Source organism: Cricetulus griseus, chromosome 8, assembly GCF_003668045.3.
Source record: "Cricetulus griseus strain 17A/GY chromosome 8, alternate assembly CriGri-PICRH-1.0, whole genome shotgun sequence".
Lineage (NCBI taxonomy): Eukaryota > Metazoa > Chordata > Mammalia > Rodentia > Cricetidae > Cricetulus > Cricetulus griseus.
This window is the reverse complement of record NC_048601.1, coordinates 98472181-98543294: the sequence shown is the minus strand read 5'-3', so window position 1 is coordinate 98543294 and position 71114 is coordinate 98472181. Positions and strand designations below refer to the sequence as shown.

At 45.0% G+C, this 71114-nt stretch overlaps 5 protein-coding genes and 1 long non-coding RNA gene across 6 annotated transcripts in view; 3 read left to right on the top strand and 3 right to left on the bottom strand.

The window, feature by feature from the left end:
- Nucleotides 1-3393, bottom strand: part of LOC100772540 (GTPase IMAP family member 6) — a 7794-nt gene extending 4401 nt beyond the window's left edge. Inside the window, exons 1-2 of the mRNA XM_027428470.2 lie at nt 3176-3393; nt 1477-1733 (exon numbers count right to left, since the gene is read on the bottom strand). Of these exons, the coding sequence (XP_027284271.1) occupies nt 1477-1665 (189 nt within the window). The 5' untranslated portion in view covers nt 1666-1733; nt 3176-3393. The remainder of the gene's footprint in view (nt 1-1476; nt 1734-3175) is intronic.
- A 685-nt stretch (nt 3394-4078) lies between these two features.
- Nucleotides 4079-5324, bottom strand: LOC113836957. Its single transcript, XR_003487481.2, has 3 exons — nt 5289-5324; nt 4678-4772; nt 4079-4215 (listed from the first exon to the last, which is right to left on the bottom strand). It is a non-coding gene; the product is annotated as an uncharacterized LOC113836957 (long non-coding RNA).
- A 15917-nt stretch (nt 5325-21241) lies between these two features.
- Nucleotides 21242-41719, top strand: LOC100772245 (GTPase IMAP family member 7). Its single transcript, XM_035449061.1, has 2 exons — nt 21242-22108; nt 41675-41719. Exons 1-2 carry the CDS (start codon nt 21242-21244, stop codon nt 41717-41719), a joined length of 912 nt encoding a protein of 303 aa, XP_035304952.1.
- Nucleotides 41720-42953: 1234 nt separating this feature from the next.
- LOC100764847 (GTPase IMAP family member 1) lies at nt 42954-44883 on the top strand. The gene is made up of 2 exons (XM_035449017.1): nt 42954-42996; nt 44015-44883. The coding sequence occupies exons 1-2, from the start codon at nt 42954-42956 to the stop codon at nt 44881-44883; spliced, it is 912 nt and encodes a 303-aa protein (XP_035304908.1).
- A 433-nt stretch (nt 44884-45316) lies between these two features.
- Nucleotides 45317-52914, top strand: LOC118239312 (GTPase IMAP family member 5-like). The gene is given in 2 exon segments (XM_035449060.1): nt 45317-45367; nt 51958-52914. Coding segments are annotated over 2 exon segments (1008 nt in total).
- An 8287-nt stretch (nt 52915-61201) lies between these two features.
- Gimap5 (GTPase, IMAP family member 5) lies at nt 61202-62660 on the bottom strand. The gene is made up of 2 exons (XM_035449059.1): nt 62633-62660; nt 61202-62076 (listed from the first exon to the last, which is right to left on the bottom strand). The coding sequence occupies exons 1-2, from the start codon at nt 62658-62660 to the stop codon at nt 61202-61204; spliced, it is 903 nt and encodes a 300-aa protein (XP_035304950.1).
- Nucleotides 62661-71114: the final 8454 nt, after the last annotated feature.

Here is a 71114-nt window from a genome sequence, read left to right as displayed (position 1 = left end):
CCCTGGTTACATTGCTCAGAAAGAAAGCGAAATTTAAAAAAGTGCCCTGGGGAGCCTTGGCCATTGGATGTGGCAGACATGGCTCAGAGTAGAATGCTTGTGGGGGGTATGAAAGATTCTGACTTCCGGTCCCCATCACTGAGCAAAACCAAGCATTGAGCATACAATGTCCTCCTTGTTTCTGTGTACAGCTCTTTCTATTACACATGTATGAATGTATAGACACAGCCACACACACAGGTTTATAAGCATACAAACATGTTTGTAACAATACGACATACATAACATATGTATAATACAAAACAAATTGGTTTTCTGTGGGCTTTCTTCCCCTTATTTTTCTTTTATTGAAAATAGATTTTTTTCATAAAAGTATTTGGATTATGGTTTCCCTTCCCCAAATCCCATATAGATGTAGAGACACAGGTTAACACTCCCGGGAATCCCATAAAAACTCAAAACTGGAAGCCATAAATGCTCTGACAACACATTATGAAAGGAAGAACTTCCAACCTCAGATGCCATTGGGTTCATTTGGTGTTAGCTATCTATCGCTGGGCATGGACTCACAAATGAAAAATTAGTTTTGTGGGCTTTTTGATTCATTTAATTTTGTTTTGACCTTTTTTCTTTTTGTCTTACTGGTTTTTTGTTTGTTTATTTTGGTTTTCAGGTTTTAAATTTTTATTTTATTTTTTTAAGAGAGAGAGAGATCATAAAGTTTGATCAGTAAAGAGGTGGGGGGAAAATGATCAAAATACATTATATGAAAAATAATTAATTAAAAATATAAGCATAATATCTACCATACACTCACCATGCATACATAACAAACACACACAAATACGAATGTATACATGTGTCATACATACCATTTATACAGCTGAAAACATACAGCACACATGTACACACAAATAATACATACACTAAACACATATATAAATCCAAACATGACACATACAATACATAAAATACAGTGTACCCCATTCATACATGTAAACATGCATACAAACAGAAATATACATACATAACCACTCACACACACCTGTGAGTACACAAATATGCATACAACATGTACAGACACATAAGGTTTATACACATATATAATACATACATAGTACAAGCACTATACACAGCATGTGCACACCACAAGGCCTGTCAACACAAACGCAAATGTTTATGAACAATACACATTCTCAAATAAACACACACACATGACATACATGTATACAAACGGCATACACACACACACACACATAAACACACACACATACATGACATACATATATACAAACAGCATATACACACAAGTAAAAACATACAAATACAAACAAGACACACACACACACACATACATGACATACATATATACAAACGGCATATACACACAAGTAAAAACATACAAATACAAACAAGACACACACACACACACACACACACACACACACACGTAAATATACACACAGTGGGACTTACCATGGGACTGACTGACAGGCAAGAATGGCTCCGTTTCCTGTCTCCTGCAGCATTGCACTCCCGTGAAATTTCTGACTTTCCTGGCAGGGCCAAACTGCAGTATTTTTTGTAGGTGGATCCCAGCAGCCAGAAAAAAGTTTCCATAGTGTATGAGCCAATGGACTCTGCTCCCCTGTGAAGCTGATACATCCCTCAAGCCATATTTTATCAGCACAATATGTGCTGAGGTCAAGAACAGCCCTTCATAGAGCAGCTCCCTGTGAGACGAGAAACAGGAAGTGAGCAGAAACACAAGCCAGACTCTTCCGCTTACAGTCTAGAAAAAGAATTTTTAAAAGAACGTAGTGTCAGGGTGACAAGGCTGGGAGAGTTAGGAAGCTGCAGATCTCCGGACAGCTTGTCTCAGGGACATGAACCCCTGATCCGCTTCTTGGAGCTGAGCTCACTTCCCAGGGTGACCCCATAGGTTCAGGACAGGACAAGCATCCACCATCCCTTTTCTTGCCCCAATCCTTCTTTTAAAAATCTTCTCTTGGAACTGTTAAGTTTCAGTCCTGGGACAAATGGCTGAGATGTCTATTTAACATAGCAAAGTGGACCTGGCCTCCGGGTTCTCCCAGCACCCCTCAGACCCTCCCTGTTCCAGGGTGTGCCTGGGATACCCCACCCTCTGAGCTAAAGTCTCCAGCCCAGAGCTCTTCCCTATACAATCCAGACATTGTGGCTACTGTCCCTTTTGTGCCTTTGGCCTCCTGCTGCTGCTCTTGGTTCCCTTCTCTCCCCTCTCACTGCCCTCCCCCTCCTCACATGGCCCAGCTCAACCTGGTCACGTCCACTCTGGACTCTTCTCAGATGCCTCTGTCTCTGCCTCTGGCTAAGCTCTCCCACTTATCTACAATCAACTTTCTCTTCCACCACACCTATGAGCACTCAAGTCCTTCCTTTTTATTTCTTTTGTTCATTCATCATCAATCTCTGAAAACTCATTCTTTCTAAGACTCTCCATGTTTGGAAAATCTTTCACAATTACCAGGCAGCTTCCAAAGCTTTGATCACCAATAAAGAAAATGAACGTGATTAAGTAATACAACTTTTACTAGCTTGTTTGCTGAGACAGGGCCTCACTATGTGAAGCATGCTAGAGAGCTGCCTGACCTGTCTCCTAAGTGCTGGAATTCACTGATTTAAAAAGGAAAGAGTTTGTTTTTATTTTTTAGTTATGTGCATGCTCATGCATGCGTGTGTGTGTGTGTGTGTGTGTGTGTGTGTGTGTGTGTGTGTGTGTGTGTGTGTACTTGCACATACGAGTGCAGGTGTTTGTGGAGGCCAGAGGTATCAGATCTCCTGGAGATGGAGTTACAAACTGTTGGGAGATTTGGGTGCTGGTAACCATATTTAGATCCTCTGAAGCATTTTTTTGTTTTGTTTTTATTTTTGAGATAGGGTTTCTCTGTGCCGTCCTGGGTCTCCTGGAACTCACTCTGTAGACCAGGCTGGCAGGGAACTCAGAGATCTGCCTGCCTCTGCCTCTCCAGTCCACGTGCCACTCCTGACCAGCACAGTATACACTCTTAACTGCTGAGCCATCTCTCTAGTCCTTACTGAGTTTGGGGGATACTTTTATTATAAAAGTAAAAGAGAGCAACATCAAACCAATGGGTTATTTTACCCTGTGTTTGAGACACTGAGGCATCAATACCTGGCTCATTTCCAGTAGCTGCAGTCCTGGGTGGGCTTCCCGGGTGCTTGTCGGTGTTCTGGTTCTAATCTTCCTCCTAGCGCATTTCATTCTTGTAGACGGTTGCTCACGAATGTAAGTGCTGCCCCAAAACGGATGGCATGAATCAGGCATGATGGTGAAGTAGGAAGCCCAGGAAAGGCAAGGTTTGGTCCTTCTTTATGCTGTGTGTCAAATTACAGCTCTTGACATTCCATTTGAAAACTGGCAAACAACATATTTACAACAACTAAAAATGAAGGTGCAAATAGACCCCAAATCTGTTCTCAGTCAGTGTGTCAGTGCATAAGCATTTCCCTCAGCCTGAGTGCTGCATGGTGTTAACCATTATAACACACAAAGGTGTTTTTTTTGTGTTCTATGCAATGATACTTGATAAACATGAGTTTTTGGTGGCAAATACATCTCCTATTAATTTGATAAATCTCTCTGTATTACTCACCATCACTAGGGTAGGATTAAGGACGGACAAAGAAAAGCAGTTGACCATTTGTTTTATAACTTCATATAAATATTTGTGTGCGTGTCTATGTTTACATAGACATGTACCTGTATGAGCATGAGCGTGTCACAGCAGCACGAGTGGGGATCAGAGGACAGCTTTGCAGGGACCATATAGGTTCCCAGAACTGAACTTAGGTGTCAGGCTTGATGGTAAAAACTCCGTTATCTTCTGAGCCATCTCCCAAGATGCAGTTTTGTCTCTCGTATTTGTCTATTTTTCTTGTGTATGCTTGCATGAGCTTTGGCACAGGTATGAGGTCAGAAGACAACTAAAGAGAGTTGGCTCTCTCCTTCTACCATGTGGGTTTTAGGGATCAAATTCATGTTGTCAAGTTTGGCAGCAAGAGCCTTTACCTGCGGAGCCACCTCCTGGTCCCCAGTTGTGTGTTTTAATGGCACTAAGATGCCATTTCTTCAGGGATGTTATACTTGTCATCAATAGTGCTAATAAAAATGGCAAGCTCAGCCGTGTCTTCAGCATCAGTGCTGTCATCCACCTAAAAAGTATAAAATTTAACGTTGGTACCTCCACTCTTCAAACCCTTTCCATAGATTTTTTTCAGTTTCTTCAGTTAGGCTGGCTGTAAGACAAACTAATTTTAGAAATAATTTAGAATATTACCTTTTCAGGGCCTACTGTATCTTTCACACTCTCCATACATTGCTTAGTAAACTCAGTGTAAGTAGTTTTGATTTTCTGTTAAAGATGTCATCATATAACGAGCTTTACAGCAGATTCTGAGTTGTGACTTTTAAAACAGTTCTGGTTGAGACCACGTTTTTGTTTTCCAGTTTCACTATTTTATAATCACAGCACAATCCCTGATGCACAAGGGATTTGGCAGCATGCATTTCTGCATATGATGCATTTAAACTATGAAAAACCTCATGCAAAGCCCCTGCAAAATAAGCAGGCTGCCTTTCATATTCCTCTGCAAAAAAGCCAGCTGTCAGCATACCTGTCAATAATCTTCCTTCATCTGTAGGTATGAGAGACTGAGGGAGGTTTTTTCTTTCTTATGAGATCTCCACAAACACCATAACATTCGTACACCTACATAATACACAAGGAAAAAAAGGAAAACAATGCAAAACCTCTCTGTATGAGAAGGTTCAATGGGAGCTTGCAGGATCCTAATGACCTGGGTTCAATCCTTGGAATGCACACAAAGGTGGAAGGAGAGAATGAACTCCACAGAGATTAGCCCTGACTGCCACACATGTGCTGTGACACACGCATGCTTTTGTCCCAGGACTTGGGATCACACACCTCTAATTCCAGCAGTGGGGAGGTGGAGACAGGAGAGATATGGATATGGTGGGGCAGAGAGAGGAATATAAGGCGGCAGGAGACAGGAGCTCAGAGCATTGCCTCTGAGGACTCCTGGAGACATGTTACAGGATTCCTGCCTGGGTCCCGTCACCACTTCAGAGCCCCCAAATAACACACAGAGACTCTATTAGTTACAATGCTGCTGGCCAATATCTAGGGCTTCTTATTGGCTAGCTCTGTCTTAAGTATTAACCCATAACTACTAATACATATTTTTCTATAAGGGTCTTATCTTACCGAGAACACCAGACTCATGTGTCCTCTCCTCCTGGGATCACATGGCGACTTACTACTACATTTCCCAGAATCCTCCTTCTCCCCTAGTCCCGCCTAACTTGCTCCCCTATTGGCCAACAGTGCTTTATTTATTAACCAATAAGAGAGACATATACACAGAAGGACTTCCCCATCAGAGACAGGATCACCCTTTCAGGGTGAGGTAGAGGTAAGAGCTAGTGTCTGGCTGCTTTGCTTTTCTGATCTTCAGCTTGAACTCCAATATCTGTGTCTGGGTTTTATTATTTGTGCTACACTCAGCTCAATGCCTTTTTTAAAAAATCTTTTTTTATTTAAATTAGAAACAAGCTTGTTTCACATGTCAATCCCAGCTCCCTCTCCCTCCCCTCCCCCCCTGGCCCTACTACCCCCCAACCAACCACTCCATTCCCCCTCTGCTCCCAGGGAGGGTGAGTCCCTTCCATGGGGGGTCTCCAAAGTCTGTCATATCATTCGGGGCAGGGCCTAGGCTCTCCTCCATGTGTCTAGGCTGAGAGAGCATCCCTCCTTGTGGAATGGGCTCCCAAAGCCCATTCATGCACCAGGGATAAATACTAATCTACTACCAAAGGTTCCATAGAGTGCCGAGGCCTCCTCACTGACACCTACGTTCAGGGAGTCTGGGTCAGTTCCATTCTGGCCTCTCAGCTATCAGTCTGGGGTCCCTGAGCTCCCCCTTGTTCAGGTCAGCTGTTTCTGTGGGTTTCAACAGTCTAGTCTTGACCCTTTGCTCATCACTCCTCCCTCTCTGTAACTGGGTTCCAGGAATTCAGTTCAGTGTATATCTGTGGGTGTCTGCCTCTGCTTCCATCAGCCACTGGATGAAGGCTCTAGGATGGCATATAAGGTAGTCATCAATCTCATTATCAGGGAAGGACATTTAAGGTAGCCTCTTCACTATTGCTTAGATTGCCAATTGGTGTCATCCTTGTAAATCTCTGGAAACCTCACTAGTGCCAGATCTCTCCTCAAACCTGCAATGGCTCCCTCTGTTATGGTACCTCTCATCCTGTTCTCCTCTATTCTTCCCCTGACTCAACCTTCCTGCTCCCCCATGTCCTCCTATCCTCTCCTCTTCTTCCCCTCTCTTTCTCCCAGCACCCTCTCCCCTCCCCCCTGCTCCCAATCAGCTCAGGAGATCCTGTCCCATTCCCCTTTTCTAGGGGACCATGTATGTCTCTCTTAGGGTCCTCCCTGTTTCCCAGACTTTCTTGGTGGTGTGGCTTGTAGGCTGACAATCCCCTGCTCCATGTCTAAAATCCATATATGAGTGAGTACATACCGTGTTTGTCTTTTTGTGACTGGGTTACCTCACTCAGGATGATTTCTTCTAGTTCCATTCATTTGCCTGCAGATTTCAAGGTTCCATTGTTTTTTTCCACTGAGTAGTACTCCATTGTGTAAATGTACCACATTTTCTCTATCCATTCTTCAGTTGAGGGGCATCTAGGTTGCTTCCAGGTTCTGGCTATACAACGCTGGAACAACAAACGACGCTGCTATTAACATGGTTGAACATATGTCCTTGTTGTATGAACATGCATTATTTGAGTATATACCTAAGAGTGGAATTGCTGGATCTTGAGGTAGACTGATTCCCATTTTCCTGAGGAATCTCCATACTGATTTCCACAGTGGCTGTACAAGTTGGCACTCTCACCAGCAATGGCGGAGTGTTCCTGTTTCTCCACATCCTCTCCAGCATAGACTGTCATTGGTGTTTTTGATTTTGGCCATTCTGATAGGAGTAAGATGGTATCTCAGGGTTGTTTTGATTTGCATTTCCCTGATGTCAGCTCGGTGCTTTAACTGGATAGCCACTAGTAAAGTGTTGTGGGCAATGAAAAAGGCATGGCCAAGGCATGGACACACCTTAAATATGAAATAAGAATGCTTACCTACCTTTTACATAACATCAAACGATGTCCTCAGCAGTGAAAGCTTACAACAGTATGTCTAATTGCTGTGCTTCATGTGTTAGGTCACTATGAGCACATGTAATGTCTGGTGTGCCAGTTTGACCCTCTGTGCTAGGAAACTGCACACTGTTTATCTGAAGCCATGCATGCATGTGGGTGTGCAGGTACCCATGTATTTATTTTGTGTGACTCTGTCAAACAATCTTGTCCTCTACAAAGTTCAGGTTTGAGAACCACACAATTGCATTACCTGCACACACAAATGTCAGGCTTTGGTGATGTCATGCTCAGTGGGTTAGATCACTGGCTACTCTTGGAAAGGCCCTGGGTTCGGTTCCCAGCACCCACATGGCAGCTCTCAACCATCTGTAACTCCAGTTTGAGGGATCTGTGCCATTTTCTGACCTCTGCAGTCACCAGGCATGCACATGGGGTACAGACACACACGTAGGAAAACACTCATTCTCAGTAAATAAGTTAATAAATAAACCTCACTCTTAAGTAAGGTCACAGTTTCGTCTTGGACCACATTTATAGCTCTTGCGGGCTGTGTGTTAGACACCCCTGTGTCCGTCTCCCAGCGTTGTAGTTTAAGTTACTCAGCAAGTGTCTACGCAGGGTCAGCTCTCGGTACTCACATCCTGCTCTTTGTCATTCCTCCCATCACCTCTGTAAACATTGTTGCTCTTCCCATAGTCAAAATGAGGCATCTGCTTTCAATTCTCATAGTTACTGTTTTCTGCATGATTGCTGGGAGTCGCTCAGATCTGTGGCAGATCAGGCCAGAGGTCAGTATGGTATTTAGCTAGAATAACATAGTATTTGTTTCTGTAGCATAATTGTGCCTGCCATGACAGACACAGGACATAAATGTGAAATTCTGACAGTGAGTTCTCTCCAACCTTCACTCCCCAGTCTCTCACTTGTGATGTTTTCATTTTTTCTGGAGGGAGTTCCCTGGGTTTGGGTTTTGAACGGATGTTTGGACTAAGGTGTAAGGAGCCGTTACAAGCTAGTGCGCATGCGCACTAGGTAACTGTAGGGAGACACTCTAGCCCCGCCCAATAGTCCTGGGACAGGTACCAGGTGGACCCGGGACTCGCCCATAAGGGCATGGTGAAGGAAAGCCAAGGTGATGTAAGGGAGCTTCTTAAGGGGCTGCACGTGGGGACCCTGACCCTTTTTGTTCTGGCCGCGCTTGCTGGGTTCTATAACTAGCTCTGGCCTGTGTTTTGCCTTGGTGTCTTCTTGAATAAAGAGACTTTAATCATTACAGGTAACTTTGTAACTTTCCAGACCTTGGTCTCCGCCCTCCCGTGACGTCATATGGTCCGATGAGCTTCAGCCAGTTAGGAGTAACACTTCCGAGGCAGCGGTTGCCAGCCTATATAAGGGATGGGTTTTTGGGTGTTCGGAGTCTCCGCTCTGTAAGCTTATGCTCTCTCTCTCAAGACACATTAAAGCTTTACTGCAGAAGGATCCTGAGGAGTGATCCCGCATCGTTTTTGCTGGCAAGACGGTTAGCGCGGGACACTAAGGTCTGGTGCTTTTATTCTAAAGTTGGTATTTTGCCAGGAACTGGGGAACTAGTGCTACTGAATACTTTAGTCTCCTTACTGAATCTCTGGAGTCACTCACAACAAAGAGAAGATGTAGGCTCAGGGAGTTCAGCTGACACCTCCAGTCATCATCTGGGAAACCAACCTTCCCCTTTGAGTTTATAGCTCACAGTTCCCATCGCAACTTAAGGTCCTTCTGTTTCTCTCTCTCCCTCTCCTCTTCTCTCCCTTTCTCTCCTTCTGTCCATCCCTCCCTTCCCTCTCCTGAGCCAGGGTTTCTTCATATGGCCCAAGCTGGCCTTGAACTTGCCATCTTCCTGTCCTAGCCTCATGGATCCTAGGATTGCAGACATGCACCATTATCCCCAGGATTTGTTTGTTTTTCTGTATGTATTTAACTAGTGTGTTAACCTCTGCTTCCTGAAAACCAAATACTTCTTTGTTCAATTCTCTTAAACAGCAGATGGTTCCAGGTCTTTCATGTCTTGTCTTATGAACCCATCTTTGCCTCACAGCCTAGATGCCTGTTTTCTAACTAACAGCTGGAAGACAAAAGGAGCATATGGCTGTCAGTGAACAGTGATGGCGTTGAACATTCCATTCAACTCTGGGGTTTTTGGAGAAAACATCACAGTTACAAATAAATGGCTCTTAAGAAAGCATGTGTGGTTTAACCAGAAAAATGGTGACTATAAACGCAACCCCTAATGTTTAATAGCATTTGCTGTGCTTTGAGCTGTCTTTAATGACTTTATTTGGATTAACTCACTTCACCCTCAGCTGTCTGTTGAGGAAGAAACTGTTCTGTTCTCAGCCTAACAGATGAAGAAGCAGGCACAGAAGGCTGAGCTTTCTATTAACTCCTTTGGGTTGCTATGACTAAGAACCTAGCAGAAATAACTAAAGGAGGAAGTAGTTATTCTTGTCAGAATGTAATGTTAGAATCCAGGCAGATTGCCGTTCAGCCACAGGTAACCACAGCAAGTCCCCCTCACAGGTGCTGCCTGGGGCACCACTGAGGCCTTGTCTGGGAATCTCCAGTTAACCGACTTTCTCACCTGGGGAGATGAGTCTACATCAAAGGGGCTTTTGATGGCCGCACATTCTGCCCTTTGCCTGACTGGGAATCAGAGCCAGACTGCAGGGTCCTGCTGAGAAACAACCCCTCGTTCTCAGAAAGATATAAAAGATTCCCATTCTGCAGTCTCTGCAGCCACGCTGTTGTCTGTCTATCTGTGTGTCTGTGTGTTAATGACTCTTCTAATAAACACTTTAGCAACCACAACTTATCTTACCATTCATATTGGAACCGAATCTAAGACCTTTCAAGTTTGTTTCAGGTTTGGAATGGGATTCTCAGAAGGAGACACAGGACATGGAGGGTTTTCTTTGAGGAAACAGCTCTATTTGTGCTGGCACTTGCTCAGCAGATTTACGGCTAAAGGCTGAGCCCTGAATGCAAGGCTTTGCCTTGTACACATTTTTAACCCTTTGTCCCCTTATACAGTAATACGCATCCTCACTGGACATTTATGACTCTAAGACTTCATGGATGCAATAGCATCGCTGTGATACTGCAGCACCCAGGTGGCAGGGAGGAGCCTTCTGTCTTCTCTTTCCCCTTTAGAGGCCCTTACCACAGGTCCAGTCCGTCACAGCAAAGAAGCAATCTGTATTATGTCTGGGCTCCCAGACTGTGGGATGATGGCACTCTTATCCGGGTGAGCATCTTCCCTGAAAACATTCCCACAGATACATCCAGAAGTGTCCCTTACTATTTAGTTATTGCCTACGTGATTCTAGATTCAGGCAAGCTGATGATTCTTCATAAGCATTTTGCCAAGGCACGTATCATGGAGAGGTCACCCTGGGATTTGGATGTTCAATCCATCTCCTGAACCACACACACACACACACACACTCACACACATATACACACATACACACACAGACACACACACATACACACTCACATACAAACACACACAAACACACACACAGACACACACAAACACACACACAGACACACTCACACAATACACACTCACACACAGATATACACACACTCACACACAGACACACACACACACACATACACACACAAACACACACAGAGACACACACACACACACACACACTCACACACACATACACACTCACATACACACACACAGACACACACAGACACACACAGACACACACAGACACACACAGACACACACACACATACACACACACTCACACACACATACACACACAGACACACACACAGACACACACATACACACACAGACACACACACAGACACACACACATACACACTCACACACACATACACACACAAACACACACACAGACACACATACACACACATACACACACAAACACACACACAGACACATACACACACACAACACAAACACAGACACACACACAGACATACACACACACACACACACACACACACACACACACACTTTAATTAGTTTTTCAGCACTTTAATTCAACCGGGGTTTCACATATACTACCAGGGTGCTCTATCATTGACTTATGTCCCTAGTCCAGTACCACATTTTTTTTTAGATAGACTTTCATTAAGCTTCTCAGGCTAGCCTTCAACTTGTAGTTCTCATGCCTAGCCTCCCATATTAATAAGCATCAAGCATAATTTCATGAGATCGCTCTTGAAGTACCATGTGATCTAAGTGGACTGGAAAAAACAGAAAGATTCTCCTTCCAGCAAATTTATCTCCACGGCTGGAGCATTTGTGGGGCTGATGGAAAGACTGTGCACAACAGGAGCACAAAATAGGCACAATTTTGAATCTGAGCTGCCATAAAGATCCTGCCCCTCTGGCCAGCACTTAGGAAGGAAAGTTGACCATCTCCTTTTCATAGACTCACAACTCACGTGGAAATGTGTCTGGATTAGCCTGCAAGTCTCAGATGAGGTGCAGTTGACGTGGAGCAGATCTGGCCCTGCCAATCCACCTGTTAGAGGCTAACAAAAACATCACCAGCCTGGGTTATAGGACACAGGGGTCCATCAAGTAATGGGCTGGAGTGGCTGTGAGGATATCTTTACTTTTTTGAGAAATTCATACATACACACAATGTGTTTTGATTACACGTACGCCCCTCTTCTCCACCCCTTCCCAACTTCTTGTCTTCCCCTATTTTTTTAAAAATAAAACTCATCACATCCAATTTATGCTGCCACATATTACTGAATGTGTAGCCTTCTTCTGAATGGTGACTTCCCAGGGGTCACATCCTTAAAGAAAGTGACTGACCCTCCCTAGAAGCTGCCAACTGTGTGACTGACATTTTAAGTCAGTAGATTTCACACAGGTCAGATACCCTCTGTGCTGTGAGTGGGCCTTGTCCAGTCCGTTGAAGGCCTTAATGGAGCAGACCAAAACTTCCCCCAAAAGAAGTTTGGCCTCACGGTGAGGACGGCAAACCTGAGGGAGATGAGCCAAGTACAATGACAGCCATGAAAATGTCATAATGAAACACATTTGTCTGTACACTGACTGAAAATAGCAATGAAAAGAGAGAAAGAGGAAACAGAAAAGCCCCTCAGTTACCAGCCTGCCTGGCTTGGTCAGTGGATTTTGGACTGTGAACAGAAGTACCCCCCCTTACCCCCCCACCCCCGATTTAGATCCATCTTGCTGGCCTGTCCTCTGCATTTTGGCCTTTTGAGTTCCTACAGTTGTGTGAAATGGCTCCTTAAAATCTATCTGTCTGTCTGTCTATCTATCTATCTATCTATCTATCTATCTATCTATCTATCTACCTCTGTCTTCGCTCTAATACAGATAAAGATAACTACAGATACAGTGCCCTTTGATCCCTGTGGGGGATTTCTGGGGATATTCGAGTCTGTTATACAAAGTGGCCCTGAATTTGCATGTAACCTGCAAACAGCCTCCCTGTACTTCAGATCATCTCTAGGTCATTCACTGTATCTAACAGTACAATGGCTATGTAAATAGTTGCCACACTGTGCTGGCCAGAGAATAACCACAAGAAACAATGATCGTGCATGCTCAGTACAGATCGAGCCTTGTAGGCCTGACCGAATTCACAGACACCGACCCCATGGGTACACTGGACATCCAGTGTAGATCAGTTATAGATATCGGTCTATAGAAAACATAGTCAGAGTGTAGAGTCATAGATGCTATAGATGTACAGGTATAGGTGCTATTGATTCTCTTGTTATTCTCCACAGAGCCACAGAAGCCCAGAGCTGCTGAGTTGGGCCCAGCTCACTCTGCTAAAACCCAACTGAACCAGACACCAGTGCAACAAGCTCAGGATTGAGCCCCAGGGCTTGGAAGCAGTTTATGATGTGACACGGTGTGGTAAAGAGTACCAACGCCATCAATCCATCTTCAGTGGTTTTACATGGGTGTGTGGATCAGAAGATAGTCAAATGTTCCAGTTCTCTGTCTATTCTAGACATGGATCCCATCTGATTGTAGTTCAGCAATAGCTCAATAGTTATTCCCTATTCCGTATGCTGCTTCTTAACTCTTTTAATTGCTTCTTGAACGTACGGAGATTATGTGTTTCATATAATCCCACTGTCAATTCCTGGGGTTATGTCTGGTGCTGTTAGAGCCCTTTTCCTGGCACTCTTGCCTATACCACATCAAAGCCGAGCTTTTCCCTATAGTTTCACAGCTTCAGCTCTCGCGGTTTTTGATCCATTTCACAACTTTTGTTTATGGGTGAGAGTTAAGGATCTCATGCCATTCTTCTGCTTGTGGATATGCAGTTGGACATTACTATTTGCTGAAGTGACCTTTTGTTGACTTGTGGCTTGACACTTTTTTCTAAGTATTAGATGTCCGTAGCTGTGTAGTTTATTTCTAGGTCCTCTACTGTAACTCATCAGTCTACATGTCTGTTTTTTGACAGACAATGTTGTTTTCATTACTATGGCTCTGTAGTATGCTTTGAAATCATGTATTGTGGTATTTCCAACATTGCTCTTTCAGCTTCATCATCTTTTCTGCTCCCATATAATTTTTTTCCTTTTTCCTAGTTCCATGAAGAATGTCATGAGGATTTTTTTGTTGTTGTTTGGTGTTTCAAGATAGGGTTTCCCTGTACAGCCCTAGCTGTCCTGGAACTCACTCTGTAGACCAGGCTGGCCTCAAACACAAAGATCTGCCTGCCTCTGCTTGCAGAGTGCTGGATTAAAGGTGTGGGCCATTACTACCCGATATCATCAGAATTTTGATGGGGATTGTGTTTTTGTACATTTTTTCCAATAATGTTGCAGTTTTTACAGTATTAATTCTACCAACCTATGTGCACGGGAGATATTTCCATCTTTAGTAATTTCTTTAGTATCTGAAGGGGCACTAGCCCACTTGAGCATGTGGTTCTGGTGGGCCTTGCCCTTCTCTCCATTCCTTCTGCCTTGTTTAAAACAACAAAACCAAAGAAAACATTAGATTACATTTCTAAAGCTAAAAAAAAAAAACCCAGAAAACATAAACATTAGATTACATTCCTAAAGATAGCCACCAAGGTCTATTCCCTTATTTGGTCACTAATGAGGAATACAAATAGAATCCAAGACAGGTTATTAACTAGTAATTTATTGGGAAATATATACTCATACGAGGAAATCAGTAACCAGAATTGGTGCTCCAAGCAGTCCAGTCTGGAATGCTTCCCTATGCTGGCTCAACCCCGAGAGAGAGCATGCTGGCTCTCCCTAGCTCTCATCTACACCCTGCTACCTACCTGTGACCATGCCCAAACAGGCATGTTCAGTAGTACCTGTAATCAGGGTCTCTCCCTACAGGTCACTTCCTCCTCATGAGGCTCACTACCAAGGTCCAGCTATCAAAGTATTAAAGGCCAATAATCAGAAGTCCCCTTTGGTTCACCTATACAACATGGCCAATCAAAATGAAACATCTCATACTAACACGGGGTTTAGCCTTTACCTTTATAAGCCACCATTTTCCTAGGTGCCTCGTCTGTCTCCCCTCTATCCCGAGGCAGTCTTTGTCCCCCTGGAACAAATATCCCTGCCCCCTTTCCCTTGTCCCCTATCTCCTTTACCCCCACATCCTAACACAGACCTCCCCTTTTCTCTTCTTTAAAATGACACCTGCAGGGTCATTTGCTGCTGTTTTTCTGCCTAAGTCAGAAAGCAGCCACTTTAACTTTTCTTCCCCACTTACTAAAGGGATTTTTCTGTGAAAACAGGTGTTTGACTGTGGTTTGTGCCTAATCCAGGATCCTAGAGGAAGCCCCTTCTGTGTATGTGTGTGCACTCATGTACAGGGGCTGGGGAGATCTCCTTCAATATCTTCACTGCCTTAAAGGTTTTGTTGGCAAGGTCTTTCACCTCTTGTTCAAGGATTCAGTTTAACTTGGTTGTGTTTATTCTATTTTTTGTTTGTTTCTGGCTATAGCAGATGGGACTGCTATCTCATATCTTATGAGTTTGCTGCTATGACACAGAAAGCTGACTGAGATTTCTATGTTGGTTTTGTGTCCTGGTTGGAATTATTTCAGTTTCTTAAGCATTTCATGGCTTCTCTTCAGTAACAATGGGGAAAACTGCTACCAAATTATGTATCAAGGAAAGTATTTTCTCATAAAAAGATCTTGGTAAACATTTTATATTAAGCTGTGATCCCATTATGCAGGCCAGCAGAAGCTAAATCAATGAAACATACCAACTGCTCTGAGTCAGCAATAGCAGGATCACTCATGGACACACACACACACACACACACACACACACACACACACACACACAGATGATAACTAAATATCAGCACAATTCTTTAACTGAATAGCCCTTCATTGCTAAGTAAGAATGGCAACACAGTTAAATGTTAGGACATCTACAAATAAAACTCATGAAGGTTATTCAGCCAAAAGAAACATAGTTTGAGCATCTATTTAGATGCTTCTATGGCTTAGATATGGTTTAAATGCCTCCCAAAGATTTATTCATTGGAATTTTGGTCCTTGGTGTGATGACACTAATAGGTAATGGTACATTTAAGAGATAAAGCTGACTTTGCATCCGACAATCTGTAATAATGACCTGCCAGACAAAATGTGCCATCAGACACAAAACTGGCATGATTGTTATCAGGGTAACCAAACATTTTCTCCTTGGATTTGAGGTCCACTCCACTTGAGGGAACTCATGCCAGGTACTGTTTACCTGGTCAAGAACTGTGGCAGACAACGTCATAGGCCTTGGTACTCATGAATTCACTACATCTATGTATTCATGCACAAAACCTGAACAAGGCTGGCCTCATCAACATTTCATCCCCACATCTCTCTGAAGAACTAATGGCAGTAAGTGGTTGCTAGAAAAGACGGGTATCATTCTCTTTAGTGATATAGCCACTGATAAGTTGCCAAAGCTCCAGGAAATAATGCATGCCCATGTAAGCAACGCTAATAAAACGCTCTGTGTCACACACAACAAGAAGGTGTGAAACTAGAGGGAAACTTAGAAGTAGAAGGGTTCCATTGAGAGAGGGAGAAGAATGAGAGGGTAATAGAGGTGTGTGTGTGTGTGTGTGTGTGAGTGTGTGTGTGTGTGTGTGTGTGTGTGTGTGTGTGTGTACTGTTAATAAAGGGGTGAGAGGTAGGTAGACCCTCATGGAGGGTTTTAAAGTCATTGGAAGTGTGTCCCCAGAGAGTATTAAGGTAGTTGTGAGACCTGAGAATGTCCTCCCAAGAGTGAGCTGCTACTACACTAAAGAGTGAGGTCTCCTTTTCCCCTTAACCTGGCTTCTGGTCCTGTCTTTGAGATTTTACCTCTGTGGTGTAACAATTTCCTCTGAAGTGAAACATTTCCATGGGGGGGGTAAGGATGGAAGCTCATAAGACCTCTGAAGTAAAAAACAAAATAAAACAAAACAAAACAAAAAACCACAACAAAACCTTACAGGACACAGGAAGATCCTGAAACTTACAAGACTTCCTGAGGTCCTACTCAAGGTTGTGCTTGCCACAGTACTCACTGGAAAGAGCAAACTTTTCTGTGGGGCTGATGGCAAGTTTTTCAGAAAGCCTTAGGGATGCAGCTTTCATGAATCATGAAGGCCACCTCATTCCGGGATGGTCTTTTCAGTGAGGCAGCTGCCTTTAAGTAATCCGTATTCCTGTAATTAATTTCTGCCCAACCTCCTGTAAGGGACCTTAATAAACTAACCGGTTCACTAAGCTAAATGTGTTAGAATTCTTTCTGTGGTCTTTCATTGGTGCCTTATCTGGGATGAATCCCACACATAGCCTACTGGCTGCTCTATTTCTGGGTACACACCCACCATAAATAAACAAGGACCACAAGCTAGTTGTTATGTAGAAATTTAGATCGCTCACTATTTTAGACTAAAATAATTACACTGCATCAAGTACCACAAACTGAGTAAAGCTAAGCCTGGACCCTCTCCAAAACTGAGCCCTCAGCTTTCCATGAACACAGATGAGATAGTTAGATAGAACTTGCTGGAGCTCCTAGGATGAGTACACGGGTAACAGATTGTATCAGGGTGAGATCTAGGTGTAAAATGTACTTAGAATGGCTTCTAGGGCCAACACTTGTAGGACACTGAAGTAAACAATAGACACAGGGCTGTGGTTAGTGCCAAGAAGACCTAGAGAGTCAATTGAGTTGGACCATGGGAGCTTAGGTAGAACTCTGGCCATATCCCAAATCGGCACTAAGGGATGTGCCTTTATGGCTCCATGCCGACCAGTCATTGATTAGGATCTATGTAGGCATGGGGGATAACCTTTCAGGAGGTTACTGTTCCGCTAAGAGTGATCCTCAAGGGTGCCGAGGGCTGGAGCACACTCATCTGAGCCCTGTCAGTTGTGTTAGCAGTCCTCGGAGTTTGGAGATTAGGGCCACACTCATGCAAAGAGCAGCATGCAATCCTGCAACAGATGATGGGATGATGTCCTAGGCTGCATGTGGTCTTCAGAGCCAACACCATCACACAGACTCACTGGCTGTGACTGGGCATCACAGCAAGTACAAAAGGAAGAGCTTCGCCTAGGGCTAAGCCACAACACAGGACTGACTGTTTCCTCTGTTCTTCAGACTGAAACCTTTTGCACTGACTCCACCCTTCTAGTTTTTGTGCTCAGGGTTTGCAGAACTGCAGCAGGAGTAGTGGTGCAGCCAGCTTCCTTGAGGACAGAATCCGTCAGTCCTGCAGGAGAAGGTGAGCTGGGTGGGAAGGAGGACACAGGGCATGTGGAATAGGGGCTGGGGTAATGGACATGGTGCACTCCAGGCATTCAGTGCATGAAGCTGAGAGGTCCTGGGGGGATACTGAGACTTCTTAGTATGAGGTCCATCATCTCGAGACTCGTAAGAAAGATTTGCTTGATGGTGGATTCTACCCATGTCATTATGTGCTGTTGCCTAAAAACCCATCACCTTTTCTGAAGATGTCACTACTGTCCCTGAGGCAGATCTTCAGAATTAGGAGGCAGGTCACCAAGTGTAAATGTGCCCTAACTCCCTTCAATTCCCCACATCAAATCTCAGAGCACCAATGACTGTTAGAGAGACATCAACAAGATTGGAATCTTGTTGTTGACTCCATGTCTAGGTCCACCTTGTGCTCCCCAGGAAAGAGCCCATGACTCTAAAAGTTCAGGGGCTGGAGTGGAGGATGTGAGCTCTGGGAATAGGACTGGCTGTGCTGAAGGACCAGTGTATCTGTAATTCTGGCTGAGCCTGTGAGCTGCAGTGTTTGCAGTCTGGGTCTTCTTTCATGGTGCTATGGACTCTACCAAGGGCCTTGTACTTGCAGGGCCAATGCTATGCCACTGAGTGATGGCTTCTGCCCTTTGTCAATTTTCTTCATACAAATGGGCTTGCATAGCAGATGCCTTAATCTTGAGTGGTGTTCACACTCAGCACTGCAAATGTGAATTTATTTGCTCTATGGAGTCCCAGAACCACCCTGATGGGATGGTTGCATGGTCGCTTTTTGCAGTGGAGGGAACTGCATCTCACAGGGATTTAGGGATTCTCAAGAGTGGTCTAGGCCCTCATGTATCTCTGCAGTCTTCTGAGGCACTTTCTCTGTTTGATTCTGAGCTGCAGGTTCTCTGGGTCTTCCTAGAACCACATTAGAAAGTTTTGGGATGAGTGTTTCTGTCTCCCAAGCCTGGCCTGTCAGTATGGAAAAAAAAAAAAAAGCCAGCTGAGAGATGGGCCGCCCTCACCTGGTACCATTAGGGCAGTCTGTCTACAGCTCCAGTTCCCACAGGGAGGGCTGTCCTCTCCCCTCTTGTTCCTGGTAGCACATCTGAATTGATACCCACTGGCCTTTAGAATCTTGACCTGAGGATGAACCAGGAAGAGATTGCTTGGAGCCTAGTAATGAAGGGGTTCAGTGCAGTCAGAGGGTCTTGGCCTCCAGTCCCTTCACTGGAGTATATGAGTACAGGGAACTAGAGCAAGTGTTTGGGGATGCTGGAACCACTGTTTTCTTACCTATAACATTAGGAAAGAAATTGATTTTCCATCATTGAGCCATTATGAGGAGAAAACATTCCCATGATATGTGCACATATGTGGACATAATACACAGAGAGTTGTACTTAGAAAATGCATATAAAAACCATAAATCTTTACTAGAGGAAATATTACAGAGAAGGTGAGGTGGCCACTTCTCTACACCCTGGTCCTGAGCAGTTGCTGCTGTGACATCCATGGAATAGAACACATGCTCTGTTTGCATGTGAGTTACTGCTCCCGTCTCCCAGTCATGGCATGTGGGATCATCCTTTGCTCTGCCTTTTATAGCTATCACTCCTGTGAGAGAATTTCTGCACACTTCTCGTTATATTGTTCTCAGTGTGTCTGTAGGTGCATCCTCAGATTTGATGTTGTGTCCAGGGCAAATACTTCAGTAATGACCTTTCGCAGACCTGAGAGACTTAGCCTTCACATCTGCTGTTCAGGAGCTTCTGCTTTCCTCACACCTGTGTCAATGGCATGCGCTGCTGCAGGCTCAGACTTCTGCTAAGTATATGGATGAGAAGTGTACCCAGGAATTACCACTCATCTAGGGACCCTTCATTAAGTGGTGGGATGTAGATACCAAGATCAGAGCTCATGAGGGGCTGGTTTTTACTGCTCTCGCTTAGCAGGCAGAGTCAGCAAAGACACCTAGCGATCTTGCCAACCCCTCGCTTTACCTATCTACACTCTGTATGCGCATGTGTGTTTGAGTTTTGAGAATTTCATATCTGAGTACTGTATTTATATAATTTCTGTGCTCAAGGCTGACTCTAACCTTTGCACTTTCCTTATGATGTCATTACCTATTATATTTGCAAGTTATTTAGGTATTTGTTCAATGCGACCGTTCATATGCTGATCCATATGCCTTCAAGGAACAGATTGCTGGATAGAGCCTAATATTTGACCGAGTGTTTTGTCTGCAGTTTTTCTATGCATAGTGAAAATGTCTCTCTGTTTCTTGCTCTCTCTATTTGAGTTGTCTGTCTAGTTCTTCAAATACTTAGGGCAGTGAGGTGGAAACATCTGGGTTTTAGTAGAAAAGATTTTTCCCCCACTAATATCTTGCTAGCTAGCTTAGGGACTCAATGAGTAAGATGGAGACGGAGACAGAAGGATAAACATGTAGGATAAACTTGCATCAGTCCACATTTTCTGCAGTGTTCGTATGTGAACCCTGGCTGGTGGGTTACCGTCATAACTTCCTCTTCATGAGCCCAGTCACTCTGCAGAAACCCCACCTTGTCATAATGCACCATGTTTATAGATTCTATCTTGGTAATATTTTATTAGGACTTGGTATTAATAATTGTATGTGAGATTTCCTTGTGTTTTTATTCAGTCATTGTCACCTTTGGGCCCTGAGTTTCATTTGCCTCCTAGGAGGCATGTGGAAGCTTTCTTTCCTTCCCTGGGTTCTGGGGGAGAATGGTGTCTGAATTCTCCAGTCTCCCGGGGTTTAATGTAATAAAATTGTTCTGAGAAGCTATGGGGAGCTGTGCATTTCGATGAGGAGCTTAAGAAGTAATTTGTAATGTCTTTCATGGTTCCCTTGGCTATCTCACTGCCTGCAGCCACTTGGTTCAAAACGGAAAGGGCCTATTTGTGCACAGTTACATTGTGATTTAAAATCCAGATATTAGCTTCTGAGTAGTCTCCTAAAGGGGGATGGTCACCCACAGTTCTGAGCCAGGCAACCTCCAAACACTTTGTGCTGCTAAACCCCACAGTTTTTCTGCGATTGCCCCTTAGTGTGAGAACCTTTGCTGAAGGAAAAGATAGAAAGGTCAGAAGGGTCAGTGTGGATTCCAGTTTATCTAAACCACTTTCTCCCCTTGCATGTACTCAGGCACCTGGAGTCCAGAGCTTCCTGAAAAGACTATGGCTGAGCCCAGTGACAACTCTCTGAGGATTGTTCTGGTAGGGAAAACAGGAAGTGGGAAAAGTGCCACAGCAAACACTATCCTGGGGCAAAAGACATTTGCTTCTAGAATTGCACCCCATGCTGTCACTAAGAGCTGTCAGCGAGCATCCCGCAAGTGGGAGGAGAAAGAGCTCCTGGTTGTTGACACCCCAGGGCTCTTTGACACCAGGGTAAAGCATGAAACCACCTGCATTGAAGTCAGCCGCTGTGTCCTCTACTCCTGCCCTGGGCCTCATGCCATCGTCCTGGTACTGCGGCTTGGTCGCTACACAGAGGAAGATCAAGAAACTGTTATTAGGATCAAGGCTATCTTTGGGGAGGCAGCCATGAAGTACATGGTTGTCTTGTTCACCCGCAAAGACGAGCTGGAGGACCAGATCCTAAGTGACTTCATAGCGGACTCAGATACAAACCTAAAAAGCATCATCAAGGAGTGTGACGGCCGCTGCCTGGCCATCAACAACAAAGCAGAGAAGGCTGAGAGGGAAATGCAGGTGCGGGAGCTGGTGGAGCTGGTAGAAGCAATGGTGCAGAAAAATGGCGGCGTCTACTTCTCTGATGCCATATACAAGGACGTGGAGCAAAGGCTGAGGAAAGAAGAAGAGACCCTGAGGAAACTTTACACTCATCAAAAAGAGAATGAAATTAGAATAGCACAGGAAGAGCATGATCTTGGGAAACTTAGTACTCAGGAAAAAGAGGGCATGATACAAGCAATTAAGGAAAAATATGACAAAAAGATAAGACAAGAAGCAGAGAATAACATATTCAGCCAGATTGTTGAAGGAGTTAAGAAAATTCTTTTGAAAATATGGCATGTGGTGGTAGCACAAACCTTTAATCCCGGCACTCCTGAGGCAAAGGCAAGTGGATCTCTGTGAGTTCGAGGCCAGCCTAGTCTACAGAGTAACTTCCAGGACAGGCTCTAAAGCTACAGAGAAACACTGTCTCAAAAAAAAAAAAAACAGAAAGAGAAAGAAAGAAAGAAAGAAAGAAAGGAAAGGAAAGGAAGAGAAAGGAAAGAAAAGGAAAAGAAAATGTTGCATTTTTTCATAAGTAGTCTGTGCACATATATTTTTTCTTCAGTCATTCTGAGAATTTCTCTGTCTCATTCCCTACCATTCTCCCTACTGGTCCTTTCCCATAGCCACCAACAAACTTAAGAGATAGCAAAACTGGGAATTCACTGAACCAAATTCAGGACTCAGTGTGAGTCTCCAAGATCGTGTCACCCACTCCACACTCAGCTCCTGTGCTAGCTTGCCCTGCCTTCCTCATGCTGACGGACCAGGATGCCTCTGTAACTATGAGCCCAAATAAACACTGCTCCTTTAAGTTGCTCCTGTGAGATGTTTGTCACACTAACCAAAAAGTCAAAACATAGACCTTTATCAGTTTGTAATTGTGACTTTATTGTTAAAGGCGATCTTATAGTATTAGGACAATACAGAAGTGTTTGTTCTGAATTTCAGAGTCAAATTCTCAACTATGACCGTGATACACCAGTTTCCTCTAGGAATCAACTCCATGCTTTCCTTTGTAACTCTTTGGAATCACTCACTTAGGGTTGCTTAATCCTAACTCCATAGAGCCTCTGCCCCTACAGGACATGATTTACTGACACACAGAGCATAGCTTAGGGCTGGGACATAAGGATAAGGAGAGAGGAGAAAGCATCTAGGGCAGTTTCTCCCAGTGTTTCCAAAGCTATAAAACTTCACACCCAGGTCCAGACAACACAACCCCAAATGTTAGAAGTTTAACAATTGCTTGTGTTTCCATTTTGCATAAAACTGAGTCCCAGGAAATAGAGAATGGTCCTGGCACCCCACAGCTCCTCACTGTTTCCCAGGGCTGGTGCAGCTGTGAGAAACTGCCCTAGATCTCACGCCTGAGGGTCAATGCTCAAATGAGTACTATATCCCATTTGACTATATGGTGTTAGGTGTCCACTGTTCTGCGAGTTCAGATGGGGTGGCTCAGTTTTGTTCAGAATTTTCTTTCAATATTTGCCCATTTTCTGTGTCTTTTGTGAAGATTGATTAGGATATGAGAACATGCCTATCAGTAATGTTTAATTGGTGACCAGAAACAAAAATAGAATCACACACATTTCAAAGAAACAATCATCTCCCAAACACCCAGGCAGCAGGAATGGCTCAGAATCCGACTAGCAGATTCCTCCCAACTCCAGGTGTGGGACCTTCTTGCTCATGCCTGACACCCATTCCCTTTTCTCTAAGCTTGGCCCTCTTTGTACAATTGACAGGATTAAGATATTCCCAATGACAACTAAGAATCAGTTGTTTGCTGTTAGACTGATGTAGTCATTGTGGTCTCTGGTTCCTTCCAGCTAATTCCTGAGTCTCCCTGAGGGCCCATGAGCCTGGGAAACCATCACTGGGGCAGGAATAGCACAACTCCAAACACCTGCTCCATTGGAGTGGGAGCTTTCTTACAGCCAGAAGCTATCCATGAACACGTGGTTAGCAGAGCCCAGTAGAGTACACACAAAAAATTGTCAAGTAAATAGTATTAATTATACACTCTTTAAGCAAATAGGTAACTGTTTCTCAGAATAAGTGGCTCTGTGATAAGCAATTTTCTTAGGAGGAGTGAATTTTACCTTAATTTGGTAATGTCTGTCTCTCTGTGTATGGGTTTCCTCACTGAAACCCATGTTCCTGGGGTCTGGATCAGTCCCATGCTGGTTTCCCAGCTATAAGTCTGGGTACCAAGAGCTCCCCGATGTTCAGGTCAGCTGTTTCTGTGGGTTTCACCAGCCTGGTCTGGACCCCTTTGCTCATCACTTGTCCTTCTCTGCAACTGGATTCCAATTCAGTTCAGTGATTAGTTGTGGGTGTCTGCTTCTACTTCCACCAGCTGCTGGATGAGGGCTATCAGGTGGCATATAAGTCAGTCATCAATCTCACCTGGCCACTTCTTAAGACCCCTGGACATGCTTCTGTCTCAGAAGCCTCTCCTTTATCCTTCTCCATTTATTTATTTATTTATTTATTTATTTATTTATTTATTGGTTTTTCAAGACAGGGTTTCTCTGTGTAACTCTAGAGCTTATCCTGGCACTCGCTCTGGAGACCAGGCTGGCCTTGAACTCACAGAGATCCACCTGCCTCTGCCTCTCGAGTGCTGGGATTAAAGGCGTGCACCACCAACGCCCGGCCCTATCTTCTCCATTTATATAACACAATTATATATAGATCTTATAGAATGGTTCACTTGAATTTTTTGTATTACTAATGAGGTCATACATGGCATTTGTCATCAATTTGTTTGCTTACTATTGTGGTGCTGGGGATGGACCCCAGGCCTCCAGCATCACTGGCAACTGCACAATCACAGAGCTCTTTTGTTGTTGTTTTGTTTTGGGCACAGGGTCTCACTAAGTTGCCAAGGCTGGCCTGGGAAGCCACGATCCTTCTCCCTGCCCCAGCCTCCTGAGCATTTGGATTATAGGCATACATCGCCATACAGCAACATTCCACAGCAGAAGTTTCATTTTTGAACGACTGGAGTCTTTTATCTTTAATGATTTGTTTCATTATTTTTTAAGGTTTGTGTGCAGGAGTGTGTCTGCATGTGGTTGTGTGAAGTTGAGTGAGAGGCCAGAGGTTTTGCATGACCTGGAGCTGGAGTTCCAGACAGTTGTGGGGTTGCCTGACATGGGTGCTGGGAACTTAACTTGGTTCCTCTGGAAGAGCAACAAGTGTTTCTAACCACTGAACCATCCCTCTAGACCTATATTCTTTTATATTAGAACATTTGGAAAGCTATAAAACTCTACACCCAGGTCCAGACAACACAACCCCAAATGTTAAAGTTTAACAATTGCTTGTGTTTCCATTTTGGGTAAAAGTGAATCCCAATAAATAGAGAAGGGTCCCTGCACCCCACAGCTGCTTGCTGTTTCCCAGGGCTAGTGCAGCTTCTGTGTGTTGATATCTGCAATGGTTTTTTATGGACACCTATAATTTTAAATTTAAAAATAGGTTTCAGTGTGATTTTCAAGGTTTTGTGGCTTTAAAATATACACTCAACCTAGAAAAGAGGAGTAATAGTTTACACTTTGAGAACCATGCTACCCAATTTCTCAAGTGAAGGGCAAGCGTGAAAGAACATTCCACAGCTATAAAGTTCTTCTGCCTGCTCCTGGGGAGGAAAAAGGTGCCCTGTTGCTCTTTTCTGAGTGAGACTCTGAATTTGTCAGGAAACCTCTTTTATTTCACTGTGGTCCAGTACCCAGTAGAGTCTGAGGCATCTGAAGGAGGCTCTGTAGAGAAGCCTTAAACATCTCAGTGGAATCCCTTACCGTGTCCCATCTACGCCCATGACTCATCCCAGGCATTGGATGGGTAGATTGTCCAAGGGATCCCATGTAAGGGGAGAGATATCAGCTCTGTTCTAACTGCCCTGTGGGGTGACCATGCTGTTATGTGATCAGGGTGGAGGTGGATAAACAGGAAATGGCCTAGGTGGAGATAGCAGGCGTGGTGTGGCTACACCCACAGGCAAACGACAGCAGACAAATCTTGTTTTCATAATTTGAGACCTTTCTGAGAAATGGAGGTCACAGACTCCCACAGACACATAGAGGTCAAGATGAACAAACGTACACTCTAAACAATGAGGTGAGAGCCGTGCTCTGAGTGGAGCCAACATGTAAAGCTGTGAAGTTATGAAAGACAGGAAGCATTGGAGGCTAAGTGCTGTGCTGACCTCATGTGTGGACGTGGGGTGAACACGGCCGGTTCTCCACTGCTTTCTTCCTGTTTACTCTCTCCCGTGAGCCTGGGCTTCCTCCATGATAGAAGCCAGAGGCTGTGCAAAGACAGAGTACAGTGTTTGCTGAGGGGGCTTGGAGGGACAGGAAGAACTGATCCTGTGTCTCACAGTGTGACCCGCCCCTGGGATATTAATACTTTGTGCCAGGGTCCGGGGCAGGGTGCTAATCCCAGTCTTAATTATTCATTAGTGTCTCCGATGCAGCAAGGCTGAGGGGAACCATGACAGTCAAAGTTCCAAATTGCTGCTCCCCGACAGACTCCTTACCCTGGCTTCACAGAACCTTCCGCACTCAGTATCTCTGGTCTCCAAGAGGGATTGCTAGTCCTGAGAAATACATTGTGGAGTTTTAACCATGTTCAACTGTGGAGACTGGGCCATGTCATGGATGAGGGTTTCTTGCTTGCTTGAGTATGCCTAGAAGTTGAGAGTTTTAGGTGTCAGAGGAGGAGGGGATTTAACATGATCCACTGTAATCCTGCCTTCAGCAAGTTGGGCTCAAAGGTTTAATAATACCTCGCCGAAGAGCAGAAAATGCAGGCAAGCATCAGGCCCACAGCTGCAGCCCTGGTCCCAGGTCGTTGGTTCTGCTCTTCTGGGGTCCAAGGACAGGAACAATACTGAGGTGCTTCCAGAAAGGCCAGGGCTCCCCCATGGAAAGCTGGTGTCACTGGGCCACCAAAGGAGTCTGAATGAGCCATGATGACTTATATGAGAAGGGAAATAGACGATGGGGAGTCCCTGTGTTTCAAAGAAGAAGAACAAAGGCTCGGGGCTCGTGTCCCTTCCCTTTGTTGTCATCGGTATAACTACCTTGGTAGAATTTAGAATTCCTGTCATAGTGTGGAAGGCCTCATGGGAGGTTTCTTTACATGCGGATCTTTCTGCCCTCATTCTTCTCAACTGAGCAGTTTGCCTGTGTCTGACATTTCCTCCACCAGAAAAGGAAACCTTTGATCTTCTGAAGCATGAATTCTCAGGCAAATTCCTCCACAGAGGTGCTGGCTTGGCCCAAGGACTTTGGGCTTGTTGCACTACCATACATTATGGTGGAAACGTGGTGGAGAAGACCTCTGCCTCATAGAATCAAAAAAATAAAGGGAGAAACAGGAAGGGCAAAGGGCACCAATATCTGCTTCAAAGACACGTCTCCAATGACAACTCCTTTTCACTGGCCTTTACCTCCTAATGGTCCCATCACCTCCATTAAAGCCATAGACAGGAGATAAAGGAGTCACCATGTGGGTGTTTGGAGACTCTTGTCCAAGCTTTAGCGCAGCCTAAATGTCACATGTAAGAAGCAAACCCAGAAAGTTATCTTAGGAACAAATTCTCCACTCTAATCATAGCTAACCCAGGACCTGTTCCATTGGATATGGGGAGTAAGCCAGTATCAGTAGTCCATGTGAGGGCAACAACCCAGGACAGAAGTTGTGAATTTGAAGTTTCTGTTCCAGCAGCTTCTTGGGAACCTGTTGGGACCCAGCCTCCACAGGGTCTCTAAGAGTTGTTTTCCAGCATAACCACAGGTACCTCCTGTTTATCTGAACTCACCCTAATAGGATCAGTATCCTGTTGTGACCCCTTTCACCTGGGATTTTTGTAAGTTTGTATATAAGGCTGCTCCACAATAAAGGCGAGAGACATTCTCTCAGAAAAGGACCAGACATCTTGAGGTTTATCCAAATCTCCAGGCTATTGACCAATACTCAGACTTAGTGGCCAAGAGCAGCCACAATTTGAGGTCCCACCAAGAGCAGGAAAGAAAGGGGACCCTGAGAGATCACTGTCAGAAGGCTGACAAGAAAGTAAGGAGTTATGAGGATGTATTACAAAAGGTACTAAAAAATAGGTATCTCAACTCCTAAGAGAGTTGGATTAGAAAAAGGTACTAGATAATAGATGCCTCAACTCCAAATTGAGTTGGATTGTAAAGGCACTAAAAGGGCTGTGCCTCAACTCCTAAGAGATTTGGATTGTAAAGGTACTGGAAAAGGGGGTGTCTCAACTTCAAAGAGAGTTGAGCTCTAAAGGCACTGGAAAAGGGGTACCTGAACTCCTAAGAGATTTGGATTGGAATAGAGATCACAGTCAATCACACAGAGAAAGTTTAAAGAGACAATGTACTGGTAAGATTTCATTTTAACTTTGGATTAAGTAATAATGCTAAAAAATTATTGAAGAAATACAGGAAATCCTCCACTGAGGAATCCCTCCCCCTGTGAGCTGCACACCAGCAGCCAGCTGACCCAGCAGCCCAAGCCCTTGTCCACTCAAGTCTGCTGTGGGCTCCCGTCAACAGACAATGATGTGGTGTGCACAGGCTGACTGGAGAAATCACCTCCTGAGAAAAAGTTGGGACACTATGCTTGGAAAAAATGCTGGTTTATCCTGCAGATTGGTCAAATGAATGGTAACCCAGATGTTCTAAAATACTATAAAAATAAACACTCCAAGAAACCCCTGCGGATCATCAACCTAAACTTCTGTTACCAGTTGGGTGTAGATATACAAGTGACTTTCAACAAAAAAGAGCTCCTAAAGAGTTTTATGTTTAATATCAAGACCAATGAGCGCACCTTCTACCTGGTGGCTGAGACAGAGGCTGACATGAATAGGTGGGTCCAGAGCATCTGCCAGATCTGCGGCTTCAGTCAGACTAAAGTGAGCACAGACTCCCTAAGAAACCTTTCTTCAGCCAGTCATAGTCTCCGCTCCTCACCAGCTGAATTCAACAGCTCCAGTCAGACCCTGCTCCGAACACGAAGGTCCTCAGCCCTTTCACACTCTAGCCAGCTACCTCTGCCAAGCCACATCCAGACTGCCTTGTCCACCAGTGCACCTCAGGAGCATCAACACTTAGACCAATACATAAGTCAAATAACAAAAAATACAAGAAATGCCAGCTTCTCTCAGAGAACCCTACAGGAGAGTGATACAGCTACACAAAAACTTGCTCAGGGCAATAGACACTGTATCAACAGAGTCAGCAGTCAGGTCCATGGCTTCTGTATCCTTCCTAAGCCAATACAGTGGTTTTGACCTGCCCCATAGCCTGGCTTCACACAGCCACACCAAGGGCTGCCTCACAGGGTCTGCGACAGATAGTGAGGATGTGTACACCTTCAAGACACCCAGAAACACCCCGTGTAGAAAATTTAGAGACCTCCCAGTGGACTCAGCCATAGGTCCCCCACCACTGCCCCCCAAGACACCTTACAGGGACAGCCCTCAACAAAGACCTCAAGTCAATGACTACATGTACCCAACACGAGGCAAAAAAAAAAAAAAAAAACAACACCTACTGGTATGGTAAATCTCCAAAAAAGACTATCGTATGTTTACCAGATAATGCCAGCTCTGATGACAAATATGTGCCTGTAACCCCAGGTTCTGACATCCCCGTGAACACAATTCCCCATCACATTGCCAGTCGAGGAAACAGATCCAGCCACCCCCGGTCTATCACAACCTCAAGCCTGGCCAAAGCCAGAACCACTTGACCTGAGAAACAACACTGTTATCAATGAGCTCCCTTTCAAGTCTCCTGTCACCATATCTTGGTCCACGGTCAACCACACCTTTAACCCCAGCTCCTCCCAGTACTGCCGTTCCATCTCCATCACAGACTCTGGAGACAATGAGGAAAAACTGTGTCCCTATACAGAACTCAATGTCTTCATCCCCTGTACCCAGTCACACTAACAACCCAGCTCCAAAAAAGAGTACTGATAATGTGAATTACATAGCCTCAGACTTCCAGCCGCCTTCCCCGAGCCCTCAACACAAGCCATCCACATCATTGTCACATCAGATGAGAAAGGAGAATATGTCCAAACAGATAAAGAATAGACCCAATCCCTACAAAAGACCATACAGGAATGCACAAAGATGCGGCAGTCCTCAAGACCCTCCAGAGATGCCAAGCTATGGTAAGGATGGCCATCCCCCAACACCTTCTCTCCTTTGTGAATTTTGTTCAAAAGATGTATGTATTTTCTGTATATATGGTATGCCCACACATATGTATATATAAAGTATGATCGTAAATATGTGACTGTTAGCAAAAGAATGCTATTATGTTGTCTTTAAATAATTAATTGCTGGAGAAGGAACAACAGTTGTTAAAGTACAGGTTACGTGGGAGAGAAATTTCTGCTTTTTTTCCACGGAGGGTGAAGAGCTGTGGATTCCTTTCATACTGGTATGGTTTCATGGGGCAGGACCCCAGGAAGCAGTGGCCCAGGTGATCCTTATATTTGTTTTCATTTATATCTGGTCAGTTAGAAATGGTAATGGTCACAGTCAATCACTTTTTAAAGGAAAAAAGAGAAATAGGATATAGAAATAATACTTTATATTAAAATGGATCCTCATTTGTTGATACTTTGTATTGAAATGGATCTTCATTTGTTGATATTAGTTAGGTTTTCTAGATATATAGATATTCTTCAAACCATTCAAAGACCTATGGAATATATGGCATTTAAATGGTTTAGGGTTTTTCTTGACAGTGAGATACAACTTCTCCTGGCACAGCAGTTACATCTGAGAGGAAGATGGGCATCAAAGAAGTAAAGTTTGCCTTTGATATGGCAAGACCAGCCATTTGGGAAAAATGCTGCTCCTGCCTAAATTGTTTGACTGTTGCTTTATACACTGGTCAAACAGTGCCCACAGGAAAGTGACTACTGAAACAAGATGGACAGTCATAAAAGGTTCTGGCTTCATGGAAGAGTCTGCCAGATATCTACAGGATACAAAAAAAGGTGACAAACTGCCAATGCAGTTGGCTTTCTCTGCTTTACCGAGAAATCTGTCAGACACATTGTGACCTGTAGGCTAAAAATGGATGCCCCAACATTACCAAAAAACTTTAGGTGACTGTCTAGGAAGGAAGATGTGTCTGTCATTTCTAGAGTTTATATATTATTGTTCTATGGTCTTTGATGGAGTTAAAGATAGATAGTTATAGTAACACACTAAGATAGAATGGTTAAATTCTTATAGTTCTTACTTTGTCACTGTTTTGTTATATATAAAACAGGGGGAGATGTTGGGACCCAGCCTCCACCGGGTCTCTAAGTGTTGTTTTCTAGCATAACCACAGGTACCTCCTGTTTATCTGAACTCACCCTAATAGGATCAGTATCCTGTTGTGAACCCTTTCACCTGGGGTTTTTGTCAGTTTGTATATAAGGCTGCTCCACAATAAAGGTGAGAGACATTCTCTCAGAAAAGGACCAAGAGTCTTGTTGTTCATCCAAATCTCCAGGCTTTTGCCCAATATTTGGACTTAGTGGCCAAGAGCAGCCACAGGAACCAGAGCTTCCAGGCCCTCAAGTGATGCAGGCAGAGGCTTGGCAGCCCTGTACCAGGCAGGAGAAAGACAAAGTTAGGAGAGTGAGCCCTGCTACCTTTTTGTTTTCCTGACATTGCTTTTAATATTAGTGGTTCGACATTTACATGTACACACATACTGTGTCCTGACCAAATCCACATACTTCCCAAACTCTGTAGTCACCAGTTTATATTCAGATTGATTTAAAAAAATACCCATGTGTAGTATTTATTTTTATACATCCATTTTGCTGTAAATAACAGGATTTCCTTTATGGTTGAATGAAACACACACACACACACACACACACCACATTCTTTTTATCCATCCATTTTTTGAGCACCTACACTGATTCAGTATCTCATCTATTGTGAATACTGCTCCAATAAACAAGAGCACGCAAGTATCTCTCTGATATTCTTATATCATTCCCTTTGAATATGCAGCCCCATGTGGAATCTCTGTATCATGTGCTACATTGATTTCTAGTGTTTGGAAGAATCCCACTGTTCGACATGGTGGCTGTGCTGGCTAACATGCCCCCATCATGCTTCACCCGCAATTGTTACTCTTTGCTGTTTTATAATGTCCGTTCTAATTTAGACAAATGGCATTTCATTGCTTTGGTTTGCCTTTCCATCAAGATAAATCATACTGAGGATTTTTTGTATATGTGTTGGCTCCTTGTAGGTCTTCTGAGAAGCATCTATTTGGCCCATTTCTTGTTCTGATTTTACTTGTTCTCTGTGGTTATTCCTTATATGATGCAGATACTAAAGCAACTGTGTTCTCCTGCTTTGTGTGGTACCTCTTCATTCTGTTTATTTTCTATGATATAATCTCACTTTGGGGTCAGAAACAGAACACTTACTCTCAATATCAATCTCTTGAAGCATTTTCTGTATATTTTGTTCTAGTAATTTCAGAGTTTCAGGTCTTGTATCTAGGCCTTTAACTCATTTTAAGTTTGTTGTTGTTGTTTTAATGTTGGATAACAGATAAGGGCAAAGTTCCAATCTTCTGTATGTAAATATCCAGTTTTTTGGAGGTGCTGTTTGTTAAAAAGGGCTGTTTCGGAATATGATTTTAAGATACATTACATTTGTTTGTGCTGTGGAACATTTGCTTAATGATGCAAAGATGTGTTGTATTCTTTTATGTTGTGTTTGTTTAACTCTGTGAAGCTGTGTTACTTTCCCTCTCTAAAACACCTGATTGTTCTAATAAAGAGCTGCACAGCCAATAGCAACGCAGGGGAAAGGATAGGGAGGGCTGACAGGCAGAGAAAATAAATAGGAGGAGAACTCTGGGGAGAGAAGATCTAGGAGCAAGAGGAGGAGGAGAACATCAGGGGCCAGTCACACAGCTACACAGCCAGCCGTGGAGTAAGAAATAAGGAAAGATATACAGGAATAGAGAAAGATAAAAGCCCAGAGGCAAAAGATATATGGGATAATTTAAGAAAAGTTGGATAGAAATAAGCCAAGCTAAGGCTGGGCATTCATAAGTAAGAATAAACCTGCTCTGGGCAGTGGTGGTGCATGCCTTTAATCCCAGCCCTCAGGAGGCAGACAGATTTCTGTGAGTGTGAGGCCAGCCTGGTCTATAGAGCCAGTTCCAGGACAGGCTCCAAAGCTACAGAAAAAAACCCTGTCTGGAAAAATAGGGTTTGGCTGACCCCAAAAAGAACCAAAGAGAAAAGTAAAACACAAAAAACCAACAACAGACTGTCCTTTCTCCAATGTCTATTTTTGGCACTTCTGTCAAGAATCAGGCTGAAAATGTGTGACTTTATTTCTGGATCAGTTGTGTTCTACTAGTCTATATGTTTGTTTTTATGTCAACATTATACTTTTCTGTTCCAATGGCTATGTTGTAAATTTTTTTTTCGAAACCAGGTACGTGGCGTTTTTGTGCATGATGGCTTTGTCCATGTAGGGATCGTTTGTGTTTACATATGAATTTTTGCATTGCTTTTGTTCATTGTCTGAAGAATATCATTAGAATTTTGATGAGGACTGTGCTGTGTGTGTAAAGTAGTTTGGATAACACCAACATTCAAGCTATATTTTCTCCAAGTCATGAACATGGCCATGTGTGTGTGTGCATGCACACATATGTGTACAGCTGTGTCTGTGTGTGTATCTCTGTAATGTGTCTTTTTTCAATTTATTTCATTGCTGTTTTAAATTTTCTTTGCAGAGGTCTTTCACTTCCTTTTGGAGTGTGCTATTTGATCCAGCGTCTTAAGTAGGTGATATTCAAGCCCACACTCTTAGTCAAGAGTGCAGAGCTCTTCTCTTTCACATGGTGCTGTGTATCCAAGAGTAACAGGCCACGGGTCAAACCAACACAACTGCCAGCAGACAGCCAGCATTTAGGGACTCGAGTCCTTGAAGCTTCAGTTGGTTCATTTTTACTTTATTCAGCTGCTTCGAGCTTTATCCCAGTCTCTACCTGAGCTTTCTTTTTGTTTTGTCTAGTCATTGTGCTCATGGAAAATGTTTACTCATAAACATGAGGCCAGTGGGTGGCTGGCACATGCTTTGTCAGAGGAGGATTTTTGACCCTCTGCTCACACGGAAGGACTGTCCTCTGCCATCTTCGAGGACTCTGCAGCAGCCATCTCATGGTTTTCTTCACACATTGAACTCGTAGCAGTTATTTTTCACACGTGGCCAACCACCTAACCGTAGAGTTCATCTTACAGTATAGTTGAACTCGGGAAAGATAAGAAGTCAAAATAGAAGGGGCTTTCACAGCCTATTTGGGGAGGAAATGGTGGTTGCTGATGAGCTTCTGAGCGGAGGAGAAAGAGCAGGTGAGAAGCCCATGAGCCTTCTCAGTGGCCTCAGCGCCTCTGCTCACTTTGACCACAATCACCTGTTCACATTCGATAAGGAGGCCGGTGAAGACACGAGAAGTGGAGCAGGGTCCCCGTGAGAGAACCAGAACCCAGTTTCTGTGAAGCACAGTGAGGGGGAAAGGGTGTGACTAACCCTGAGGTGATTTTTTATTTTACATGAGAAAAATGTCAGGACCCATGTGCCCGAACTAGCTCATGTCCTGATGTCCATCTGTAGATCTGGCCCTTTGATCCCTTTGACAGTCTGAGAGTGTCTTTGTTTTCAGACTGCCACCAACCCTGCAACCCCCACAGCACCCCAGAAGTCCTCTTTTTTGAGAACTTCAAATTTAGTATTATTTCATTCTTTTTAATTTTAAAAATTTATTTTTCATTTTACATACCAACCCCAGTTCCCTCTCTCTCCTTCTCTCCCTCCACTTCCCCCTTCCCACCCCCCATCCACGCCTAAGAAGGAGTAGGGCCTGCCTTGGGGAGTCAACAAGCTCTGGCATACCAAGTTGAGGCAGGACCAGGCCCCTCACCGCCGTAACAAGGCTGATCAAGGTATCACGCCATAGGGAATGAGCTCCAAAAAGCCAGTTTGTGCACCTGGGATAGGTCCTGGTGCCTCTCCCAACAGATCAAGCCACATAACTGTCACCTACATTCAGAGGGTCTAGTTTGGTCCCATGCAGGTTCCCCAGCTGTCAGTCCATATTCACTGATAGAGGAGTTAGGGAGAAACCTGGTGCTAAAGAAATTCTCAGGAATCCACAAGGATGATCCCAGCTGAGACTCCTAGCAGTAGTGGAGAGGGTGTCTGAATGAGCCTTCCCCTTTAATCAGATTAGTGACCACCCGAATTGTCATCGTAGAACCTGCATCCAGTAACTGATGGGAGCAGATGCAGTGACCACAGCCAAGCACTGGGCTGAGCTCCTGGAGTCCAGTTGAAGAGAGGGAGGAGGAATCATATGAGCAAGGGCGTCAAGAGCGTGATGGGGAAACCACAGAGACGGCTGACCCCAGCTAGTGGGCGCTCACAGAGTTCTTCTTTATAACACCCACCATGATAAAGTCTCTTCAACGGTATGCCTAGCAGAGGAATGAAGCAGACATGGGGGGCAGGGGGGTGATGAGAAAGTGTTTCTGAAAAGATAGCGGAAGAAGCCTCCAGGATGGGAGAACAGTCAGAAAAGTACCACAGTTGAGATGTCTGGAAGTGAGATGGCATTTCTGCTTTCCTGAACCAGGTTCAGATGCAACTAAGGTGATGGAAGAGCTAGGAACTGGGGACTGGGGAGATGGCTCAGCAGCTAAAAGTGCCTGGTGCTCTGTCAAAGGACCACAGGTCAACTCCTAGCACCCACGTGGCAGCTCACAACCATTTAAAAGTCCAGTTCTGGGGACCTGATGCCCTCTTCTGGCCTCATGGGTACTGTATGCCTGTGGAGCACAGATGTGAAGACAGGGAAACCACCATGCCCATAACAATAAGAAACTGGATTTTTAAAAAATAGAGAATTGCTCTAAACTAGAAGTGGACAAGATCATTTATTAATATCAATGCCAAAAACTAAATAAGCTAAAAACTAGCCAATTAACAGAATCCAGCCTTAAATGACTGAGACATGTCCTATGGGGATCAAACAATATTTGATATTTGAAAATATTTCCTTATCACTTAAAGCATCACCAAGCTGTGAAGCAGTGCACATTGATCACCTCCTTATCGGCTGAATGGTAATTAATGAAGTTAAAACTATAAATGGTTACCCTCTTACCTGTAGCCAAGTTTTCCATCTCAATCACAGTCACTATCTTATTTTTTTTTTTGAGACAGGGTCTCTCTGTGTAGCTTTGGAGGCTGTCCTGGAACTTGCTCTTGTAGACCAGTCTGGTCTCAAACTCACAGATACTCGCCTACCTCTGCCGTCAAGTGCTGGGATTAAAGGTTTATGCCACCACCACCTGGCTTCCACAGTCATTATCTTGTTTAATAAGAAACACTGATGTTATGCCACAGACACCAGGAAGATGATATGCAGGTCACTGCCACTATTAACATTCTTCTAGATATTAGCTGCAATAAACTAACAGTGGAAGAATCAAGAGGACAAGACAAGCTGTCCATCACTTGAGCCTATAAAAATGTACCTCTATAAATAAACACCAAAATAACCAACAGCAGAACTGAGAAACTGTCATGTGTAACATGGATATCAATAGACACTGTTCTTAGCATATTAAAATGATTCAACTACTTCCACATTGAGCAATTTGTATGAAAATCACAATGAAAAATTCATCTGTTATATTGGTAAAGATAAAATGATGAGCAAAGATTTGAGAAAAATAACATTAATAAGATGATAGTGAAATGCATTTTGCTAATGTTTTTATTGTTAAGCAGCTCAGTAACATTTATCAAACTTATAAGTGCACATATGAATTGTTAACTGGTTCTCCTTGAAGAAGCCAACTTAGGCAACCTGTTCCTCCACTAAAAGTCACTCTAAAATCTGAGGACATATGATAATTTCATTACACTCAATATTTTCTGTATCAGGAGTGAGTTCTGCTGAGGCTCAGCGAAAGTGGTCCAAACAACCACAGATAGCAGAGACAGTTAAATGATGTGGCATGCTTGAGCCTCTGGTTGTCACCTGTTCCTAGGTTCTCCAAGGTGGAGATGGGAGTGGGATCTCTCACACCTTCCCAAGGCAGTGTCATTCGTCCCCAAGTGTCATTGCTTCCCCAAGACCACAAGAGCATTGTAAAGTCAGAGGAGTCTAAAGGTAGCATTGCTTGGCTCTGTTCATGATTGGGCTAATAACAGGGAAGGCAGATTCTGTGTGAGACTCTGAGTTCACAGATGCACAAAGATTTCATTTAAATAGCCCATTGCATCATCATAGCAGCCCTGCCAAGTCTACTCACTGAAGTAAGGGCTCTGAGCATGCTCAAACAGAACTTTAGGAAGAACTACCTTGCATGTGCCTTTAAGGACTTGTTTGCCAGCCCTGAAGACAGAAGCCCTGACCCACTCATCACTCCCTCCAAACCTTCTCCATTCCCACCACACTGTAGTTGACACTAGAGGCCCCCTTTTCTGAATAGAACACATCCAATGTAAAGTCACATAACAAAACTCTAGATTGAAAAGACCTACATTGTAGTCTTGAGGAAGGAAGCCATCATTACATTCCCCAGACTTTGCAAAGCCCTAATAATTTCATCCAAACATCTCTAAATCAGTCTCAAGCAACTCTAACAATAAATATATCAAGGGTGTCTATAAGGTATAAGGAAATCATGAGCCAGTCGAACAGTTTGCCATGTATTGGATAAGCACTAACCTTGTAAGTTTGCCTACAGTGGGTGATGGCTTGAATGCCTTCATTTTTTCTACTACACCTCTGCAAAAAATAGATCCAATATAAGAGTGGGTTCATATGAAGAATGACATCACATGAATTCACAGATAAAGACTTCTCTCTCTCTCTCTGTGTGTGTGTGTGTGTGTGTGTGTGTGTGTGTGTGTGTGTGTGAGTGTTTTGCCTGCATGTATACGTGTGTACCACATGCATGCCTGGTTCCCATAGAGGTCAGAAGAGGGTGGAGGGCAGGAGAGGGCATTAGAGCCCCTAGAACTGGAGTTACGAATAGTCAGTTATGAATGGTCATGAGCCATCCTGTGGGAGCTGAACCAGCTCCTCGGCAAGAGTAGCAAGTGCTCTTAATCGATGAGCCATCTCCCCAGCCCCTAATTCACAAATGAAACGGACCACTTAATATGTGTTCATCTACTCCTTAGCATGTATTTAAAAGAGGTTTGGGTGAGAAGAAGGAGATGGCTGTCTGTGGAGTGTGAGGATGCCACACTGAAGCAGGACGTGGTGCTAACCCTCCCTGCCCAAGCTTTGTCCATGAACTGATCCAAGGAAGTGGCTGCTGTCTTTATATCATGACCCTTGACCTTCAAGAAAAAACAGTGACTTACACCTGACATCACAGATGGGAAACTCACAAGAGACAAATCTTTGTGCTTCCTGTGTTAGCAGCACCCACCTCCCAGTAATGTCACTGCATTCTCACAGTTGCCCCTGGGGGTGTTTGCCTTTGAAACCTGTCTCTTCTGTGGAACTGAGACAGCCAGCAGTAAGCTGTCCCCATTGTTCATAGAAAACCCGTTTTACTTCCCAATGTGCAAAATCTCAGGATTCAAAGCAAACTTAGTCAAAATCGACTTGAAGTAGCCTCTTAGCAGAAAGAAGCAAGGGGGTGGCAGGCAACGGAGACCTCCTCGCTGGAGAACACAGCCATATTCTGTCGGGTGGGGGTGGGGGAACTGAATGCAATAAACTTGTAGCAAATGTTCTCATCATGAGAGTTGGGACATTTTGTGGGGTATGTTCGGATTAGATATCCTCTTAACTCATAATCATCCAAGGCGAGTCTAAAATTTCCCCAAAGAAAGCAGGCTGTAAAACTTGCCAGGATCACACCTCTCCACCACAGCTTGGGACTTTTAAAAATACTAAATCCATTGTTATTTTTGCTTTGCAATTTTTATCACACTTCACCTGCGCCTCCTCCCTCACCACAAACAGTATTCTGTATCATCTTGCTAAAAAGTATGCCTTTAGCAAGCCTGGTGACGCAGGCCTGTAACACCAGTTACCTGGGGAGTCTGAGGCAGGAAGATGGCAAGACGAAGGCATGCCTCAGCTGCAGAGAAAGTTCAAGGCTAGCTTGGGCAACTTAGTGAGAGTTCTGCCTCTTATAATGAGAGGTACAAAAGAGGGCCAGAGATACAGTTGCCTAGCATGCACGTTCAATCCAGCACTGAAAAATAAATATGATTACTGCTACTCAAATGGTAGCTACAGACACATGAATTCGCTATTTAATCATATGAACTAAAATGTACAGTACAGCCTCCCTATCACTCTAACCACACTGCAAAACGAGCCCTGGGAACATTGCCATCATCACAGAATTCGTGGTTAAGCAGAAATTCTTCACAAACAGGGGTTGTGCAAGAGACCACAGACAGTTGTCAATAATGTCTTAATATGTCTGCGGTTTGAATCATTTCCCAGAATTGCTTTAAACCACAAGAATAAAATGAATTATTGTGAATTCAGTAGTTCAGTAAGCCCTGCTCATTCTTTCAGCCATGGTCTGTTCCTTCTTCCTCGCTTCTGTCTTGTCTGTGGTCACATGGCTAGATGGTATAGGACACAGGGACAGTATTCCTTCTAAGTTTGGTGTTACAGGGCGAGAGTGGAGAGGGCGGGACAAGAAGCTTCCTTGAGGATGTTGCCACCCTCTCTAGTGAGGATTGAACCTAGGGCCTCACACAGGTTAGGTAAGCACGATGCCACTGTGCTATATCCACAGACCCCTTTTGAGTTTTTATTTTGAGACAGGGACTTCCTAAGTTGCCTAGACTGGCCTTAATCTCACGGTACTTCCTGCCTCAGTCTCCCTAGAGTTGGACATGTCTGTGCTTGTTGGGAACCTCGGTGGAAAAAGAGAAATTATATTAGCATGCCTAACCTATAGGCACAGCCCAGGGACAGTCTCTCCCTTCAGCTGAACAGCTGGCCGTCCCCACTGTGTGGCTTCACCCTTGCCCAGAGGCTGGCATCTTCTGAAGAGGAATTCCTCTAGGTTAAGCATTTTCTCCAGGGGAAGTTTGCATCCAATAACCAGCTGATAGATTTATAAAGTCCGGTAGCCTCTTCTTCAATCTCAAGGTCAGTGCAAACTGCAGAGTGCCATGTGGAGTCGTGTCTCAGTCTAACTTGTCTTTGCCCAGTCCTGCTCTTTCCTTCCTCTCTCGTCCATAAATCTCAAGAGGAATCCCTAGTGGCTCCTTTCATCATCACTCTGTCCCCCACCTCAACAGTCCACAAATCTTGGAACCAAGTCTTCACACATGCACACGCAAATGTACGCGCGTGCCCACACACACAAATATACATACACACATACATAAGTATACATATAGGAGCAACATAGTTTATAATATTGATAGATTAAAAGAAAAAATCATGTGATTACTCCAATCACCATCAAAAGATATTTAAAAATAGCTCACATCTCTGATAAAAGCCTTTATTTAGTGAAATAGGAATAAATGAAGTATGTGTATACTGATTTAAAAATTAACCACTAATAATCAATATCAGTCTTAGTGACATTAGTTATTCTACTCTTGTAAATTTTTCCTTTTTTTTTTTTTAACTTAAGTACTAGGCATAGATCCCAGGACCTTGTGTATTATCAATGAGTTACACCCCTAGCCTTTGGTGTTTTGTCTTTTTTTGAGATAAGAGTCGGGTTTTTTTGTTGTTGTTTTGGCTTTTTGTTTTGTTTTGTTGTTTGTTTTTGTTTTTGGGGACAGTGTTTCTGTTTGTAGCAGTTCTGGCTGTTCTGGAACTCACTTTGTGGACCAGGCTGGCTGTGGATTCATAGAGATCCACCTGCCTCTGATCCCCAAGTGTTGGGATTAAAGCTATACACCTCCAGCAAGAAAGGGTCTTCTTAAACACCTTAGAGTGCTTTTAAATTTGTCATCCTCCTGTCTCAGCCTGGAGACTAATTTATAGTAAGAGAAATCCTTAAAGAGCAATGAAGAACTGAAGATCAGCAGTAACCAATTCTAGGGTAGAGTGGGACCTCAGGGCCCTAGGTCTTCCTTTCCTTCCTTGGCTACGGCAACATTTTGGGTGCTACTGTTGTTGGACACAGGCACCCCTTGGTCACTGTGATTGATTCCATGAGGAAAATGCCAAGACCACAACTGCATGGCAAATGTTTCTGTCTCTTTAAGTCATCTTCATCCGGCCTTTCTCTCAGTTTCCTGATCTCTGAGACCCAGGCAGCCCAGTGACTTCCTCTCTGCTCCGCCCTCAGCACCCAGAGACCTCTGCATTCACCGTTGAAGGGAAGGCAGGAGGCCGGGGCCACTTCAGAGTCTGTCACCAAGAAAGGTGAGCCTGAGCCTGTGAGCTGGGGTTAAGAGGGGGCTTGGCTGTGAGACCAAAGTGTCTGCTGCCTACACACCTGCTTTTGCAAGCACCGTGCAGTGCTTGCCCTGTGTGCGGCACAGGCAAGAGCAGGCTTCCAGATGCTGGAGTGATGGTCTGGATTTCAACTTGAGCATGTTCAGAGGAAGTTTTAGGAGTACACACATTCTTGATTAACAAAACTCGTCTCTTCCCACACTACTTTCATACGGTAAGAGAAATCTATTCTAGATCCTCTTCCAGGAACAAAGCACAGTTTAGAAGACACCATTCTTCAAATGAACATTCAGCAAACACAAAAGATACTTCTGTGTTTCTCACACCTTCACTTCATGATTTCAAGTTTGTCCAACTACAGGCCTCGCAGTTTCTTCACGTCTACAATGAAGAGTTTGAGAAGTAGCTCATTTTCAAATGCTGACTGTGATTAGCCTCATGAGAAATGTCCCACTTGTGTCAGAACCATCGGTCTAAGAAATGAGATGTTGAGGGGAACACTAACCATCAGCCCTGGAGGCTGGAGCCAGATGACTGCTGAGCTCTCTTAAGCATATAGAATTGCCATGCTTTATATTCCCAGATAATAAAAACCATTTGTCACCCAAGATTTTACTCAAGATTTTATTTTTCTCTTAAAAACCATTGAATATAATGTCAGCTTCCACTCTGAACTCTGGGGAGTCCTAGTGCCCACACATCCTCGTTTTCCTGCAGGACAAGGTCTTCAAGTTCCTGCAGAGGTCTTCTTCGTTGCTCTCAGTCTTATGGCTGTTTCTTCATTTCTGTACCCAGAACAGTGACACAGAACCACACAGTGAGTTCTACTAAAAGCTTTGGAGAGAGGGATGGGAGGTTTACCCAACATGTTTCCAAAGCCCCTTTTTGGAGACAGGCTGTTGAGTTAACATTTTACTTTTCTCTGTGTGCTGTGCTCACAGGAGGGAGTGTGGGAGGAAACATATCACCCATAGTGGAGACAAAGAGATGGATTCTGAAATGATGGAGAAATGCAGATAAGGACTCAGACAAGGATGTGGGGGCAAAGCTCTCACCAGAGAACATCCAGAGCGGGCTGGAGAGACTGAATCTGGTGTCTGTGCTGTCACAGGCTGAGGCTTGTTAGATGGAAATGAGGCTGGAGCAGCAGATAGAGGGGACACTGTGATTTTGTGCTTATGGACTGCTGGGATCAGGCACACATGACCAGAGAGTACTTGGTTGTATCAAATAATGTTACAGTCAGAATATCATTGGTAGAAGGGAAGTTGCTTAAGAAGAGGGGCTCAGAAACTCATAAGACAACTTTATAAAGTTGGTTCTCTCTGTCTACCTAAACAGGGGTCAGGAGAGCAAGATTGGGGTGTCAAGCTAGCACTGCAACCATCTTTCTGGTCCCCCAGATGCTATTCTTCAAAATCCAGATGTCATCTCTAAGAAGGAATAGCAGATTCTACTACAGTGGACGAAAGGCACCCACCTTGTCTCTAGACACTTGCCTGATCCCTAAAGCCTTGCTTTGCCACTCCTTGCTTTGCCCCTGCTCTTTAGACTTTGCCTGACATTGTGATTGGGTTTTGCCCATTTGCAGGAATGAGCACATGCAGGAGCAAGTTGTAACCGAGAGTCCTCTAAGAAGCATGGGAGGGAGGAAGATGGCAAGAGATGAGGAGATCATCTATGGTAAGAGCCCCTCTCTCAATGCATCCTGGCTGGTGTGGGCGCTAAGGGTAAGAAGTAGATGGAGCTTCCTCAGGTCTGGAAGACCCTGGGATGACACAGCAGGACCTGGGTCCTGTATTTGACTGTCTCTGGCCTTGACCTGCTGAGAGGAGCTCTGAGCTTTGACCAGCCTGTCACTGGTTTTTACATCATGAAAGAGGATCCTAAACCTACTGTGGTCTCCACAAAAATGACACAGAGGATGGGAAATCCAGTATTAGATTGAGCCTCACTCACCAGGTCTCCAGTGTTAGAACAGGGAGATGACTGTGGGTGAAGGCACAAGCAGGCAAGCCTGGTGAGCTGATTCAACTCCTGAGCCCACATGATGGAAGGAGGGAACTGACTCCTGAAACTTGACTGTTAGCCCCATAGGACACAGTGGTATGACCCCCCCATAAATAAAATGTAACAAAACATTACCTAAGAGGGGAGCATACTCTTTAGGGAGCCAGCTTAAGACAAGAGAGGTCAAAGAGGGAAGAAGGTGAACTCTCCTCTCTAACTTTCTAACAACCCAGGAGAAAGCCCCACATTACCTCCACCTTTGCAGAAGACATGTGCCCTAGACTGAGCAATTCCTGCCCTTACACAAGGAGCATTTGGTGGGCTGAGATTCAACCTGTGTCTGGGACTGAGGAGCTCCCCTGTGCTCGATAGCCAGCATCTGGGGCAACAGTAGAGTCAAATCAGCATCAGGTTGGCCTGTGCGTGCAGGATCAGACACCCTGGTAGACCCATGAGCTATAATGAACACTTTCAGAAACGCAGGAGAACTTGCAGGTGCAGAGAATCCAAGTGCAGAGAGGAAAGCTGGGAAGGAGCCTGAGCTCTGAGAGCCCAAAGCAGATGAGAGCACCAGGCTTCCGAGGGGAGCACGCAATGTGGGTCCTTCCCTTTTGTGCTGAAGGCTAGAACACAGGTGAGTCCCAGGAGAAAGCCATGACTCTGACTCAATACTGCCATATCTGGTCCTCAGGCTTGGAGGAGGACTCACCAGGCCCAAGGGTGCCCCAACTGAGGCTCATCCTGGTAGGTAAGACCGGGACCGGCAAGAGTGCCACTGGCAACAGCATCCTGGGCCAGAAGTGCTTCCTGTCCAAGCTGGGGGCTGTGCCTGTCACCAGAGCCTGCTCCCGGGCCAACAGGAGGTGGGCCGGCTGGTATGTGGAGGTGGTGGACACTCCAGATGTCTTCAGCTCTGAGGTTCTGAAGACCGACCCTGCGTGCATAGAGACAGCCCGCTGCTTCCTGCTGTCATCGCCTGGGCCCCATGCGCTGCTGCTGGTCACCCAGCTGGGTCGCTTCACCACTGAGGACTGCCAGGCGCTGGCAGGGGTGAAGCGGGTGTTCGGGGAGCAGGTGATGGCACGGACGGTTGTGGTGTTCACTAGAAAGGAGGACCTAGCCGGAGAGTCTCTCCAGGATTACGTGCGCTGCACGGACAACCGCGCGCTGCGAGAGCTGGTGGCCCAGTGCGGGGGCCGCGTGTGCGCCCTGAACAACCGCGCCACGGGCCAGGAGCTCGAGGCACAAGCTGAGCAGCTGCTGGGCCTGGTGGCGCACCTGGTGAGGGAGCATGGTGGCACGTGCTACTCCAATGAAGTGTATGATCTGGTGAAGACCCTGCGGGGCGCTGACCCCCAGGACCAACTCACCAATGTGGCAGAGATGGTGGCAACCCGCATGCAGAGGCCCCTGCACACCAGGCTGCTAACTGGGCTGTGGGAATGGCAGAAATCCTACAGGAAGGGCTGGAGACGGGGCGTGGCTATCTTCCTGGGTGTGGCCTTCCTGATCTACCTGGCCTACAGAAAGATGCCCGTTGGGGACCAGGATAACAGATAGCCGTGTGTCTTAGATGCTTTAACTAGGAAGGAACTCTTTTAAAAATTGAATACTTAGAACTCTGCTCAGAGCTCGCAGTCCGGGAAACACGGCCTCAGCTTTGCAAAGGCTTGGAGGTGATGAGTCTCATCGTGAACTATATGCATTCTAAGATAAAAAATAAAATTTGTCTAATTAAAGCTTCCATTAGACATTTTCATCATCCCTGTGGGTCATTCTTCCCTTAAAATGGTGAATACACCTGGTAGCTTATAAATGGGGACAAAGTCACACCACAAAGAAAACAAGCATTTTCTTTTCCTTTTAAAATTTATTCTTTGGTAATTTCATATATTTGGGTCACATTCTCTCACATTCCCCAAATCTTCCCCACCTCCCTCCTCTCAGAACCTCATGGTTTTGTTTGTTTGCTTGCTTATGTCTTAACAACGACATGACACTGCACTTGTTAGCCAATACTCCTGAGCATGAGGTCTGCCCTGCGGTGTGGTTGATATTCCCAGTGTCACTTCATTGAAGACAATTTTCCTTTTCCAAGGAGTTATAATTTGTGACACCGGAAAAGGGTGCGGCTTCTTGTTAGACTGTCTCACTCAGCGGCCTAGGCTGCCTTCTAACTGAAGGCAATCCTCCCCCTTCAGCCCCCTGACAAACAAGGATAAGAATAAGCCACTATACTCAGCTTGAGTTGTGTCTTCTCTTGACAATGGATGCAGAGGGCTATATCTATCTGATTTTGAACTCCCCCCTCCTGCAGTCTCTTGGTGTGTTTGTAATCTAAAGCCAACCACACTTCCTGCCAGCAGAAAGCATCATGGGGAGTTCTCTGAGATGAGAGCCACCTGCATAAGCCAGAGCTGTGTTTTATGCTCAAGGCTCAATACTTAACAGGTACAATCAAGTAAAGAAATGTTCCATTCTGCTCCCAGCCCATCTGAACTTTCCATAGGTGAGAAGCTCCACCACAACCACCTATGGCTCTGTCACATAGCCAAGAGGCAGCCAACACCCAGTCTCATGTCTGAGCTCAGCTGCCCTTCGAGAGGGGCTCTCCAGGCCTCTGGTACTTGCAGTGTTTTTCTGCCCCCATTTAGGGGAGACAAAGCAGTCACAAAGGGCCCAGGGCCTTGGGGGAGTGCAGATGCTCACCTTGGGTGCTAAGAGGGGAAATCTGGGGTCCAGCACTTTCCAGTCATAAGAGGGCTTCCTTGAACCTGGGGGAGGGGGCGGTCCCCCACTTTCTGGCTCCTAATGCTGGGTGTACTCATACCTTCCTGAAGGGGAAATGAGTAGGGCAGGGCAGGCAGCCCAGCAACTTTCCGCAGGAAGAGGCTATTTACCACAGCAGTTCTGCTGTGTTCTAGCAGATGTTGGGTCGGCATTCACGGCCTTTCCACTGACTGAAGGGGACAGTCTGCTGGCCAGTGGTGTGTGCTGTGTCACAATGGTTTTTCTTCTTTTCCTGACTCTGGATTCATGACTCTGCAAGTGGCTGTTCTGTGAGAGCATCACTCAGCAGGCACAGGTCTCTGCCTGCCTGCAAGGGACTCATGCTGATGACTGGAGGCTGAATCCAGGGTAAGGAGGAATCCACCACACCATGGCTCTGACAGCCACTTGGGGCCTGGGAGGACCACTGGGGAGCCACTCTGCTTCTCTCTAGTGGGCTCTCATGAGAACTGTAGCACATTGGATCCCCTGGACAGTGTATGGTGGGACAGATCCCTGAAATTTCCATGCCATCATCCCTAGGCCCATGGGGATGCTGAGGCTTTCAAACTCATTGCCGTGTCTTCTGAAACTTCAGTTTAACAAAGCTAAATGAATGCTCTTGTCTTTGACAGGTGGTTAACAAACAGTCCCAGCGTCCACAGGCTTTCCCAAGTCCCCCAGCAGGTGGCGCAGACCTCGCCATTTTACCCCAGACCCCTCAAAGTCCACACAGACCAGACAGCCCTCACCTCAAGGATGTCGGGATGGGTTGTTAAGGCTCTACAGGCCAGGATAGAATCTCTACATTCCCCCCTCATGACCCAGACCTCCCCTAGAAGACCAGTCAGTGAACCCCACCTTATGATCTTGTTCTGAAAACCACTCTATTCTTCACAGGCCGGATAGCCCATACCTTTTCCATAACACAACACAACCCTGTGGTAGGTCAACAGCCTCACATGAGCACCCCTTGTCAGCTGAACCTTGCAGGAGAGGGTGCCGTTTCCTGGACTCTTGGTCACTAACCTTCCCTGTGACTCCAGTACCTGGATGTAAAGGAACAGGGAAGGCCAGATGGGTGGAGCAGATATCAGTGAAAATGTTTGTGTATATTTTCAGTTGTGTGAGAAAGTACAGGCACACACTGGTGCCACAGGACACTTGTGGAAAGTTGCCAGAGGACAACTTTCTAAGTAACGTCTACCCTTATACTTGGTGCAAACAGCCTCTTTCTTGTTTCTACTACACCATGGGCTAGCTGGCCTGACAGCTTCCGGCCAATTCTCCTATCTCCACTGGCTGTTTCACTGTGTGTAATGATGGGTTTGCAGGGGCAGGCAAGCATCTTCATCTTTTCACCGGTGTTTTGGGCCTCAAAGTCAAGCTTGGGCAGCCCTTGCTTTGCCCTGCATCATAGTTGCCATGCTGGTACTTAAGAATAGGGAAGACAAAAAGACTACCTCTCATAAAGTAATTCCATGAGCTGTGTTCTCACTGCTTGGTAGAATTAAATGTTGTGTATTTGCTTCTGACTTTTCCCTGAGTAATACCTTCCCCTTGTCATCCGCTGTCACTCGGACACTGCCTGCCAATCTCCATGGCCTCTGCATCCACACCGTGGAAAATTAGCAGAATTTTCCTTTTTGGAGAAGAAATCTATGTTCATTCTTCATCTTGCCCCTGCTGTGCACTCTGTAGGCCAACAGCCACAAAGTCTCTTCATGTCCATTGCTCGCCCTTCTCCCCTTTCTTTTCCTAGGCTGTTGTCAGTCTCCTCTCCTTTGTGGACTATGACTTATTTTAGTCTCTCTCTCTATCGCACACTCTCTGTCTCGCCGTGGGGCGTTTGGGCATTCGTTCTTACCCCTGAGTGGGACATATGTCTCCTGTAGTCTGTCTGATTTTCAGAGAAACTGATTCAGAACCTTCCCTGCTAATGCTGAGTTTGGTTGTGACAGCCACATTGCACACATGCAAGTGACACTGAGAACCAAGTCAGGCTCTACCTGAAATCCTTCAAAATAGAACAGCCGCCCCCATGTGGTCTTATCTTTGAGTAATTCTTTTGAGGGAGCATGGTGGTATTTTTGTTTTGTGAAAACATGAACTTAGAAATTGAAGTACAATTCTCTGTGTTGGTTTTGGAGAGACTTCCAGCCACCAGTACCAGTTTGTGTCCAAAGCACTGGACAGTCGCATCATACATAGGGTTCCAGGAAGGGAAGCGTCTTGATTTATTGGGAACAATCTCCCCCAACTCCCCACTGGCTGAGAAATCTAAGAGATAACACAGACAAAAGGAGCCATTTGGGGAGAGTTAGTTATAAGGCATGTGTGACTCTGGGCAGGTCATGGAACTTTAAAGTGGCCTGTAAATAACAGCATAGGAAACACAAGAAAAAAGGGGGCATAAAAAAAAAAAAAACCTGGACATGATGAGTGTCTTACAGAGGACAGTCACAGGGGGGAAGTTTAGCTTCATTGTCATTGGCACTGTACCCTTCACATTCAAATCCCAGACCATTAATAGAAACAGTGCTCTATGACTAGAGAATTTTCTTAAGAACCAGGATGGAGTTTACAGTGATAAGAACAGTACATAAGAGATGGCTGTGAGAGAACGGCTCTTCTCTGGGTACAAGGAAAGGAGGGGAGAAGAATGGGGTAGGAAGAAGAGAATGAGGAGGTGGACAAGCAGAACAAGGGAGAGGAAGAGAGAGGGGACAAAGGAGGAGAGGGAGATGTCTTAAGACATTCTGAAAATGTGAAAAGAATTGATGGGTTCCTTTGAAGAAGTTCAGGAAAAGCCATTTTTTTTTTTTTGCAAAATAAAATTGTGAAAGACAAAATAACAGCAGCACACAAGCCATGCCATGTCTTAAATTCAGTAATGACCAGCCCTATGTTCATAAGTGTAATAAAATGTAGTGTGACATTGTGGAACCTTTATGGAGATTTGAAGGTTCTCCTGGGATACTGGGGTAAGCCAGAGCTGACTGGACCCACTCAAGAGTTAAACCTGGCCATACCCAGCTAGCAGAAAATGTGTACCCTAGAAGAACTATTCAACAGGAGTGCCAAGAGGTACCTATGAGGATTATCTTGCAGTACTGTTTGTTGTGAAAAGAAATTATTACAGAACAACTTGGAAGTCTCTTAATAAAAAAATTAGCTGTTGCAAAAATGACATTTATGTAGAAATTTAACATGCAAAAACAGGACTGAGAATTGTCTAAGTATCTAAATACATATGCAAATACTCAGACACATAAAAACATCAAAATACTGATTGCTGTGAAGGCTAGAATGAGAGAATGGGGCAGGAGATTGAGAGAAAAAAATCAACAATCATGAAGTAAATCTGTGATGTTTTAATTTTTAATCTGGTGGTGCAACTGCAATAGAACAGCAAATCATTTATGTTTCTTCATTGCAAATGGTAGCTACTTGTTTTCATTCTATGCTTTTTAAATTTATTTTTATTATTTATCTTTTTAATTCTATGTTTTTCATGCGCAAATGGAAGTACAAATGTGTTTTAAAACTACAAGCTTCTAAAAACCAGCTGACTAACCTGAGCTAAGAGTTCATGCTGGGGTGGCTAGTGTCACAGGCTAGCCCTTCCCTTTTGTCACACCCAAACCAGTGAGATAGCCTCACACCACTTTGAACAGGATCTTTATGCCATGGTTGCTCCAGTCTCTGGCTGAAGGTGCTAAAATACAAAAACTACGATTATTTGGTAGAGCAGAACCTCAGAACCAAGCAGGGAAGATGCTTGGTTAAATCCCCATGGGAATTTTCTCTTGTCATGAATGCTGACGCTTCCCATCATGGTACCACAGTCTCTCCCCCACCCCCTCCAGGTGTGGGGAGGAAGCCTTGTCAGTCCCCCTGTCCTCCTTCTCTCAGGGAAGTTCTTGGAGGAGTTGCCGTCCTCCATTCCATCCCCCCAAGGAAAGCATGTTGTATTTGCCTCTTTGCCTCTGGAACATTTTCCCATGCTGGAAATTCCTGGTGCTTCAAACAGCCAATGTTATTCATAGCACAGCAATTATTTTCTCTATCCTGGCAGGTTCATCTACTTAGGTGTAGTTTTTTCCTTAATTCCAGTTCTTTCTCATAGACGAAAGCTTCCCACATTTATACTTCCAGCTTGATGGAGATCATCAGTTCATCTATTGTTCATCCCATGAGTGAGGAAAAGCAACAGCACGTTGTCCTGGGATGACCCTGCTTCACTCCAGCCAGCTACTTAGATGTTTGAAAGTAAAACATAGGTGGGAGAGTTAACCATGGGAATGGTCGTGCAAGGACAGTATCCTGAGTTACCTGAGTCAGAGTGTCTTACCAGTTCCCACATGGACCTGACTTTACATCCTTTCCTGTTTTGGTTCCAGAAAAGAATGGAAGGCCTTCAGAAGAGCACATATGGAACTATCACTGAAGGTAAGAAAGCGCCAAGGTCCTGAAGTAATGAAGAATGGAAGGGAGTCACTGTTCCTTATCCAACCTGTTTTGGGGCAAAAAGGGTCAGACACCCAGTTAAGATCAAGAAGAAAAAGGCCACTGCTGTTTGTTCCCCATGTCTCCAAATCTCTGTGTCCAAGCCACTGTTGTTTTCATGTACACACCATGTACACACACATACACATGTGCTCACATGCGTGTACCCCACCTGTGCACACAGGCACACAGAGGCACATGCACATGCTTGCAAACACACACATGCATACTCACATACTCACATGCATGTGCACACACACACACACACACACACACACACACACACACACACACACACACACTCCACGGCGACACTCTCCTCCACACAATGTGGGGAAATGTGACACCAACATACATCCAGAGTTAGAAGGGCCTGGAACTAAGCAGAGACATAGTTTCCCTTTCTTTCCTCTCTCCTCTCAGCTGTTCAAAAAGAAAGAAAGAAAAGTCCCCTAAAGTTACTATTTCTTACAAATCAACCCAGAACAGCAAGGGAGAGACAGAGTAAACGGAGTAAAATAGATTTGAATAGATTTTGTTTTCTGTGACACTGAGAATTGAGCCCTGAGCCTCACACCTGCTGGATGGGCACTCTACCACTGAGCCACACCCTCTGCTTCCCCCAAATGACGGATTTTTAGGAGTCTATAGTGCCCTTAGAACTCTTTGGACTCATAAGCCAGTCCCAGATCCTCCGCCCTTCCATGCTGGAGATTTGAGCTCTTGGGTCATGGAGTCTCTCCAGCACTCCTTTTGCTATAGGCCCTGGGCCACACCTGGCAGATAGATGGCCTTCCTAGCATGTCTGCTTCTCAGTGTTTTTAACACTCTTGTCTTCCACCCTTCTTCAGTAGCCAGCTCCCTATCATTTCCCAGACTTAGCTGCCACCATCCCTCATCTCATTTCCCAGTGACCACTTTGCTTCCTAGGCTATCCAGATGGCTCTGACGTGAGTCGCTGCAGCTCTTCCACCTGAAGTAACCTCTGGAGGACAGATGCTGAGCACGTTTACACAGTGTGTCTGAACACTGTGGGTAAAAGCTGTGACTCTGTTTTATCATTCATGACTTCTCTTCTCTGCCTACTTCTAAACTCATACTTATTTCACAGCCAGTTTTCTGGGGATCTGCCCTGAGCATCCTCCAGGGGAGAGCACGGGGACCTTTTCTTCAGAAATGACACATTTGTTGTGGTCCTGATGGAACAGAGCCTCTCCTTTCTGTGGCAGTCCCACCCCGTGCCTGTGTGTCCTAGGATGGGCTCCCAACAGGGACTTCATGAAAGACAAGAACTACCTAAAATTATAGGCAAACAGTTGGGAACATTTGAGTGACACCTATTTTGGGGGGAACAAGGAGCTATCTACAAGGACCCATGACGTCACAGTCTGAAGACTTTGTAAGTGAGGCATAAACTTTCTCTCGTCCACAGGGAGCAGAGAAGCCTGCTATATAGCAAACTCCTGCTGGCTGAGGATCCTCCTGGTGGGCAAATCTGGCTGTGGGAAAAGCGCCACGGGGAACAGCATCCTCTGCCGACAAGCATTCGAGTCCAGGCTCAGAGCCCAGTCAGTGACCAGGACCAGCATGGCAGAGATGGGCACATGGAAGGGAAGGAGCTTCCTAGTGGTAGACACACCACCCATCTTTGAGTCAGAGGCCCAGAACCAAGACAAGGACATTGCAGACTGCTATCTGCTGTGTGCCCCGGGACCCCATGTACTGTTGCTGGTGACCCAGCTGGGACGCTTCACAGCCCAGGACACCATAGCCGTCAGGAGGGTGAAGGAGATCTTCGGGGCAGGAGTCATGAGGCACATGATCCTCCTTTTTACCCACAAGGAAGACCTGGCCAATGAGACCTTGGATGAGTTTGTGACCCACACTGACAACCACAGCCTGCGCAGCCTGGTCCAGGAGTGTGGGAGGAGGTACTGTGCCTTTAATAACAGGGCTTCTGGGGAAGAGCAGCAGGGGCAGCTGGCAGAGCTCATGGCCCAGGTGAGGGCTCTGGAGCAGGAGTGTGAGGGCTCTTTCCACAGCAATGACCTCTTCCTTCATGCCCATGTGCTCCTTAGTGATAACACCAGTGAGAGCCAAGAAGCCTACAGGTGCTACCTGGCCAAGGTGAGGCAGGAGGTGGCGAGGCAGAAGCGGGAGCTGGAGGAGCAGGAGGGCAGCTTGGGGGCTAAGATGCTTTGCAGAGTCAAGATGTGCCTGGGCTCCCACATCGCAGCAGCCACCCTTCTTATTATGTGTGGTTTGATTTTTATCACCATTTTAGTTAACTTGTGTATTACCCAGGAGCACTGAGCCTTTTCAGGGGATTTCTGCCGTCAGTCCCCCCCCCCCCCAGCATTCACTATCTCTGTCCATGCTGGGCGCCTCAGTTCCGCTCTCAGTGACTCCCTCAAACCAGACACGCCTTCTGTATATATGTTTCTCTTATTGGTTGATGGATAAAACACTGTTTAGCTAACACAGGCAGGAAGATAGGCCGGACTAGGAGAGGAGAATTCTGGAAAGCTAGCCAGAGAGAGACTGGGAGAAGACCCCATGTAGGGACCCGGAAGAAAGGATGCACCAGATGTTCTTTGGTAAGATAAGGTAGAAATACATAGATTAGTAGTTATGTGTTAATAATTAAGATGGAGCTAGCCAATAAGAAGCCCTAGCCATTAGCCAACAATTTTATAACTAATATAGCGTCTGTGTTTTTATTTGGGGCTGAAGCTGCAGTGGGACCTGAAAGGGTCACCATCCCCTGAGCAAACTGAGAGCATGGGAAGTGGGGGGGGGGAGCTATGAGGATGAGAAGGGAAGAAGAGAAAGGACACAGAGGTCATGAGGGAGCCGAAAGGTTGAGTCAGGTGTAGATTAGAAGAAAGGATTTGTGATAGGTAGGGTTTTAGTGGGGGGGGTGGCAGGGGAGGATGGGAGGGAGAAGGAAACTGGGATTGTCGTGTAAATCAATCTTGTTTCTAATTCAAATAAAAAAATGATTTTAAAAAAAGCCTGCTTTGTTCCTTTTGGTTCAGACTAACTACACATAATTAGCTCACTTTTCCCTCAAAGCAAATTCAAACTAGACAAAGTAGAGCATAAGTTTAAAACTTTACAGCTTGCTCAAGATCAGAGTCATAGATGTCCAACCAAGGTAACTAAGAAAAGCATTCCAAGTCTTCACTTGCCAGTCTGTTAACAAGACACCTATTTATGTCTCAAAGTTTATCTCATGTATGTACCCCCCACCTCTGGTCACAGTCTCACTTCTGTAACCTTGGACCCTTGTGTTGCCATGGCAGTAGCTCAACCCCCTATCCCTTGCCCTAGGTAAAGTGCTTGCCAAACACATGTCCATATAAAACCCAAGCTTAGTGGTGTACATTCCAGAACTGGAGGGGAAAAGAGACAGGTAGATCCCAGGGCCTCTCTGGCCAGCCAGGCTAGTGGAAAAGGCAGCTCCAGGATCAGTGAGAGGAATACCTTGGAATAAAGCTATCCAAGAAAATGAAAGAACTCTACAATGGAAATTGTAAAACAGAGAAAAAAATGAAGAAAACAGAAGATGAAATGATTTATCATACACAAGAGCTGCAATAATTAATATTGTTAAAATGTCAATACTGCCAAAACCAACCTATAGATTCAATACAATCTTTGTGAAAGATTCAGCATCACTCTTCAAAGAAATAGAAAAAAAATCTTATCATTCCTATGGAAGGAAAGAGATTCCAGATATTTAAAGAATAAATCTGAGAAAAAGAACAATGCTAGGGGGTATCACCAACCTGATTTGAATTTATATTACAGAGGCATAGTAACAACAATAGTAACACACCCCCAAAACCAAAAATATGGTATCAACATAAAACCAGATACACAGATCAATGGAATAAAATAGAGGACCTAGACACAAACCTGTAATTGTTTTTTTTTCTCTCTTTTACTCTTTGGGGAATCCACCACCCAGCTCCCAAATAATTACACAGAGACTTATTCTTTCTTATGAATGTCTGTCTGGTCTTTTTTATTATTATTAGTTCAAATTAGGAACAAGCTTGTTTCACATGTAAGTCCCTTCTCCCTCTCCCTCCCCTCACCCCCATCTTTCCTCCCCCACACCTGACATACCCCCCACCTCATCCACTTTCTACTCCCCAGGCAGGGTAGGGCCCTCAACTAGGGCTCCGCAAAGCCCACCACATCATCCTGGGCTGGGCCTGGGCCCTTCCCCATGTGTACAGGGCAAGAGAGCATCCCTTCACATGGGATGGGCTCTCTTCTTACACCAGGGAAAAATACTAATCCACTACCAGGGCCCCCCCTAGAGTGAGGAGGCCTCCTCATTGACATCCATGTTCAGGGGTCTGGATCAGTCCTGTACTGGCCTCACAGACAGCATGGTCGATGAGCTCCCCCTTGTTCAGGCCAACTGTTCCTGTGGGTTTCTCCAACCTGGTACCGAACCCTTCGATCTTCATTCCTCCCTCTCTTCAACTAAGTTCCAGAGTTCAGTTCAGTGTGTATCTGTGGATGTCTGTCTCTGCTTCCATCAGCCACTGGATGAGGGCTCTAGGATGGCATAAAAAGTAGTCATCAATCTCATTTTAGGGGAAGGGTGTTTAGGTTATCCTCTCCACCATTGCCTGGATTGTCAGTTCCTGTCATCCTTGTAGGTCTCTGGAAATCTCCCTAGTGCCAGATCTTTCCTCAGACCTATAATGGCTCCCTCTAATATGGTATCTCTCATCCTGCTCTCTCTCCTCTATTCTTCCCCCAACTCAACATTTCAGCTCCTCCATTTCCTCTCCTCTTCTCCTGCTCTTATTGTGGCAGCTCCCTCTCCCCTACCCTCATGCTCCCAATTAGCTCAGGAGTTCCTGTCACTTCCCATTCCTGGGGTCCATTCCTTTATCCCGTGGAGTCCTTCATGTTTCCTAGTTTCTTTGGTGAAGAGGATTGTAGGCTGGTAATCCTTTGCTCTATGTCTAAAATTCATATATGAGTGAGTACATACCATGTTTGTCTTTTTGTGACTGGGTTACCTCACTCAGGATGGTTTCTTCTAGTTCCATCCATTTTCCTGCAAATTTCAAGATTCCATTGCTTTTTTCCACTGAGCAGTACTCCATTGTATAAATGTACCACATTTTCCCTATCCATTCTTCAGTTGAGGGACATCTAGGTTGCTTCCAAGTTCTGGCTATTACAAACAATGCTGCTATGAACATGGTTGAACATATGTCCTTGTATGAACATGCACTATTTGGGTATATACCCAAGAGAGGAATGGCTGGATCTTGAGGTAGACTGATTCCCATTTCTCTGAGTAACCGCCATACTGATTTCCAGAGTGGTCTTACAAGTTCTCACTCCCACCAGCAATGGAGGATTGTTCCTTTTTCTCCACATCCTCTCCAGCATAGGTTATCATTGGTATTTTTTATTTTAGCCATTCTGACAGGTGTGAGGTGGTATCTCAGAGTTGTTTTGAGTTGCATTTCTCTGATGGCCAAGGATTTTGAGCACTTTCTTAAGTGTCTTTCAGCCATTTCATATTCCTCTGTTGAGAATTCTCTATTTAGTTCTGCACCCCACTTTTTAATTTCATTGTTTGATGTTTTGGTGGCTAGCTTTTGAGTTCTTTGTATATTTTGGAGATCAGCCCTCTGTCAGATGAGGGGTTGGTGAATATCTTTTCCCAGTCTGTGGGCTGCCATTTTGTCTTGTTGACCATGTCCTTGGCCTTACAGAAGCTTCTCAGTTTCAGGAGGTCCCATTTATCAATTGTTGATCTCAGTGTCTGTGCTACTGGTGTAATGTTCAGGAATCGGTCTCCTGTATCAATTAATTCAAGGGTATTTCCCAATTTGTCTTCTAATAGGTTCAGTGTAGCTGAATTTATGTTGAGGTCTTTGATCCATTTTGACTTAAGTTTTGTGCAAGGCAATAGGCTTGGGTCTAACTGCAGTCTTCTACATGCCAGCATCCAGTTATGCCAGCACCATTTGTTGAAGATGTTCTCTTTGTTCCAGCATATAAATTTGGATTGTTTGTCAAAAATTGTAGGGAGCCGTCCCTGCATTCTCCATTACAATGATGGTGCCTGCAGGCACTGAATGTAAATTATTTCGCAGGCGCTGGGTAATTTTCCATTTCCTTGATCTCTGCCTATCCCGTGGCTCATATGGCCTGAGGAGCTGAAGCCACACGTCCCAGGCGGGGCTGCCAGCCTTTATTAGGGGACGGGATTCTTGGCTCGGGGTCTCCGCTCTGGTAAGCTTATGCTCTCCTCTCTCAAGATGCATTAAAGCTTTCCTGCAGAAGGATCCGAATGTCCTGTGTGATTCTTGCCGGCGAGAATATAGCGCGGGACAAAAAATCAGGTGTTCGTGGGTGTGTGGGTTAATATCAGGGTTTTCAACTCTATTCCATTGGTCTACCTGTCTATTTTTGTGCCTATACCAAGCTGTTTTCAGGACTATAGCTTTGTAATAGAGCTTGAAGTCAGGGATGGTGATGCCTCTGGAAGTTCCTTTATTGTACAGGGTTGTTTTGGCTTCTTGGGTCTTTTGTTTCTCCATATAAAGTTGAGAATTGTTCTTTCAAGGTCTGTGAAGAATTGTGTTGGGATTTTGATGGGGATTGCATTGAATCTATAGATTGCTTTTGGCAAGATTGCCATTTTTACTATGTTGATCCTACCTATCCAAGAGCATGAGAGATCTTTCCATTTTCTGGTATTTTTTAATTTTTTCCTCAGAGACTCAAAATTCTTACAGTTCATGTCTTTCACTTTTTTGATTAGTGTTATCCCCAGGTATTTTATGTTGTTTGTGGCAATTGTAAAGGGTGATACTTCTCTGATTTCTTTCTTCACCAATGTGTCATCGGTATATAGTAGAGCTACAGATTTTTTTGAGTTAATCTTGTATCCTGCCACTTTGTTGAAGGTGTTTATCAGCTGTAGGAGTTCCCTGGTAGAGTTTTTCGGGTCACTTATGTAGACTATCATATCATCTGCAAATGGTGAGAATTTTACTTCTTCCTTTCTGATTTGTATTCCCTTGATCTCCTTTTGTTGTCTTATTGCTCTAGCTAGAACTTGAAGTACAATACTGAAGAGGTATGGAGAGAGTGGACAGCCTTGTCTTGTACCTGATTTTAGAGGAATTGGATTGAGTTTCTCTCCATTTAATTTGATGTTGGCTGTCGGCTTGCTGTATATTGCTTTTATAATGTTGAGGTATGTTCCTGTTATCCCTGATTTCTCCAGGACCTTTAACATGAAGGGGTGTTGGATTTTGTGAAAGGCTTTTTGGGCATCATGTGATTTTTTCCCTCAGTCTGTTTATATGGTGGATTATATTGATGGATTTTCGAGAAGGTTCCATGTGATGTTGAGAAAAAGGTATATTGTTTTGTGCTTGGATGGTATATTCTATAGATGTCTGTTAATCCCAATTGGGCCATAACTTCTGTTAGTTCCTTTGTCTCTTTGTTACGTTAATGTCTGGTGGTCCTGTCCAGTGGTGAGAGTGGGGTGTTGAAGTCTCCCACTATAACTGTGTGAGGTCTTATTTGTGATTTGAGTTTTAATAATGTTTCTTTTACAAATGTTGGTACCTTTGTATTTGGGGCATAGATGTTTAGAATTGAGACTTCTTCCTGATGGATTTTTCCTGTGATGAATATGAAATGACCTTCTTCATCTCTTTTGATTGATTTTAGTTTGAAGTCTAACTTGTTAGATACTAGGATAGCTACCCCAGCTCGTTTCTTGGGTGCATTTGATTGGAATATCTTATCCCAACCCTTTACTCTGAGGTAACGTCTGTCTTTGAATTTGAGGTGTGTTTCCTGTATGCAGCAGAAGGATGGATTCTTTCTTTGTATCCAATCTGTTAGCCTGTGTCTTTTTATAGGCGAGTTAAGACCATTAATATTGAGGGAAATTAAGGTCTATTGAGTGTTTATTCTTGTTTGGTTTTGATTTGTTGTTGGTATTGGTATTGTATGTGGATTTACCCTGCTTCTTATTTTGGGTTTTCGAAAAGTGGGATTATCTATTGCCTATGTTTATGTAGAGTGTAGTTAATTTCCTTAGGTTGGAATTTTCCTCCCAGAACTTTCTGTAGGGCTGGATTAGTGGTTACATATTGTTTAAATCTGGTTTTATCATGGAATATCTTGTTTACTCCATTTATAGTGATTGAAAGCTTTGCTGTGTATAGTAGTCTGGGCTGGCATCCGTGTTCTCTCAGAGTTGGTAGAATATCCATCCAGGTCCTTCTGGCTTTCAGAGTTTTCATGGATAAGTCCAGTGTAATTCTGATAGGTTTGCCTTTATATGTTACTTGGCCTTTTTCCTTTACTGCTCTTAATATTCTTTCTTTATTCTGTACGTTTGGAGTTTTAATTATTATGTGATGAGGGGACTTTCTTTTATGGTCCACTCTATTTGGTATTCTGTAGGCTTCTTGTATTTTTATCGGCATGCCTTTCTTTAGGTTGGGAAAGTTTTCTTCTATGATTTTGTTGACTATGTTTTCTGCACCTTTGAGTTGGGTTTCTTCACCTTCTTTTATACCTATTATCCTTAGGTTAGGTCTTTTCACAGTGTCCCATATTTCCTGGATATTTTGTATTAAGGATTTGTTGGACTTAAGATTTTCTTTGCTTGATGAATTTATTTCCTCTAGTTTATCTTCAGTGTCTGAGATTCTGTCTCCATCTCTTGTATTCTGTTGGTTATGCTTGCATCTGTGGTTCCTGATTGTTTACTCAGCTTTTCCACTTCCAGCATTCCCTCAGTTTGTGTTTTCTTTATTGTCTCTATTTCAGTTTTCAGGTCTTGAACTGTGTCCTTCAGCTGTTTGATTATATTTCCTTGGCTTTCCTTGATTTCTTGCATCTTTTGGTTTGTCTTTTCTTCCATTCTCTGAAGGATTTTCTCATTTCCTCTCTTAGGGTCTCTATCTTCTGCATGAAGTTGTTTTTAAGGCTGCTCTCTTCTGCTTTATCTGTGTTGGGATGTCCAGGTCTTGCTGGTGTAGAGTACCTAGACTCTGGTGGTATCATATTGGTTTTCCTGCTGTTGGATGTGTTCTTATATTGTCATCTTCCCATCTCTTCTTCCAGTGGGTATAGGTAGTGTCACTTCCTTTCCTGGTGTGTATGGGTCCAGTGTTCTCTTCAGGTGGGTGCAATTGGCACCGATACTCTGATGGGTCAAGGTGAGCTGCTTTGGCCCCAGACTTGGGCCCAACTTCTGCCTGCCCACTCTGGGAAACTTCTGCCCAAGGGGCCGAGTCGACCTGCCTGCAAACCCCAGGACAGGAGTTCCCAGAGTCCAAACATTATTTTATATACTATTGTTATTTAACCTTGCTAAAGGCAAAAGGAGAAAAATAAAGCCCAAAGCTCTTGTAAGCTAGATGAAAATGTTCTAAACAATACACAGCTGACTCTAATGATATAAAACACCATAGCCCTGAGGACCAAGCAACCCAGAGTCTGCTGACATCTCTGTGCCAGTCCAGTCCTGCTCTCCTCCACCTGGAGAGCGAGTGCCTCAGACCTGCCTGCACCCACCATTACTTCAAATTTTTAAAGTGTGTGTAAAGAGACTTGGAATTCAAATCACACAGTGGGAAGGTTGTTGGCTACCATATGTGACAATATAGAAACTGGGCAGCTTTGGAGCCAGGCCCTGGGGGAGCTCGGGTTTCCTCCATCTCATCAAACAGTGTTCAGAGCAAAATGAGAGAGACTGTTTCTTCCTGTGCCTCTCCCTGGTAAGGAGAAACTGTTGTTCCTCCCCCAGAAACCCTTATTCACTTCTCATTGGTTAGCATGGGCTTCAGGCTCTCTTCTGAATCCATCATTAGCCAAGAGATTGGAAAAGTTTTAGAGCAGACATGCTTAGAGCTGGGGATAGAAGCCTGGACCAAACCAGAATTCTTTTCTTTTTTAAAATTAATTTTTTATTCTTCTCTTATAATTACATTTCAACCGCAGTGTCCTCTCCCTCCCCTACCCCACCACCTCCCCTCCACTCTAGATCCACCCCCCATCTCCCCTCAGAAAAGAGCAGGGACACCAACCAAAATCACATAACAAGCTACAATAAGACCAGGCACACACTATCATATCAAGGCTAGACAAGCCAACCCAGTAGGAGGAAAGGGTCCCATAAGCAGGCAGAAGAGTCAGAGACAGTCCCCACTCCCGCTGTCAGGAATCCCCCAAGAACATCAAACTACTTGGCCGTAACATATATGCAGGGAACCTGCAGGTCAGACAGCTACTGGCTCCCTGATCTCTGTGAGCCCTCATGAATCCTGGTCAGTTAGTTATGTGGGTTGTGTTCTCTCTGTTGGTGTCCCTGACCCCTCTGGTTCCTCTGATCCTTCCTGCTCCTGCTCCACAGGACTCTGTGAGCTTTGCCTAATGCAAATAGGAATTCTAACGGGGGAAAAAGAAGAGGCTCAGAGTAGCAACGTCTCACAGACCAGCAGAGTGGTTTTCTGAAGGTTATGCTCATAGCAAAGCATCCCGGCATGGTGCTTTAGAAACATCTCTGAAGTACAGAGCATCACACATTAAAACATATGAGCAGAAAAATAACAAGGAATATTAGTACTGACAATACAAAACTAGCACAAGTCCCAGCGTGCACAGCCATCCACTCTGTGCCTCTGAGAAGCACCTTGAGGACCCAGCTGCCCTCCTGCTCCTCCAGCTCCCGCTTCTGCCTCGCCACCTCCTGCCTCACCTTGGCCAGGTAGCACCTGTAGGCTTCTTGGCGCTCACTGTTGTTACCACTAAGGAGCTCCTGGGCATGAAGGAAGAGGTCATTGCTGTGAAAAGAGCCCTCACACTCCTGCTCCAGCGCCCTCACCTGGGCCATGAGCTCTGCCAGCTGCCCCTGCTGCTCTTCCCCAGAAGCCCTGTTATTAAAGGCACAGTACCTCTTCCCACACTCCTGGACCAGGCTGCGCAGGCTGTGGTTGTCAGTGTGGGTCACAAACTCATCCAAGGTCTCATTGGCCAGGTCTTCCTTGTGGGTGAAAAGGAGGATCATGTGCCTCATGACTCCTGCCCCGAAGATCTCCTTCACCCTCCTGACGGCTATGGTGTCCTGGGCGGTGAAGCGTCCCAGCTGGGTCACCAGCAACAGTACATGGGGTCCCGGGGCACACAGCAGATAGCAGTCTGCAATGTCCTTGTCTTGGTTCTGGGCCTCTGACTCAAAGATGGGTGGTGTGTCTACCACTAGGAAGCTCCTTCCCTTCCATGTGCCCATCTCTGCCTTGCTGGTCCTGGTCACTGACTGGGCTCTGAGCCTGGACTCGAATGCTTGTCGGCAGAGGATGCTGTTCCCTGTGGCGCTTTTCCCACAGCCAGATTTGCCCACCAGGAGGATCCTGAGTGGAGGTGATCCTGGGGTGCAGCCATCTTTCTTTCTGCCTTTGGGAGTAAAGGGAGGCTCGGGTGTGAAAAAATGATTGGTGAAGAAGAAGACAAAACTGACAGGAACTAGTGCAAACCAATCAGTACTCCCTCCCTCTGCTTTAACCACCCCATACCACCACACTCCGGACTTGTGGGATAAAGTGCTTCTGATGGTCAGAGTCCAAGGCGTCTTTCCCCTGGGGATTCACCAATCCAATTTTACCATTCATCAGGACCTTCTTTCTGTCTAGGCATGAAGTGGTAAGCCAATGTAGAATGCTCAGGGTAATCTCCGCCTGGCCATTCTGTTCATCTGTCCCCTTATCTTCATCTCCTCCCACCCTCCCTGGTCTCTGTTTTACACAACTGCAGGTTATTACCTTGGGGAACTTGCCCTTGCTCTGGAGACTCTGACAGTTAATGGCCTAATACGTTCAATTATCTGGTGGCACACTTGCCTTGCTGTAGGTGCCTGGAGGGAGGTTTGTCCCTTTCTAGGCACTGAGCAGTGGTCCTTGACAGTTGAAAACAGTTCCACCCACAGCAGCCTTCTTACCTTCGGGGAAGGTACCTTTCACAACTATCTGAAGAGTTTCCATTTCTTGTTTCTGGAAGGGAAAATATGCGAAGATTTGAATATAATATGCAGCACCAAACACATCATCTTGTAGGAAGGGAAATCAAGCCAAAGAGAAAGAACTGATGGAGTCACACACATACTTACAGGTAGTTCTAAATGACTCAAAGCAGAAAGACCCAAGAAAAGGGTGCATGTCATGTGATCACATGGACATTGTCACCAGGACTTTTCTTCAGCCCACAGGCAGAACGAAAGTGGGCTGTGTACCCACAATAACAGTCACTTCAGCTGGTCAGTTATTTCTACTGAGAACATGGCTGTCTGGGTTCTTTGGGAACCTAGCACTAGAGGCTGCTCTCTACGCCCAGCATCTCCAAGAGACAAATGTAATTCTTCCCTTGTTCCATGGCAGTGGTCCTCCTGCTCTGCCTGGAGCTTAGCTGAGTCCAGACAACAGGGCTTTCTCTGTCCAAACTGGGAAAGGGCTGGGCAAACCAGGACTGGCTGTTCACCCAGGAGTAGGATTCTGTTGTCGGGCCAGGTTGGGGAGTGGTGGGATGTGCCCAGGAAGCAGAGGGAAAGAAAAGCAAAGTCCTGAGGTGACTGACTAGTGTGCTGTGCTCCTGAGGTCACAGTGTCTCTGTTTCCATCTCAGTCCTGGATTGCAGACACCTTGAGGGCATCTCTCTTCCAGGGCCCTTCCTTTCCTCCCTGCATGCTGTTTTTTGCCCCTAGGTGCTGACTACTCTCTCAGGCAGGACTACTCATAGGATGCCTTTGGCCAAGCAACAGGTGGCAGGCAGGTCATGCACCCAAAGTGAGTGCTTCAAACCGCTGCTGTCTCCAGATCCAGCCTGATCAAAAAGAGGAACAAAAGCAAGGGCCGGAGCTTTCTTTAGGTTTGAGACTGTCTCAAATGCTTACACATTTCCCTCTCCCGTGCTTCCTCTAGTGGGAACCCACACTCCTTCAGTAAAATGACTGTCACCTTTTCTGTCCCCTTTGGGGTATCTTATTTTAAGCCACCACCCTCTTGGGACAGCACTGTGCCCTCAGCCAGCCCACTGGGAGCCAGCCATCCACCAGCCCCACCCACCTCACAGCCATCAGCTCTGCCACTCATTTTTAAGTAGTTGGTGGAAGGATCGGTGGGTGTGCAGCAGGTATTTCCTGCCCCTGGTTGGACCTCAGAGCTAGCAAAAGTGGAAGAGCTTCCCCATGCCCCTCCGAGGATGCACTCCATGGCATTGTGCAGGACTGGAAGAGACTAGAGAAGAGATCAGGTGCAGGCCACGCTTGGAAACACTGTGGAAATGTCATAAACATTGGCCTTGAGTAGATTATCTTAGTCTCATCGGGCAACAGTAATTATACCATTCTTTCCCATATCCTTTACCACAGTACCTTAAAAACATGGTCAGAAAATCATGGCATGCTATTATGAAGATAAACTAGGGTGCAAGTGTCATGGGGGTCATTTCCAAGAACAGTCTTTACTGCCTATAACTTCATTCTGGTTGCTTTGACTGATTTTTTAGTATTACTTCATCCAAAACACAAAAAACAAATGCTTTATGTGAACAGATCAACCCAAGTGGCAACCTGACATCCATCTCCATCTTTAAAATGAAAGCCATTTCCCTCATGTCCATCACTATGAATAGAAAAAGGAAAGTAATGGGAAAGAAATAAGATTAAAACTCTAGGGGATGGGAGATGGGACAAGCCAGTCCAGCCAATTGGTGAGCACCAGATTCAGTAAGACCTTGTTTCAATAGACATCTGCCGAGTAGAGTTTGTGTTCTCAGAACCCACCTAAGAGATGAGTGTAACTGGGTTCATCCAAGGCCCTGGCACTGGAGGGAGGAAGTGACACAGGGGCAGGCAAATCCTTGGGGCTCATCTAGATCCCTCTAGCCAATCCAGCCAACCAAGTGAGACCCTGTCTCAAAAACTCAGGTGGAGAGCAATAGAAGACAATATGAGATGCTCCTTGCTCTCCTACAGCGATAGAGGAAGATATGAGAAGCCCCTTTGCTCTCCTGCGGTGAGGACGCAAGGCTATGGAGCAGAAGCTTCAGGGCAGTTCTTACCCATGGATGGGCTCCTGAACCTGACTGGATGAAGTAAATGGTCCTAAGGGGGGTTGGGGTTCCTTCTGGATGATCAGTAGTGTGAGAACTTCAATCACTCGTGAGACCAATGCTCCATCTTTCTGCCCCAACACTAATTTCTCAGGCCACAGGAAGTATGGATACCCTGCCAAGAAGAGTGGATTCCCTCCAGCTGGCTCCTCTCTAGCCTCCAGACACTTAACACAGCCTGGCTGGGCAGCCATGGAGAAATTACTTAAGGAAGTTTGCCCATTCCTCTCCCTCCTTGGAAACTCCTGGCAGGAAACAGAATCTCTAAGAGTCCCCCTCCCCTGAGTCCCAAGTGGGGTATTAGGCTTGTCAGCTTGAGAGAGAAAAATTCACTCATGCTCCACAGACAGGCTAAAAGCCCTCAGGGCACAAGATGCTGTGGCCTCCACAACTCTTCCTAAAGTTAGTAAAGAGATCAAGTGTCTTGCCCTTCAGGTTGACACTAATTGTTACTGGTAGAGTCAAGGGTAAGCAGTGGAGAGGCATACACACACACACACACACACACACACACACACACACACACACAAGCCCTGTTACCTGGTGGACGCTGGAGGATCTTTTGATTCAAGGTCTACACACTTTGGAGCACCTTCCTGTCCTAGGCAGCCTCTCACACTGGGTTTTAATGTCTTCATGAAAATACAAGAGCTATGAAAGGAGCTCACAAAATCTGTTTGCCAGGAGGAGGAAGAGATGTCCAGGGGAGCACAGGAAAGAGTGATGTTTCTAGGCAAAGCAGTGCTCAGAGGGCGACTGAAGAGAGCAGCAAGAGGAAGAGGTTGATTTAAAAAAAAATGAATAAAAACCAGTTCTCTTTCCTGCCCCACCCTCACTGCCAGCACTACTGAGATGATTTTGTGAAGAATACGTTCTCTACAGGACTAAGAGAATAGAGAAGCCCTGAGGCATGGCACTCCAAGCCTCTAGCTTCTCCCCTCTGGGCCAGGCACACAGCAGGCCTCTCCCCAGCACCTACTATTCCTGTCTAAAGTGGCTCTCCAGGGTCCGCTGGGCAAACCAGCAGGCAACATGCTAGAGCCAGGCGATGCTACCCTGGCTTCTGGGGAGAATGTGGGAGGTCAAAGCTTAGATTTTTCTCACCTGGGCAGATCTCATCTCCTCAGAACCCATGGAGCTAACTACCCAAGCAAAGGTCTGACTTAGGCAAAGCAACAAGCACCTGCTGGGCTCAGGGTTGCAAGGGGTGAGCCAGGTCTCCTCTCTGGAGAGCCTTTCTGGTGACCCATTTCCTTGAGTTCAGATAATTGTTTTTATTCATTTGTTTTTATTTTCTGTGTATGAGAGCTTTACCTACATGTATGCAAGTGCCCTTTGTACATGCCTAGTGCTTGTAGAAGCCAGAGAGGCCTGCTGGATCCCCTGGAACTGGAATTATTGATAATGGTAGGGCTTTTTAAACTACTGAGCCATCCCTCCAATCCCAAGTTCAGATAATTTAAGAAAGTCTACGGAGGAAAGTGGGACATGAGTAACACATAAAAATAGCATTTTGCAGGGAAAGCCAGGCTTGACTTCCACAAACCTTCTATGATACAACTTTAACTTTTGAGGTAGTAGTGGTATTACATTGAGTGAGGTGAGGGCCTTTGAATAGAAGGCATTTCTCCTTTTAGCTACCGAAGTGTTTATCTAACTATTCTTTATCAATAAAACTCAGGAGTCGGATATCAGGGTAAGAACCTCAATGACCAGAGAAGCGGCTGAGAAGTGACCAGTGACCTCCTCTCTCTTTCCTTCCTTGATCCAAAAGATGCCAGAATCTCCTAAGCCCCTCCCCACTACTTCCTGTGTCTATCTGTCCTCCTTCCTCCAAAACCCCTATGGCTAATTTGGTCAGCTAGCTCTGCCCTCCGATTCTAAGCGGACTCTGTTGTTAGTCTCAAGGAAGTTAGAGTGAGATCAAAATAACCCACAACAAGCTGCAGAGTGTCTTCTTTTTGCCAATCAATAAACATCAGCTCTAAAATAGAAATAATATACACGGGTGCGTCATGAACATGTTCCACCCAAGGCCAGCTTTCAAAGCTGACTCTGCGGGTATTTTATAAATACTCCATACACAAGAAAGGCAAGCTGCTGAAGGTTTTGGAGCTTCCACTGGGCCTGACAGAGAAGGTATGTTCTGCAGCCTTAACACCTGCAGGCTAATCCTTATGTGTCCGAGCCACAGAGAGAAGCCTGTGGAACGTGAGCCACAGCTGTCTGTACATTAGGGAAAAGGCAACGTGAAAGAAGCCTCCAACCCAGGCCTTTGCTGCTCTCAGGACTCACAGGAAATGACATCTACTTGGGCCTGATAAATGGATGCCTTTACTCCTGCATGTTCATGTTCATAGCTGGGTTTTTTCCCCCATTAAATTACAGGCATTTTCTGGTTGGTTCCTGAAAGTCCTGTGGTTTTTGTTTTTTGTGTTTTTTTATAGGAGTAAATATTATCTACCCCAGGTCTGAAAGCCCTGTGTTTTATAGGAGTAAATATTATCTGCCCCAGGTCCTGCCTATCCAGTCCTCTACAGCTCCCTTTCTTCCTTGCAGTCAAAGCCTGTGGCTGTTTGGAACTCTTTCTTGGTCATTGTTCACTGCAGAATTCTGGTGCCGGCCTTCAAAGCAAAGGTATATTCTGTTGCAAAGGAGCTGTCTGCAGGGTGGAATAGAAACCAGGCCCCTGCAGCCACAGAGCAAAACAGCACAAATCACTTCTATGAGAGCCTGGAGCTCAAAACTGTAGCTCTATGTCATGGAAATAGCCCTTTCCCCCAACCACACTGTTGTGGCTGTTTCTTTGACAGTGTGTCCTTACAAGTTTAACATAAGATTTCTAGACAAATCCCGAGAGAACTGATTATCTATCCGCTGCTGATACACACATGCCTGTGAAATAATAAAGAAACATAGGGCCTGAGAGATGCTGTAGTGGTTAAGAATGCTTGGTGCTCTTCCAGAGGACCTGAGGACAGTCCCAGAAACTCCAGTACACACACATGCTTACATACAAGTACACACACACACACCAAACACACACACACATACACGGAGGGAAGTAGAAAGGGAGAGACAGAGAAAGAATTATAAAAAAAATTAAACAATATAGTGAAGGAATTAAAGAATTGGAAACTACTTCGTAACTGTTGTCCATGTCTTGCAAACACTGCCCCCTGCTGGTTAGCTCTTGAGTTTTCTGTGTTGCTTTTCCCCCAGTCTGTAAATGTTTAGGGGGTTTTGTCTGTTTTGTTTTGGTGTATGTGTGAGTGCATGCGTGTGCACTTGCATGCTTCTGAGAGAACACGGCGAGGGCAGAAGAAGGTTGACTGAAGGCATCCTCTATCACTCATCCACCTGAGACAGGGTCTCTCACTGAATTGCTCTCTGCAAGACTGGCTACCAGGAGCTCCAGGATCTGCCAGTCTCTGCCTCCTGGTACTGGGATTACAGGCACAAGCGGTCTCACCAGATTTCTATTTGGGTGCTGAGGATTCGAACTCAGGTCCCCATGCATGCACAGCAAGTGCTCTTACCCATTGAGAGCTAATACTCATCTCTCCAGCACCAACCAATGTTTTCTTTTCTAGAGAGCCCTTCTTTCTCATCCCTTGTTTAATAACATGTTACTCTGCCTACACAAGAGTCCAAACAGAAATGCCTATGCCAGTTTTGTTCACAATGTACAAATGCAGAGGCAACACAGATACCTTTCAGTAGGTGGATGGATGACTGGACAAAGTGGCACACCCATACAATAGAAACTAAAAGAGATGAGTTATCCAGACACACAGAGCCCCAGAGGAAACCTATGTTCATGCTGACCTGAAAGGGCTCCGTGCTGTGCAAACACAACTCAGTGGCACTCTGGAAACACAGCTATGAAGGGGCTTGGGGTAGCAGAGGGAGAAATAAAAGTGGAACATAGAGGAATTATTATTAGGGTTATCTAGAGTCACAGAACGTACGGGATGATCCCCTCCTCCTCTCTCTCTCTCTCTCTCTCTCTCTCTCTATATATATATATTATATATATATATATATATATATATGAATTTATTGGGATGATAGCTGTAAGAGGAAAGTCCGAGACTCCAGTAGTTTCTCAGCCTCACGAGGCTGGGTGTCTCCGCCGGCCTTCTGTGTGTGTTTGCATCCTGAGGAGGAGGCTCCAATGCCAGAGAAGGATGGCTGTGCTGACACAGGGAAGCAGGTAAAGAAGAAGGAAATCTTCCTTCTTCCGTGTTCTTCCATAAGCTTCCAGCAGAAGGTGTAGTCCAGATTAAAGGTGTGTCTCGTTGCCTCAACATCTAGATCACAAGTGTAGTCTCCATTTCTAGATTTGTGTTTCATTCCTGATATAGTTGATAACCAAGATTAGCCAGCACAGGAGTCTTTTTAAAAAAAGAAACAAGCTTGTTTTACATGTCAATCCCAGTTCCCTCCCCGTCCCCTCCTCCCCTGCCCCCCACCAACCCCCAATCCCATCCCCTTCCTGCTCCCCAGGGAGGGTGAGGCCTTTCATGGGGGTCTTCAAAGTTTGTCACATCATTTGGAGCAGGGCCTAGACCCTTCCCCGTGTGTCTAGGCTGAGAGAGTATCCCTCTATGTGGATTGCGCTCCCAAAGTCCATTTGTGCACTAGGGATAAATACTGATCCACTACAGAGGCCCCATAGATTAACCAGACCTCCAAACTGACATCCTCATTCAGGGGGTCTGGATCAGTCCTATGCTGGTTTCCCTGCTATCAGTCTGTGGCCCATGAGCTCCCCCTTGCTCAGGTCAGCTGTTTCTGTGGGTTTCTCCACCCTGGTCTTGACCCCTTTGCTCATCACTCCTCCCTCTCTGCAACTGGATTCCAGAGTTCAGATCAGTGTTTAGCTGTGGGTGTGTGCCTCTGCTTCCATCAGCTACTGGGTGAAGGCTCTAGGATGGCATATAAGGTAGACATCAATCTCATTATCAGAGAAGGGCATTTAAGGTAGCCTCTCCACTATTGCTTAGATTGTTAGTTTGGGTCATCCTTGTGGGTCTCTGGACATTTCCCTAGTGCCAGATTTCTCTTTAAACCTATAATGGCTCCTATTATGGTATCTCTTTTTTTGCTCTCCTCTATTCTTCCCCTGACTCGATCTGTTCTCTCCTGTCCTCTTCTCCCCTTCTCTTTCTTCTGGCTCCCTCTCCCCTCCCCTCATGATCCTGTTAGCTCAGGAGATCTTGTCCCTTTCCCCTTCTCCAGGGGACCATTATGTCCTTCTTAGGGTCCTCCTTGTTTCTTAGCTTCTCTGGTGGTGTGGATTGTAGGTTGCTACTCCTTTGCTCTATGTCTAAATCCTTACATAAGTGAGTACATACCATGTTTGTCTTTTTGTGACTGGGTTACCTCACTCAAGATGGTTTCTTCTAGTTCCATCCATTTGCCTGTGAATTTCAAGATTCCATTGTTTTTTTCCACTGAGTAGTACTCCATTGTGTAAATGTACCACATTTTCTTTATCCGTTTTTCAGTTGAGGGGCATGTAGGTTGCTTCCATTACAAAGAATGCTGCTATGAACATCGTTGAACAGACATCCTTGTTGTATGAATGTGCATCCTTTGGGTATATGCCTAAGAGTGGAATTGCTGGATCTTGAGTAGACTGATTCCCATTTTCCTGAGGAGTCGCCATACTGATTTCCAAAGTAGCTGTACAAGTTTGCACTCCCACCAGCAGTAGAGGAGTGTTCCTCTTTCTCCACATCCTCTCCAGCATAAACTGTCATTGGTGTTTTTGATTTTAGCCATTCTGACAGGAGTAAGATGGTATCTCAGAGTTGTTTTGATTTGCATTTCCCTGATGGCTAAGGATGTTGAACACTTTCTTATGTGTCTTTCAGCCATTTAGATTCCTCTACTGAGAATTCTCTATTTAGTTCTTACCCCACTTTATTTGAATTATTTGGTGTTTTGGTGGCTAGCTTCTTGAGTTCTTTGTATATTTTGGAAATCCTCTCTCTGTCAGATGTGTGGTTGGTGAATATCTTTTCCCATTCTGTGGGCTGTTGTTTTGTCTTGCTGACTGTGTCCTTTGCCTTACAGAAGCGTCTCAGTTTCAGGAAGTCCCATTAATTAATTGTCTATCTCAGTGTCTGTGTTACTGGTGTTATGTTAAGGAAGCAATCTCCTGTACCAATTTGTTTGAGGATACCACCTACCTTCTCTTCTAATTGGTTCAGTGTGGCTGGATTTATGTTGAGGTCTTTGATCCATGTGGACTTAAGTTTTGCAGCACAAGAGTCTTACGGTAAGGAGATATTCTGTCTGACTTGTGGGTTCTTGTTACC

Excerpts from the sequence above, each read along its gene's own strand:
- LOC100772245 (XM_035449061.1), top strand. The coding sequence starts at position 21,242 with ATGGCTGAGCCCAGTGACAACTCTCTGAGGATTGTTCTGGTAGGGAAA. Across the intron at positions 22,109-41,674 it reads TGAAAATATGGCATGTGGTG|GCCTCGCAGTTTCTTCACGT; the intron begins GTAGCACAAACC and ends GTCCAACTACAG.
- LOC100764847 (XM_035449017.1), top strand. The coding sequence starts at position 42,954 with ATGGGAGGGAGGAAGATGGCAAGAGATGAGGAGATCATCTATG. Across the intron at positions 42,997-44,014 it reads AGATGAGGAGATCATCTATG|GCTTGGAGGAGGACTCACCA; the intron begins GTAAGAGCCCCT and ends TCTGGTCCTCAG.
- Gimap5 (XM_035449059.1), bottom strand. The coding sequence starts at position 62,660 with ATGGAAACTCTTCAGATAGTTGTGAAAG. Across the intron at positions 62,077-62,632 it reads TCTTCAGATAGTTGTGAAAG|GCAGAAAGAAAGATGGCTGC; the intron begins GTACCTTCCCCG and ends TTACTCCCAAAG.